Source organism: Mirounga leonina, unplaced genomic scaffold (assembly GCF_011800145.1).
Source record: "Mirounga leonina isolate KUSES-001 unplaced genomic scaffold, KU_Mleo_1.0 Mir_176, whole genome shotgun sequence".
Classification (NCBI taxonomy): domain Eukaryota; kingdom Metazoa; phylum Chordata; class Mammalia; order Carnivora; family Phocidae; genus Mirounga; species Mirounga leonina.
Genome location: NW_023270454.1, coordinates 21,111,872 through 21,183,960, shown reverse-complemented (window position 1 = coordinate 21,183,960; position 72,089 = coordinate 21,111,872). Strand labels below are relative to the sequence as shown.

At 36.9% G+C, this 72,089-nt stretch overlaps 1 long non-coding RNA gene across 1 annotated transcript; it reads right to left on the bottom strand.

Moving 5' to 3' along the window:
- Window positions 1-42,086: 42,086 nt before the first annotated feature.
- LOC118022178 lies at window positions 42,087-54,698 on the bottom strand. Its single transcript, XR_004682399.1, has 4 exons — window positions 54,179-54,698; window positions 52,348-52,459; window positions 44,583-44,708; window positions 42,087-42,174 (listed from the first exon to the last, which is right to left on the bottom strand). It is a non-coding gene; the product is annotated as an uncharacterized LOC118022178 (long non-coding RNA).
- Between the last annotated feature and the right edge of the window lie 17,391 nt (window positions 54,699-72,089).

The following is a 72,089-nucleotide window of genomic DNA, read 5'->3' as shown; positions in this document are numbered from 1 at the left end:
TGTAGCTCCTTTGCTAAATATCATCTGTGGTTCCTCAGTGTTTGGGCTCACATTAGGCTTCTTAGCAAAGCAGTCAAACTTTCTCTGCCACTGTCTTATGCTTTGTCTACTCAGATTTTACTCATGTTGCCTAAATCCAACATGTAGGTTAACACCTCTGTGTTTGTTTTGTTCATGCTGTTTTTTATTCTTGGAATGTCTTTTCCCTCTGGCTTTCTTCTCTGCATCTTTCCCCTCCACCTTTCTGCTGGAGGACATATAACTTATCCTTCCCAACTGAACAAAAATCTATCTTCCCTGGAAAGCTGTACCTGATTTTTAAAAAATTAATCATTACATCCAGGGCAGCTGGGTGGCTCAGTCGGTGAAACGTCTGCCTTTGGCTCAGGTCATGATCCCAAGGTCCTGGGATCAAGTCCTGCATTGGGCTCCCCGCTCAGCAGGGAGCCCGCTTCTCTCTCTACCCCTCCCCCACAACTTGTGCGTGCGTTTGCACGTTCTCTCTCTCTCACAAAAATAAATAAAATTTTTTTTAAAGAAATTAATCATTACCTCCTTTGTGCTCCTCTGTCTGTACCCCTACTGGTGAGCATGGTCATATTGTAATATAATTTTGTTCTATATGAATCTTTCTTCCTTCTAGACTGTGAGTTTCCCAAGAGCAGGGACAATGACATTTATTTTTGTAGTTCCAGGGTCTGGTACATAATAGATATACACTATGTAGCTTTTGAATACTTAACTGAATTGCATTTGCTCAATATTACCATTTCTTGGTCCCTTTTGGCTCTGAATTTCCATGGTTCTCATTGGTACTACGGTGATATAGATAATATTATACAGTTCAGATGGAATCGCTCCACTGAACAAACTCCTTTAAACAGCAAGTTAAATTGCCTTGTGGCTTGCTATGTGAGAAAAATCCCCGTCCAGGAACTACATGATTCTAGGTCAGTTTAACAGTTACTGGCTTTCCAAAGTCTATATGGTTTTTGGTTGTTGAAAGGGACTACCGGTCTTGTCCTTCTCTGCAGGATTCAGCTATGGTTTTTGTGGAGACATCTTGACAGGAATAGTCATGGGGGCACAGACAGAGAGTGGGTGTACATGCTGCTTCCCTACTCCTAGTCTTGACAAAAACGGAGTATAAGCATGAGAAGCATATGAGGTAATTTGCCCCCTCCAGAAAATGAATTCCCTGTGAGTGGATATAGTATCACAATTATATGAAATGAGTTTAGCCAATGTTTATAAACATCTGTATGATGTTTTATTATTTCATATATTTATTATTTTAAGAAACATTCTTAACACTAGAATAGCTCTGGATGGCAGCCTAGAAGTAGAATGTCACCATTAAAGTAAATATCTGAAAAAGACGATCTTGTGGCAGTTGTGAGTAGCCAGGGAAAATAAGATCCATTCTGATAGTCAGCATATATACATCAAGTCTGAAACACACAGGAATTTACTCTTTCCTCCATCTATGTTCCTTCAAAACAATGGCAAGCTCATATCTGACATCAAGTGTTTCCTCCTGGGTTTGGCCTCAGCTCCAACTTATTATTTCTGGCATCTTTCTCATCAGTGCCTAGCAGTTGCAGCAGCTGGATTTGGCCAATAATGGCTCTGGCCAATGGGTGTGACTAGAACTGAGGCACATTCGGAAGGGTTCATCTGTTTATCATAGCAGCACCCAGCGGTGGGTCTGTTAGCATTTCCTTTCAAAACTGTCTTGCTGAGAGGTTTGAAGTTTGATCTTTTCAATATTCCACTGGCTTAAAATTCATCATAAGGGATGTTTGGCTTTTTTGTTAAAATCTAGGCTGGTCAAAACTTTCAGAAATACTGTTTGGTGAATAAATTCCTCACTGGTTTTCAGGGGGGCAGGGAGAGAAATAAGATCTACTTCATAGTAGACTTCATATTTCTCTTTTGTGTGATTCAAATTATTAAGTGTATAAACATTTTGTCATTGTGTCATTTGGAGGGAATGAGTAGTGACCTGAAGGAGAAGGTCAATTTTCTTAAAAATTTAAACCAAAGCAGCTCTGCTGGATAAGGGTTTTTAAATATACCCTTGTTTATAATCTTGACTACATAACACTAAATTGACAACAGATCCATTGTATTGCCTAAGGACCAGGACATTTAGGACACTTACTATTCTCACTGATTTGAAAAAAGATTTGTATCAATAATTCCCATTAAATACTAGAGGAATTTGGCAGAGGCATCCTACTGCATGAGTGTAAGAGTAAATTCTGGCATGTTCATTTCCATCAAAGTTCACCAGCGTGGCTTTAGTTCCACAAAGAGAATATAAGATCCAAAAATAAGTAGCCTAAATTCCAAACATCTACCAAGGAGACTCTGGGCCTCTCTGAAGATTCCAAAAGTCCTCCTCTTTGTACCGCCTTGTTTTTGATAAGAATAGTTGTGCATCCCGCTTTATAAAATGAAAAAGTTGTGCATCTCACTTTATAAAATGAAAAAGTTTCTGAAATAGTTAATTTAAATTAAAAAACAAGAGCTACCATTTATTGAGTATTTTGACATTCAAGAAATGGCACTAACATTTCCTTTTATTACTTTACTCTCACAGCAGCCCTGTAAGATGGAGATATTATCCACATTTAGCAAATAAGTAATGTGAGAGGCTCAGGAACTACAGATATGATTCAAGATCACAATGAGGCATATGAAAGCATAGAGGCAATAAAAGGAGGCACAAAAATCAGGATCTCAGTGTATTTGACTCCAAGTCCTGCGCTTTATCTTCTACAGCAAGCAGCCACCATGTATTGAAATATTTCAAATGTACTCGAGAAATTGACCTTTTTAAGAAAGCCTAAGCCAATTTTTTTGTGGATAATTACCAAAACTTTTTTTTTGTTGTTAAAACATTGCTTATCTATTTTAATTTTTTGAAATGTTGTACACTATATATTCTGAGGGATGATCAGACTCTAGTGTCCCTATTGTATTGCCAAAAGCATTTCTTAACTAGAGCCCATGGGTGGGCTTCATGGCATCAATAACATCTTCTGCAGTGGAAGGCACATTTTATGTGTATTTGCAAAAATGCATTTTTAATGGGGTCAATTGTCCAGTCTTTCATCATATTCCTTGGGGAGGGGGAAGTTTAAGTATTACTGCTCCAAATAGTGGGAAAATTTACTGCTTAAAAATAAAGGGACGTATTTCAAAAAGATTTCCACTACTTCAGAGAACTTATAGCAACATTTTCCTATTCCTTTTCCGTTGAAACAGATGGAAATTTGGGAAAGGAGGAGAGAAAACCCAGTGAAAGACATTGAAGATATTTTGAGATTTAAATAGGTACCAGGACCACCCAATTTGACCTGTAAATCCTGGAAATTGGGCTTTATCTCTGTGGTCAATAAAGTTAAACTTGTGTATAATTGTTTGTTCATGAGAAAGGTAGTTCTGTAATTTATATAGAGCCAGACCGGGGTTAGCTGCTAACATTTCAGTGTCAAAGTGCTGTGTGCAACACTCAAGAAGTCACAGGAGAAATGAGGTTACTCGGGGCATCTGAAAAGAGATCTGGAAGAGTGGATACGTAGTTCTTGAGATCGGGTGGATTCTGGTTGCATGACTGGACCCCCAGTAGGCTGCAGAGCCACAGTCCTCAAAGTGGGGCACACACATTCCTGGGTGTCTATGATGACGATCGCAGGCGCATGAGAGCACATCGGTAGCTTTATGGAAATCAATTTCCAAATCTTCAATTTTCATTAATCATTCCTCATGTGGCCACTCTGAGAATTCACCTTATAAGTGGGTTCCTTTCTCGCCTTTCTTTTCAAAGTCACCCGGTTCCCACTTCACCGAAAAAGGAAGATGGGGTATAATCCTCACCCATTCCTATTCTCATCACGGTGCATTGTCCAGAGTGGGAGAACCTCCAGAGGGAAATGAAAGAATGAAGGAACAGAAATACTACAGTTGTGTAGTGAGAAAGGGAATGCCTGATTGTTATGGGCAAACCCTTAAAATTTAAGTTTTCCAAGTATTTGCTTACAATACAACTGAAAGAGACCTAATCAAATGGTCATATTACATCAAAGAATGATTTTTTATAACTAGATTACCATGTAATTTTTGACCTTTAACTGAGAAGGAATTTAGAAAATTGAGGAACACTACTGAATTATTTTCATTTAACAAGTTTTTCCCCCCAGTGCTTTTATTAAACAAGAAAAGAAGGTAGTAAAGCTTAGGCTGTAGTCTGTCTCTTTCTAGCAATAGATAATATTCATCCTTGAACACATAAACTAATTTCAACAGCCCCATCCATTTCATGAAAAGATGCATTTCCAAAAAAATGTTTTTTATAATTAGCAATTATTTATACATAATTAATATATATATGTTGTTTTAATCAATTGTCTACTACTACTAATAGTACTGAAAACTCAATCCAGAAGAAAAATCATTTAAAACTTAGCGCTTTATAATCATAGAAAAGTTTAAAAATCTCTAATCTCAATTACTGTACATATTCTATACAGAGAAATGTGATAGGATGAAAAGTAGTCTCTCAAGCTTAAAAAATAATATTTAAATAAAATTTTCTGGTAGATGTGGAAAGGAAGTTCAGTAAGAAAATAGGATAATGTAACATTTGGGTCTGCTAAAGAAGAGATTGTCCTGTGTTTTCCACATGGATAATAGTTGTTGAGTATCAAATACTTTTGGTATTCGATTCAATTGGATACATTTAAAAGAGTAATGAAACAGTACTGTATAAATGTGTATATTCATAACACATTATTCCTTACATCCTCTAAAACCAGTGGGGGTGGATGGCAAATTTGTAACAAGTACCCCAGGGGGCAAAGCCCCTGATTTGTAACATTTCCTGATTTCCATGGTGTAAATATTTCCATCATAGTTGATTTCAAGCTATCAACAGTTTAACAACTGAATGGCAAAATTCCTGAAAACTTAACAAAGCTGTACAAGCCAGCTCCAGCACATTGCCTATCACATAACATTGAGTGCCAAAATAAAAATGTGTGAAGGCTATAACATTTTCAAATCCTTTCCTTTGGAAGTCCTTGCTGAAATTTTTATGATAAACTTATCTGAAATAGAGGTGAATCTTCAATCTTTTGTGTACCCTACACCCCTCCTTTAAGCATTGACAGCAATCTTGTTTTTTTTCTTCTCTGACGATTCCTAAAATTATCTATACCTAAAAATTACCTATGGAACTTGGAAAAAAAAAATGTAGATCCTAGGGCCCCACCTCATACTTAGTAAATGAGAATCCTTAGTGATGGGGGTCCATCCATCTTTATTTTGGCAAGTGCCACAGAGGACTCTGAGGCAGCCAGCCCAGAACCCCTGCTCCACTGGGAACTATTGGTCTATAGGGCCAAAATAAAGAAAATAGGAATTGAGCTAGAAATCTTCTCTAGCCCTTTCAATGTAAAACGATTAGAAAAACTTCAACATGGCTGGCTATGTGCTTCTTCTACTAGAGAGCTTGGGAAGAGTTATGAGACTATTTTCTTCTATACTAAGTGAATAATTAATTCCCGAGTTAAGTTTTGAAGCAACGTTTGACTATGGACAGGGGAACGAGACAGGCCATTTTCTGAGATGTCTTTAGAAAGGGATGGTGGTGACCAGAAGCCAAGGAATGTCCCTGGGAAGCATCCCAGCCCCTGAAAATCCTGTTTCTGCACCTTACTCTGGAGCCTCTGCAGCTTTTTGCCCCTCACCAGCCTTTGTGGTTTTTCCCCACCGTGCACAACCAGTCATATTGGAAAGCTCTAAGAATGAAATGAAATCATGTATTTGAAAGTGCTGTATAAAAGTTAAGGGTTGTATTTTACCTATAAGGAGAACTCAAAACCAAACTGTTATAAAGGAACACCAGAAAGTGTCCTTCCATAGATGTGTTTGTGTGAGCTCCACACTTCACTTTCTCTGGGACCCATACTGTGACCAGCTCCTTGCTAAGAGCAAAGCTGTTCTGTGGGAAGTCAGTTTTAAGATGACTAAACAGGGCGCCTGGGTGGCTCAGTTGGTTAAGCGACTGCCTTGGGCTCAGGTCATGATCCTGGAGTCCCGGGATCCAGTCCCGCGTCGGGCTCCCTGCTCGGCAGGGAGTCTGCTTCTCCCTCTGACCCTCCTCCCTCTCATGCTCTCTGTCTCTCATTCTCTCTGTCTCATATAAATAAATAAAATCTTAAAAAAAAAAAAAGATGACTAAACATGAGGTCCTTGGGGTCTCTTTTCCATGGCCGCACAGAACCCCGGTTCTGTAACTAGATGCACAGGTCCAATCCTGGGCTGTCCGGAGCTTCCCCGGGTCTCAGAACCCCATCTGGGATGTGCACCCTTCATGTATGACCTTGGTCGTATGGTCTTACAGTTGTCTGTGTCTATGGGTGATAGCTACTGTCACATTTGCTACTAGTAGAAGAGAAATGTATCAAACCTCAGAGAAGAACGTTTCTCTTCCCCATTGCCACTTTCTTCACTGATCTCCTGTTCTTGGAATAGGTTTTTCAGTAAACGGTCCCGTTAATTAATCCAAATACAGGGCCAAAGATGGTCTGAATCCTTTGTGAGATTGTGTATAATTGCCTCCACTACTGCTCAGAGTAGCAGATAGGCTGAGAGAGCTGAGGCCTGACAGTTGCGTGGGCCTTTCCACTTGAATTTCCTTTGTTGCTCTCAGGAGGCCCTGGGAATATAAAGTGCTTACTCATAATCATTATAGGAGGTTATATTCTCGTTCAGGGCCTATTAAAGCATTGTGTGAGCAATTAGTATTAGACATTTCCTGCTGAGACACTCCCAGGTGCTAGAGAATTTGACTTGCTTGCTCTGAGAAAACATATTACTCATTTTAATAAGTACCATGTCTTTTGTCTTAATAGCTAAATTTCTAATTGAGTGTTATAAACAGATATAAAAGTACAGTGAATAATATAACTAATATCCATTATGTTTAGAGATACAATAAAATATTACAGATTTAATTGAAGGTCTTATATTGCTCTTCCTAGTCCTGTTCATTCATCTCTTACCCTTTCCAGAAGGGGTCTCTATCCTAAGGTTGGTTTGTTTCTTTCTTATGGATGATTTTGTATTTTCACTGTATGCATATATTTCCATAAATAATATGACATGATGAGTGTTCTGAAACCTTATATATGTGGAAGAATATTGTATATATATCAATCTGCATTATTTCATGACACTGTTGGAAACACTTATATGCTTAGTATATAGTTCGATACAGTGCAATTTATTTTTCTTTTTTCACTATAGGTATAAGGTACTTCAATGTATTTATTTATTTTAGATTTTTTCCCAGTTTTGTACAATTGCAAGCACTTGTGAAATGAGCATTTTTGTGCATGTCTCCTTGTGCATATGAATGCAAATTCTTCTAGATTTCATACCCAGAAATGAAATTGTGTGGTCAAAGCTCATCTTTTTCCAGTCAACTTTACTGGGTCTCAAAGGATCTTCCAATGTGTTATCTTCTAAAAGCTTTAAAGTTCACTTGGCACATTTTGGTTTTTCATCAATCTAAAACTAATTTTCTGTATTATGTGAGGCAGGCATCACTATTTTGTTCAACATGGAAAATCATTTGTCTTAGAAAAATTTATTGATTTTATCTTTTTCCCACTGATTTTATGCCATTTCTGTGGTATACCAAGTTTCCATGTTTCTGGGTTCTCCATTCTGTTCCACTGGTTATTATCCACTTCTGTGCCAATTTCAGACAGTCTTAATTATTCTAGTTATATAATAAGTTTTAAGAACTGATCGGCAACTTCTTCAAAATTATCTTAGTTTTTCTTGGTGCTTTATTATTTTATACAAATTTTTTAACATCTTTTGGAGTTTTGCACATATTCCTCTTAAGTTTTTTATTGGATTTGCATTGAATTATAGATCAATTTTAGGAGAATCATTACCTATCTATGAAGGTAATTTCCTATCTATGTAGGACTACTTTTATGTCTTTCAACAGTATTTATTTTATTATATCTTGCACAGTAGATTTTTGGATTTATTTTTGTGGACCGAAGGTTATTTTGTTATTGTCACTGTTTTTCCCCATCACCAGAGTTCATTTTACTGTTCAGTAGTACTCGATGAGCCCTTTTCAATTTAAGTCCTGTGCCTTTATTTAATCTAGAGAAATTTTTTTTATTTTTTATTTTATTGTCTTGGTTTTATCTTTCTGCAGTTTCTTTAAGTAGACATTGAACTTTTATTAATTTTCCATGTCCCTTAGTTCTTCAAGTTCTTTGTCTTTTTGCTCTATGTTTTAGAACAATTACTTAAAATTATCTTTCAGATTATTAATATATTCTTCAGGGATGTCTATTCTAGAATTTGTTCCTTGTGCTGATGGTTTCGTTTTCAGTAATGATATATTTAATTCCTAGGACTCTTTCTCCTCTGATTGCTTTTTTAAAATTAGCAGACTTTTCTTCTGCTATGAATTAAATATTACCTTGTATCCCTGAGGTTGCTTTTACAAATATTTTAAAGTTTTCTCTATTCTCTGTAGTCTTTCCTTTTCTTCAGGGTCAGGTATTCTGTGTGTTACTCTTTGTTTTTTCCCCTGTTTTTTTCTCAAATGTGTGTTGTCTTGTATTGTCCATATTATTTGCAGGAAGGACTAGGCTAATTGGGAAACGTAGCGAGCATGAATTTTCTCAGCTGTTCTGGATGTATAACTGGACCAAATACTACCTCACCCGATTTCCAGAATAAAGAGGTCCACAGGGTACAGCATCTCATGTATTTATTTCCCTCCTGGGCTTAGGTGCTTTGCCTTTCCCATCTTTCTGTGATTGCTATTGAGATCTGGAGTTACCTCTGTCCAAACACAGAGACCTCTGTAGCTCCCGTAGCTTGTACCTCAGCTCTACCATGCATTAGCTGTGTGACCTTGGGTAGGTCACTTGACATCTCTGGTTTTTATTGAACTGAGCAAGTAGCAAGATCTACCTTGTAGGGTTATTGTGAAGAATAAATGAGTTAATACACATAAGCTGCTTAGAACAGGGTCTGGCACATAATAGGCACTTTATTAGCATCTGTAGTTCTTGTTATTTATGTTATTATTTCAATAAAGACACAAATTGACATTTATGTTATCTCAATAAAGACACAAATTAGGCCCCATTATTCTTAAAATGAGACTCCCCTAAGAAGCTTACATACGTGTTTTAGAGAACAGTTCTCACGTATTAGTTTGTGTATAAACAGTGCTTTAAGCTTAGTGAAAGAATCCAGAGGGACGACAGAGGCAAGCTTTTCGACTCTCATTTTAATTTTTTGCTTTGAAGCGTCTTTGACACCTGTTACTTTTCTTCCGTGTGGGGTTGTGGCCCTCCTTTCTCCATTCTTGTTCTCCTTGGAGCCTCCCCATTTGCTTAATCTTTCAGGAATTCCTCAGATTTTCTGGTTTATTTCATGCTTCCTCATTTCTTAACGACGTGGTAGATTTATCCTTGATTTGAAGTCTTTATGTCATCTCAAGAATTATGTCATGGGAAACGAGATAGAAAATTACATTTCTTTTTTTTTTTTTAAAGATTTTATTTTTATTTATTTGACAGAGAGAGACACAGCAAGAGAAGGAACACAAGCAGGGGGAGTGGGGGAGGGAGAAGCAGGCTTCCCGCCGAGCAGGGAGCCCGATGCGGGGCTCGATCCCAGGACCCGGGGATCAGGACCTGAGCCGAAGGCAGACGCTTAACGACTGAGCCACCCAGGTGCCCCGAAAATTACATTTCTCCCATAACTTTGACCCAAATGCTGTCCTTTGGATATTGCAAAAGAAAATCAGGAGTGACCTTGGTGGGAGCACATTTAACGAAGCAGTGGAAGGAATGCAGGCTTTGCGGGGCTGGCTTTGCGGGGGGCGAATAGTGGATGCAGAAGGCGTGGCAGCAAGTACAGACCATTGCCTGTACAATAGCAACATTTGCAAAGTAGGTGATGATATTAGGCGCGAGGTATGTGCGTCTCCACAACAGTTGTATTAGAAGCATCATGTAATGTATCAGAGGAGGCTCTGGAATGCAGCACGTGCCCCCCGCCTGTGGAAGTGGAGCTCTGTACAGAGCACAGGGCTCACGGGGCCGGGGCTCTAGTTCCAACAGCTGTTCAAACACAGACCTGTTAAGTCACTTTGGGTCAGTGACTTAGCCTTGTCTATAGAATATTATTTCCTGTCCCCTGCCCACCTCAGCGTTGCTCTGTGAGGATTCATCAGCAAGGCACTTGAGCGTTTTGGGCTTATATATATATGTGTGGTCGGTCAAGGTTATACATTGATAGGACTATAATTACACATTTTCCCTCCGAGAATACATTCTGTAGGCCGGTGTCTTTGAGAGATTCGTGGCCCACCTACATTAAAATTACCTGGGTTTCACTGTTGAAAAGATTCCTGAGTCATAGCCCAAACCTACCGAATCAAAATTTCTATGGATCGGCCTGATCATCAGCATTTTTTCCATTTTTTTTGTTGAGTCTTCCCCAAGCCAAGGTTGGGGGACCCCTGCTGTAGGCCAGGGAACTCGCCATGCCTGCCAACAAAAGAGCTGATTAATGTTCCTGTCAAGTTACATTTATTTTTATGTCACAGGACAACCGGAGTTTAAAATAGGAAACTGATTTTTAAATCAGCATAATTAGGATGCTCTTAAATGACAGCAACTAAACTTTTGGCGGGGGGGGATTGGCTTGCTCCGTAGCGTGCATTTATGGATGATGATGTCAAAATGTGGGACACTGTCCTACATTTCTTTCACCTTCCTTTTGGAATGTGTTGCTACCACAATGAATACAATTTCTGAGGCAAAATGTGATAGTTTGAGAAACCGTTCGAGTCTTCTTTCTCTCTCGGTTCGCCTCTGAAGGCAGGACTGGGTAAGAAGGAACTCAAGTCTCCAGGCCCTTGCCTCTATCACTGTAAGCAAATGATAGAAAGGGGGGAAACGACTCTGGCCAAACAAAACTTGTATAAGAGGCCCAGCCTTAGAAACCTCGTCGGGAACTGCCAACAGTTCTAATGAGACTCAGTGGTTTAAAAAGCCTGGAGACTGGAACTGCGTGGACACACAGAGGAAATCCTGTTCACTGTCACCAGGTCAGTCATTGGACCCAGGGCTCTTTATTGTGAGAGAGCTGCTTTGCCCTCCTCCTCCCCCTTCTCCTTCTCTGCTGCCCCTGCCCCCAGTGCCTGGAGTCCACGCGGAGCTTCTGCCCCCCAGAGCAAGGAGAAGCACCAGATGCTCCTAGGTCCTCCTCCTCCTCTTCTCTGCCCTGGCCCTCCCCCCTCACTGATGTGTGAGAACACTCCAACCACTTGACCCACCCCGTGAAGATCTTTGGGTTTTCACATTAAAAGGAAAGCAGTAAATTGAGTATATACTTCATAATTTTGGTTCTCACACAATTGATTCCACTATATGAAATGTCTAAAAAAAAACAAAATTTTTTTTTTAGATAAATGAGAAGTTTCTTTGAAATGGTTACATTTGATTTATTGTTTTTATGCTTTTGAACGCTTCATGGAATTTTCATTCCACTAACATTAATGCCTCAATTTTCTTTCACCAGTAGGATTAATAGTCTTGAGAGCAAAACCTTAGCATACTCACGCCTTTTTAGCTTCCTGTCAGAATCTTACAAATGCGCTAATGAGGTAATGGGTATTTTAAAAAAATCATGATTTAATCCTGAACCGAAAGCCCAACAATTCCATATATGATTATCATTATAATAGCAAATCATTACCGCATATATTGAGCCCTGGAACACGGCGGGTCTTGCCCCTTTGAGGCTTCAACTACAGATAGAGGAGGAAATGCTGGAGCATGTTGACAACGGTTGAGTGAGTGATTGTTACTATAGACAAAAGTCAAGTGCATGTTGTACTCATGTGGGAACTTCTTTATTTGGTCTTTTTCTGAGAACACATCATTGGAACTTCATTAAGTGTGAGCTTTGATTTTGCTTAATAGTTGGGACTAATATTATCTCATCAGAGACTTGATTTCAACGTTTTCCCAGGAACTATTCAGAAGTAGTCATGAAAAAATAGGTATTTTCATTCAAAGTAAAGCAGAGAATTGAAGAGACCTAGCAATTTAGAAAGAATTGGTTATTTCAATGCTGAATACTAGCTTGTAATAATTAGCAAAATCTAACATCTGAGAATCAATCACGTCTTTGTTTTCATCTTGCAGGGAAGGCAATGAGAACTTAATGAGTCTCTGTGTGTATAAATGAGGTAATTACTCAGGTTTATTTTTTCCCAGCCCTCACTCTTCTCTTCAACCTTTCAGTCAAGGTTTTGGGTTTCCCACTGTCCAGGTATAACTTCTATCAGATAATGGGCAACTGAGAGGGAAAAAGGCACAAACTCAATGAAGTTATCAGGGTGCTTGCTAAGTCAGAAAATAAATGAGCTTTCATCTGACTATTTTTGGTGACAAATTGCATTATATATTTAACAATAATACTCTTAGCATTTTAATTCCATAATGATTATATGAATTGTGACCTCCTTCAATGTACAAATCAAATTATATTTCTCCAGTCTCTCCATACAGAGGTTCTTTCTGCCTGGCACATGGAAATTATGTCATAAACAGTTGTGAGTTAAATGGAGTTTTGCCACGCCTTGTTTTGTAACTCATTCAAGTGCACAATTGCAAAGTTAGGTACTGCAGAAGAGAATGGTTGTAACCTGAGGAACAAGAATTTGAAAGTGAACTTCCCTCTCAATACAATGTTCATGACCTGAGGTCCTGGGGATCAAGGAAACATCACCTTTGAATGCTTTGACATACTAAGGAGAGAACAGAGAGGATTATTCTAAGAATCTATAGACCCCAGGTTGAGGTCTGGGAGCCAGCGGGCTAGAGAGAGCTGATGCACCGATAACAGATATGCTTTTCTTGAACAGCAAAATATTTTGGAAATAGGGAAGTTTCACACACACACAAAAAATCACCTGGAGTTTTGACTTCTCTTGAATTTTAGTAGATTTGGCAACTCTTGACAGTAATCCTTTGGATCCAATGTGAAACATCGCTCTTGTTGCAATTTCGGTTCTCCAGTCTGTTATGTTCCTGTCAGTCTGTATTGTTTTATTTTAGGCCTTTAGACACTTGTGTTGTAAACCCTTCCCCATGATAACAAAATTAACCAGGACAGATAGGGTATTTTTTTGCATTTAAGAACTTTTGCAGAGAGCTTGCACTGAATTGAGTTTCTATTTCCTTGGTACTCAGTCAGGAACCCCATGCTTCTCTTGAGGTTGTACTAACATACCCATTCCCAACAGTGAACTGGAAAATTACTTAGGAGCATGTGGTAAATGGCCCTGCTGACAGTGAATCCTGACATTGTATGAAAAGACCCGGGACTCCATCTTCTCATCATCGCAGCTTCGAGGATCTGGCTCATGGTGTCAACTGAGATCATGAGGAACATTAATTAAGCATGGTGGGGTGCTGGATGACACTTCTCTTTGTCATCTGACCCATAACCAAGACTGTGCCTGCCTTTATATCCCATAGTGGATAATTCTTCAAAAGTGGCAAAATTATTTTTATGCTTATTTTCATTGTGGATTTAACATTTTAACATTGTTTGTGAGTGATCCTAAAGACCCATGGAACATAGGAATTTATAATTGTGTTGAGTCTAGGCTTTGAAGATTGGTAGTCAGGACATTAATCACTTCACTAGTTAGTGAGTCTTACAGACTACGCGTACTCACATCTCCATGTGACACTGCTGTCCCATTTTAATTTATACACCTATATTTTAGGGTGGTGTATATATTATATCACACTATTGTTGTTTCACAATAGGAAAATGTCACTCTAAAAGTAAGTAAGCAGTTTAAGTAGACCCTCAGTTTACCTCAAGTGCAGATTGAAAATATTTTTTCCAGATTTGGGAATTATCTCCAGTAATAAATCATATGGTGTGTTGGCAGAAACATTTCTCTAGGCTCTGTCTGTCTTTAATTTTGGATGTTGCTAGTATAGTTATTTCACTCTTTCACAGGCCTGCTTCTCTAAGACCTATGAGGTTAGTAGTAATTTTATGCAGAGTCACAATAGCCTTATGCCACTCATCCCAGTAATGTGCATGAGCTGAGAAGTTGGCTTGTCTTACAAATGCTAAGAAAAATGCTTCATGCCAAACTTCTTAACAGTGGCCTCTTCTCAGAGAATAAATCATTCTATGTTTTCTTTAAGATTCATTGCCAAAGTTTAAATATTTATAACTACAGATGAAGCGAGAATCATGGTTTTGAAGTCTTGAAGCATAAGCTAAAATCTTAAGCTCTGTAATTAATAATAAACTACATGTTTGTACAGATACAACAGGTGTGTGGAAGATCTATGTTACCTATTTGACAGGGAGAAGTGAAAATTAAATGTTTAACATACAGGCCTATTTTTCCATTAGTCAAAGGGGGCTATTTTATCAATTTAATCTCACTATGTAGAGATATGGGTGGCAATGATTTAAGGGGGAAAATAAAGAGGCAGGCCAAGAAAAGCAGAGGAGACAAAACGTGAATGTCAGAGCAGAAATAGTTCAATGGCCTGGTAAGTAACCAAGTCCGAGAAGTCATTGACTAAGATAGCTGTGCAAGACCCAAAGTCCGAAGTCCCTGCAGAATGGTTTCCCACCATGGTGTTCACAGGAATGGACAGAGCCAGGGCAAGCAACTCAATAAAGGAACATGTATACAGTGCCAAAAGTAGGACAAACAACTTGAGACAATTCCTTTTCCCAGCCTCAACTGCTTTTTCTCACTCTCTCTGGTTACTGTCAATTCCAATATTATTTGACAACAGGAATACAGGTGAAGCTAACTGAAAACAACTGGGGGATAGTGCGGGCAGGGGTCAGGGGAAAGTCACTGTTCTCTGAGGCCTTTTCTAACAATTCCAAGAAGGAAGCACAAACTGAGTGTCATTCTTGAATTTCTCCCTTAGGTCGGGTTTATTTCCAGTGTAGGAGGTAACTTGTTTCTGTGCTTCATGGCCAATAGCCAAGAATCTTTCTTTCACTCATAAAGAAACTTCCATGAGGATGCAGAATGGGAATCAAAGAGAAAATGGACAGTGAAAATATGTGGAACCTGAGGCCACTCCTCACCCCTACTTGTCTGGTCCCAAAGTTCCACCCTACTCTCAAAGAACAACTTGCCCTGGGCCCAGATCCCTAAGGACTGCTAACCTCACATGAAAGCAGACCTTTGGGAAGAATGACTTCCTTCTCTTTCACACAACTCCAGTTATAATCCAATCATCTCTGCTCTTCTTCTCATTCTCTTTACATGTTTAGCTTTCTCTGCTAGCTTCCTCAAACACAACTTAAGCGTGGAGTCTCCATTCTTAAAGGATCAGCGTGGGTCCTTCACAAGAATAGTATGAAGCATGATTTTGGTCTCCTCCATTAACTCGATCCAGATCTGTCATCTGATACTGCCCTGAGAGACTAGTAGAAGTTACATGTGCTGATTTTAACGCTCTGTCTGGTCCAAAGCCAGAGTGAATTCCAAAGATTTAAAGCAAATGTCTCTACTATTCAGGAAAAAATCACTGCCTGCCTAGGGGCTCTTGGCGCAGTCTAGTAAGTACTCTACTAACCCCCACTATCTCTTCAGTAAACAGCTGTCAATTGGTTAACTTCCTCTGCACTGTCATCTGCTAATGTAGACCAGTGCTGCCTAACAGAAATATAATGTGAGGCACAAATGTGAGCCAAATATATAATTTTAAATTTTCTACTAGCCCCATTTTAAAGAAGTAAAAAAAAAAAAAACAAGAACCAAAAACCAAACAAGCAAACAAAAAAAACCCAGGTGAAATTAATTTTAATAAGATTTTTATTTAACCCAATACATCTAAAGTATTATCCTTACAACGTTTAGTCAATATAAAATTATTAATGAAATATCTTACATTCTTCTTTTGTACTGTTTTTGAAATCCATGGTGTGTTTTATACTTACAGCACATTTCTGTTTGGATCCTCTGTATTCCAAGAGCTTAATAATCACTGTGGCTAGTGACTTCTGTGTTGGACTGAATTGCTCGAGCCTTAAATAGAGGGCTTGGGGATGAGAATTTCCCTTCCTCAGATCTACTGGGATTCCTTTGAGCCATACAGTTCCCTAAAAGAGAATGATTTCCTAAATCCTATACAATTTTTCTTCATGACTTAAAATATGTACTAAAGATACATTTGCACATTTTTTCATTGGTTGTGATTCTGATGGATTCTAATATCTTGCTTTTTGTCATGTAGGTGACTGTCTTTAGATCTCTACCCTATTCTATACCTGCATCTCCACCCCTCTGCCCCCGTTCCCACTTCCACTCCTGCACAGCGGGGAGTTTTCCAAGAATTTAAAGGGCCACACATTTTTACCATGATGCCATGATTTGTTCCAGACAACTCATTAGGTTTTTTCCTCAACCTACAAACAGGGTGAGAAAAGATAAATTGTTTTATTCCTGTTCTTGCTATTATAGTGGTGGGTGGGTGTGTACTGGTTTTTGGCTTGAACACCAGTTATACTATTAATCAGGTGGTAGGCAATCTGTATCTATTGTCACTTAAAAAAAATGTTTGCTGAGACTATATGACATGTTTACCAATTTCCCATGAGGGTGTCCACTTCCATCCTAAGGCTGCTCTGGTTTAACTATTTGTCTTGGTTTCATGCCCCATCTTATTTGTGTTATAATCTCCTCCATTAACATATAAATTAAAAATTATGCTGTTAGACTTCTTCAGTTATTTATTTATTCTTTACTGATCTTAAATTTAGAACAAACCAACAATTCTCCACATAATTTTAATGTAAATGAATATATATTTCTGAAGTACTTACTGTTGATTAATTTGCAATATTTTGGAAGAAATGGGGTTTACCTATGAGATATTTTTCTGGACTCTAGGTCCTGAGTGTGGTGCCTTAGCTCTGAGCAGTCAGGTCTTCGTGGTCTCGTAGACATGCTGATACCTGTAGGGAAAAGTAATCTTTTAACAGGAGCAAACAGAAAGCTATTGTGTGTGCAAATGCCCTGACTTCCATCAAACAGCCTATAAAAGAAGAACAAAACAGAAGGGACAAGTGTCACTTGAACAACTATGCTTGTCTCTAAGCAGGAAGTGTTTTATTCAAGAGAAATGCACTCTCCTTATGACTCTAACTGGCCAGGGAAGATGAATGTTCCACAGAGAGAGCTGCCCATTCTCTTCTCTGGTCAGGAGAAGGCAGCTTACAGGGTGCCTGGACAAAGCTGTGTGTTTTCAAGAGTGCCCTCCAATGGGACAGAGACATCAAAAAAGAAAGCTGAGAAGGACTGTGGGTGAAACTCTCTAAAACTCAGCAGATCCATTTGGAATGAATGCAGAAGACTTGAAACATCAAATTTTCTAATTTTACAGAGGAGAGTTAAACTGGCTTTGTTTTAGGTTGAGAAGATAGATAATGTTTGATCAGTGCTTTTTTATTCCCAGAAGAGGAAGAGTAATAGAAACACAGTATGCGCAGAAAAGAGTCAGTAAGAAATTTAACTGTTAGACTTTGTATAGGAGTTCCCCCATTTGGTGGAACTCCTTCTACAGCGGATTGTGTTATTAGTCTTCTTTTCTTCTCGGTCTAGCCTAGTGCCAGGCACCTGCTCGGTCCTCAATAAATATTTATTGAATTAATAAACAAAACATCCAGATTTCTAAATTTTTGTTATATGTATTATGAGAACAATGTTTTAGTTACTATAAGGAAGAGAAGGCACTGGTTCAGCTAAACTGTTATTAGCGGAACAGTTGTTAAGTGATTGTAGGATTTTCAGAGAAGTTGGCAAACAATCTCCCATGCTCCCATTGCCCATCACCAAGAGCCCTCCACTGAAGGAAGGCCTGGTGCCACAGGGGCTCTGCACTGGCCATCAGTTCTAATTGGGCAGATTCTGGCTGGCAGCGCCTGAGCTGCGATATTTTGCATATACTCCTCTGGCGTGTATGGAACAAAACCCTTTGGAAAAGCATAGGATGTTAAGTGTCTTAAGATATATTTATTCTCAGTGAAAACCTTTCCTGAAAGGATCGTTTTAAGTTTTGTTGTTGTTGCTGTTATGTTTTCATAAGACTCTTACGATTACACTATGAAAGAAGCAAACTGAAAATAGGGACGCTTTTGTGATAGTAAATTCCATTCTGATTTAGTATGTGCTCTTTAAAGCCTCATTTGTCTCTCTTACGGTTTGTCTTGTGCTGTTAAAAGGTTTACTGCACGGGGCTGACCCTGCAGTAGCAGCATGTCGAACAGTTTGGGAAAAACAAATTGTCAGCGTTTATCCGGCGTGGGGAATACTTACAAATCCTCGATTAAATTTGCAGTGCTTGGTCACATGGAGACAAAAACATGAAAGAATACCTGAGAAAAATATTTGAGACGAGGAGAGAAAAGTTAGCGCTGTTAGCCATGGACACTTCTGATGCACTTTATACAGGTGTCACTTTCTACACTGCATTGTGTTATTATTTACCTTGCAGTTCAAATCTTACCTTCCATTTTGTGCTTGGGAAAGGGGAAAATGGACAAATTATGAACAAGAAGAGTAAGTCAACAAAGGAGAAAGATGCACAAAGCAATCTTGTAACCTGGTTATGTGTTCTTGAATTCTCTCTCAGGTTTTGATATAACTAAGTAAATAATTGTTTTAAAATCCGATTTTATACCATTGGTGAGAACATACTTTACTGCCCAGGGTATTCCTTTTACAGAATGAGATTTCAATATGTGACAGAACACTGAATTTGATTAGGTGACTAAAATCATAAAAAAAGTGAGGTTATTTTTAAAGAACTGGGTGATGGAGGTCTTGTGAAGGTTTTATTAGCAACTATCAGCTGGAATTGACAAATAACTTTGGTTAAGCACGGGAGGAAACTTGTCTGTTTTATCACAGTCAAAATGCTTTCAATAAAATTTAGTGTTAACGTACAAACAAATACCTATATGCAAAACTGCTTTGTCTTGGGATAGGAGCAATCTTACTACTACTAGTCTCATGAATTTTAATCCTCCAAAATGAGTTTATAAAAAAAGACAAAAGACAAATAAAGAAATAGGGATTCCACTAAAGGCATGGAAGCCTGTGAGGTCCTTATCCTGCAGAATAAAGAAGCAAGTATTAGAATCAGACTTTGTTTTTGTGGACCTGGTTTTCTTAGATTCAGTCTGTGCTTTCTCAAATGTTTTCTCCATTTGCTATACTTTTTCCAAATTTTGTTCTTTCCTCCTCTCTTCAAAACTTTTCTTAGACTCTCCCCTAGAAAGTAGTATTTCTATTAATAATCAGTGTTAATGATGCAACAGGTTTTTAAAGATACAACATAAAAATTGAATGTAATAAATAAATTCCAGTATTAAGATAGTGTAATTGTCTTCTAGTTTTATTTGTACTCCCTGTGTTTCACCATATGAAGAGAACATCATCTGAGAAAAATATATTTTAAGGTAATTACAGAACAAACTTCCATGTCATGGATGAAGATATATGCTAGTCAATTGATTTTCTTTATTTCAAAACCACTGTGTATTGGACTATCAGATAAAATCTGCCTTTGAGAATCACAGTGGAATGAGAATTGGAGAAGATTTTAAAAATCAATTTGTTGTGCTCTTCATTTTATAAATGAGGGAACGGAGGCCCAGAGGGATCAGTGACTTTTGCAAGATGGTGCAGCTAGTTAATGGCAAAAACAAAATGGATCCTGAGGATTCCGGTCCCCTGTTCCAGCCCTGAGTACATTATACCATGCTACCTCCCCTATATCTGCAAAAAACCACAATATTGTTATGGAACAACATGTGGATCTAAGAATAGAATGAGAGAAAAATGAGAACAAACCTCAGGATACAGCAATTAATAATGTGTAGTTTTTCAGTTAACTCGATTTTTCTCTGGGCTAGTCTCTGTCTTTTCAGAAAAATGTAAATATTGTGATGAAAATCTTAAACTTTTAAGGAAAAAATCACTCTATGGCTAATGGTAAGTAAATTTAAAAAGGAAAATAAATTTTTGTCGATAAATAAGACACAACATAATAGTAAACTCTCCAGAGAATAGACCATTCAGTTCCACCCACTGTCAGTCTTGTCCTGGTGAGTAGCAGGCCCTGTGTACCCACAAGGGCATTAGAAGTTTCAGTCTTTTTCTTCTAGTGCCACATATGCATTGAGTGGTGTTCAATATTGGTTTGGACATGAGAGACCACTTTAAGAGGATCATGTGCAATGTTGTGCATTGCTCCTCCCTCCTCTCTTTCTTGCAGACCCCTCTGAAAATCCCATATGTTATTGCTTCACAAAACTCAAATCGTGTATATTCATCCTTGAATATGATAGCAATATAGACTTTATTTTCCAGATGGAGAAAGTCTTCTCCATAAAAATCAATAACTTAAAAAATATATATTAGTTAACAGTAACTTGGAAATGATTCAGAGGAAAAATAAAGCTATTTTCACCATATGTAAATCCAAGTGAATCATAAAACTTTCAGTGGTGTTTGGATCAAAATATCCTGCTCTCTTTTCAGTTCATTGAAGTCACATAGGAATGTAAGATAATCTAATGTGAAAGTTCTTAAAATCTTTTATGTTTTCATTATGTATTGCCTTTAGTTTAAATTTCTAGATAGAACTAAAATGGTCAAGGCATGTTTTTAAATCTACCCGTTCAGAAAAACATTTTTTTTCCAAATATCAAGAGCAAAGCGTGTTAGTGTCAGAGAGCCCAAGCTCAATAACACTTTAAGCCCATATAGTTTTTCTGTTTAACTCTCAGGTTAAGCTAATTTATACTTACATTAAAGTATTCTTATATTTTAGGTCACAATTTTGGCTTCTTAAAATCTAAACAGAAAAATATTTTTAAAACCTAATAGATTTCTGAGAAATAATTTTAGCAGAAGTTAAAATATACTAAAACCATTCAGGTGTACAGGAAAAGAGTTTTCACTGTGTTAAATTAAGAGTTGCCTTTAAAAATATATTTTAATACATAAAATGCATTTTCAGAATGTTATTTAGTTTGGGTATGTGTTTATAGTAATATGCTTTAAAAGTGAAATCAATTAATTGTTTCATTATTCAAACTGAGCAAAATACTAGAATAGTAAAAAAAAAGGTTATGAAATAAAATATGTAGGTGGTGGCTGATTTATGTCTTTTTCAGTCTTAGCTATTTCAGATGACTTGCAGTTTATTAATTTAGTTTAATAGCAACAATTAAACTATTTCTCTGAGTATCCAATTTCTTTTTGACCATGCCACTTCCATGTGTTCTCTCAGATATGAGTTAACAAGATAAATGAGCGCAGAAACTATGAGTAGGCTGCAAAAGGAAAAATGCTCCTGGAGAACATCTGTTTTGGGTAAAGCAATTTAATTACAAAGATCATGGTGGTATTGTCAGGATTTATTTCAAGAGAAGAGCAAGAAGCAAAAGAAGGCAGTGAGAACCCTTGACACCCTCCTTCCTCACAGAATTTTATCATCAGCAATGAAGGGGCCAAGAAAAATCTACCTTCTTTTGTTTTCCTTTGTATCAATTTCCTCTTCTGAAATAAGGAAGTCTAAACAAAGTAGTCTGGCTTTTGAAATAATATATATATATATATATATTATGGATATAATACATATACATATACACACATTTACATAACATACACACACATATACATAATAGATACACATTCCAATTTTAGGTGTATTTAGATGTATTCTCTGAGCAGTAAAATCCACCTTAGAGAGATTATAGAGACTGCCGTTTTTCCTTAGGTTTCCAAGCCTATTTTAATTCACAGAATGATTCAACATCCTTGTTAGGAATGTGTAGGCTCGGGATCAATGATTCACCTATGTACCTTCAAGACCAACAAAAAAAGCTTCCTAATAAAGCTTATGTTGGTTTAGGAAGTAACATGAAGTAGACTGTGATTTATGGAGAAATGGTAGTTACATTAAAAACAAAAAAGATGATAGGAGAAATCAGCTGTTGTACCATTTGTTTAGATATTAATTTTAGCATCATTAAAACTTTGATGGAACTGTGGCACCTGGGGGGCTGAGTCCATTAAGCACCAGACTCTCGGTTTTGGCTCAGGTCATGATCTCAGGGTTGTGAGATCAAGTCCCACATCCGGCTTTGCACTCAGTGTGGAGTCAGCTTGAGATTCTCTCTCCCTTCCCCTCTGCTCCTCCCCACCGCACGTGCTCTCTCTCTAAAATGAATAAATAAATAAATAAATAAACTTTTATGGAATAATATTTGTGTTATTCATTAATATATTTCTTTAGTGGCAGTATTTGAGGTAGTAAATATTCATAATTGAAGGCACTTGTCACACCTACTAGGACAAGCAAGCAGGAGAAAAGTGTGAGGTCAAAGCCTTCAGAAGGTTCACAACAGTGCCCATGTTAGTTCTTCTCTTTCTCTTTGGCTACCTTAGTTGCCTCTCAGATCCACACATGAACCAAGAGAAACTCTTTCTAATCATAAATGAAGAGAAGGAAGCAAGAGACATCTTATGATACCATTTTGAATGAAATGAAAAAATGTGGGCTATATGACAAGTCAAGCACATACAAAATGTGGCTTAATAGACTGAAGTCAGACTTAGAGGGTATCTCTCAACATGTATTTCAAGGTCCACCAGTGGGCTGTGCAAGTTCCTCTGAAGGGTTTAACATGGATCCAGACTTGCAAGTTCTTTTTTTGTTGTTCTTATAGGTAAGTGGTCTGAAATACCTTGGATTTCTATTTTTCTTTGTATAATTAAGGGTTAATCACTGAAATTAAAAAACCATTTCTGATAGTTGGTAACATAACATGTATAAGCTAAAATTAGCATGATAGCAGGGGTGTCTGTGTTGCTCAGTCTGTTGAGGGTCTGACTCTTGATTTCCATTCAGGTTATGATCTCAGGGTCCTGGGATTAAGCCCTGTATCAGGTTACTCAGGGGAGAGTCTGCTTCTCTCTCTCTCCCTCTCCCTCTGCCCCTCTTCCTGCTCACATTCTCATTTTCTCTCTCTAAAATAAATAAATAAATCTTTAAAAAATAAAATAAAATTAGCATGATAGTACAGTTTGCTGAAGACTTTAATTTCGTAGTCTTAATAGAATTCCAGTGATTTAATATGATAAAGCTTTTCCTATACAGTAGAGCTAATGAGTGGTAAAAATCAAGACTTGCAAACATTTCTCACACTAGCAGAGTGCTCTTTATAATTCATTCAGCTGAGTAATAGGTTGGATCACAGAACCAGGTTTCAATACCTTCATAGTCTGGAACAGGATGCCAAGTCCAAGAAGAGGAAATTTAATTAGTAGTAAAAATTACACAGTTTTAGACTTCATTTTGAAATAACACCTGAATTTGGGAGTCTTTGCTTTGTCTATATTCGTGAGAATACTTTCAAACTTTAGGAGGCACACTGATGATGAACTTGAGTTTGTGCAGGGAAGGGTGAATGGTCTGGAAACATGTACAGTTAAAATAACTGGAACAACCCAGAGGAGGAAGGATTTAGAGTAAATGAAATAGGTGTCAGATGAACGAGGGATCCTTTATCCTGTAGAGTTCTGTCTTAATTTGTGGAAATGCAGAGAAGAGATATGTTAGATAATGACATAAAAGAGGACACTTTCTTCTGCATTTCCTCTGAAATGCTCTGAAAGAGGATAAGGAATAACAAAGAAACATCTAGTTAGCATGTGAAATCCTTGGAGCATGTAATAGATGATGTGATATACTTCCCAGTTCCCCCCTTTGGAATGGAGGATTACTTTTCCTAGCTGCTTGGCATGCTGCTGATGGACAGCTCTCAGCTGTCTGCAGGAGTGGTACATCTGAGATCAGGCACATGCAGGACTGGGGGCCACAAATAAGCTGCACAAGCAGGAGGCCCAGACTCCTGGGAGTCCCATGTCCTCTTTCACTGATGTCCCAGTATCTCTCCGTTCATTCACTCCTATAGCCACATTGGGGGACCCACTTTATAGCAAAGGAAGTAAGGCATTGAGCACTTGAGATCAAGTGATTGTATCCCATACTACACCCTCCAGAAGCTCTTCTTTTAAAGTTTTTCTCCAGGAAAAGAGTTCCATCAGAATCATGGAGGAGCTGTTCTCAGAACTTCAATCTCTCCTCACACTCCAAAACCACCTCCTGGTCCAAGTAACCACCATTTTGCCCCAAAACAACATCTATCTTGTCTCTTTGCTTCTACTCTTGAGTCTCATATCATCCACCATGTAACACCTAGAGTAAACTTTTGACAACAGAAATAAATCATGTAATTTCTTTGCTGAAAACACTTCAAAGGTTTCTCATTGTCCTCAGAATAAAATTATACTTCATGGCCTCAGGCTATACAGCCTTATTTCCTCCTACCACTTCCCTCTTGCTCACTTTGGCCAGCCACATTGGCTTCACTCTTTCTTGACCATGTAAAACTCCTTTTCATACCAAAATCTTGCTTTACTCTGTTGTCCCCTCTGCTTGGAATGTCCTTTCTCCTGATCTTCACATGATTGGTAGCTTCACTAACTTCAGGTCCAGGTTCAGGTCCCTGGACAAATGTCACTTTGCTCAGAAAGGTCTTTCCAGACCACTCTATCTAAAATACCCTCACACCATCCATCACAATCTATTGGCTTAGTTTGCTTTGATTTCTGCAATGTACACAAAACACTGTACATGTAACAATTTCTCATGAGATAGTTATGTAAGTATTAACTTGGAATTTGGGTATTAATTGCTCTTTACATATGAGTATCAGATTCCCCACTCAGTGTAAGCCCCATGAGGATGAATCTTTTTCCTTGCTTGTTTTTAACTCTAGCACTGCTTGGCACGTGTTAAGTGCTCAATAATTATTTGTTGAATTAATGAATGATGAAGACATTTATTAAATGTTGCCCAACTGATGGTCTCTGAATCTGCTGCCTTCTTTTGCAATAGATCTGGCTAATTTTTCTATCTAAGAATAAACCAAATGGAAACATTCTTAAAGATATTATGAATGAAAGATCATTATATTCATCCTTTTTAAAAGAAAAGGTACTTTTTACATGGCTAGTTTATACAGTCTATTGCTCTGAAGAAAACGTCTGCTCTTGAGCTTGCTTTGGTAAGAGTGTTTGATATGCCTGGCCCAGATTTTAATTTCTTTGCTTATTGTTACAGTAAAGTTCATGAGCCTTCAAGCCTAATATTTTTAAGATAATTTTTAAGTAGCTATAAACACCAGGGCACCTGGGTGGCTCAGTCATTAAGCGTCTGCCTTTGGCTCAGGTCATGATCCCAGGGTCCTGGGATTGAGCCCCGCATCAGGCTCCCTGCTCCACGGGGGGCCTGCTTCTCCCTCTCCCACTCCCCCTGCTTGTGTTCCCTCTTTCGCTGTGTCTCTCTCTGTCAAATAAATAAATTAAATCTTAAAAAAAAAAAAAGTAGCTATAGACACCGAACAGCCATTTGTAAGCAGGAGAACTTACTGATTTACATTGTATTTAAACAAAAAGATTTGATGAAATATCCAGCTCACCAATCTAAGAGTTCTTTTGCTTTTGTTTTGTAAGAAGTCAAGACTACTTTATGTTCAATTTAGACATTAAATGGCATTTCTCAGAAACATTCAGAATTAGAGAAAATCGCAAAAATATAATTGGATATTATCCTGCTGATAGCCTTCGTCAGAGATTTTGGGGCATGGTGGCCCTATCTTTAGGAGACTAAAGTGACCTGGGCCAAATAGCAGCAGAGCTTCTCTGCATCCTTCCTCCTTTAAAGGCACGATCCTCTCTCAGACATAGGAAGACCTGGTTAAAATTTAACTCAAGATAGACTATAAAGGACAGTGCAGTCATCCACTGTGGTAGATAGAATAATGGCCCATAAAAAAATGTCCATATCCTAATACCCTGAACTTGTGACTATGTTAACTTACATGACAAAGGTACTTTACAGATGTGAGTAAGTTAAGAACCTTGAGATTGGGAGGTTATCCTTGATTATCCAGGTAAGCCCAGTATAATCATAAGGGTCCTTATAAAAAGAGTGCAGGGGAAGTCAGAGTCAGAAGAGAAGGCAATATAATAACACAAGCAGAGGTTGGAGTGATGTGGCCATGAACCAAGGTTTGTCAGCAGCTTCTAGAAGCTGGAAAAGGCAATGAACGGATTTTCCTCTGAAGGCTCCAGAAGTAACCAGCCACGTGGACACCTTGATTTTAGCCCCATAAGACTCATTTTGGACTTTGGACCTCCAGAGTTGTACAAGAATAAATTTACATTGTTTTAAGCCATTAAGTTTGTGGTAATTTGTTACAGAAGCAATAGGAAACTAATACACTTACCATAGTTAGATGAGACATGTGCTTCATGGTGTCCTAAAAAATGTTCTGTCCATGTGAGTTTCCAGGGTTACTGTTGTGGTTAAAGTGTCAGGTTTGTGAATAGGGATGATGCTAATTTATCTGCTCAATGACAGTTATTGAGTACATAGCATGCTGCAGAAATCATTTTAGGTATGGGGGTTACTGCAGCAAAAAGACATCATAATGTCAAGGAACCCTATTTGTTAAATATTTGCCTGCAACCCATCCTTTAAATTTTGGCATAAAGAAACTCTTGACTATGGTTTTGAGGTAAGGTGATACAGATGAATAGAGATCCACTTCAGCATATAAGTTTAAGTCTAAGAATACTCTGTATCTTAATTCTTTCCTTTATCTGTTCAAACCTAGTCTGAATCTATTACAATGATTCTTCAGCAAAATGCATTACCCTGTGGAAGGCATACAAAAATCTCAAGAAATATGTGTGTAATTTGTGTAAGGCCACTTTAAAATTGCCATTGCTTTAATTTTTGTTACATTATTTGATACATTTGGAATTTACAAATGAAAATTAAATGAGAACATGAAATCTAAGTTTCAGAAACACTGATTTAGAGTCAACTGATTTAGAGTCACTGAGACCTGTCAACTTTTTCTGGGAAATTCCTCATACCCTATTTTTCCTTTTTGCTATTACTGTGACAGCTTCATATTGCATTGAATTTAGTTCCTCAAATATGCTGTTAATTCTTCCATGCTGAGGACCACATCTTAGTCACTTGTGTACCCCACAACTACTATAGGGCTTACCATTTACTATATGCTCAATGCACACTTAATGAATTTGAATTCTTATTCTGAGATTTTAAAGATTATTTGCCAAGTATTTTATAATTCCCCGAGCAGTTTTCACAATGCTGATGCCAGCAAAGACATTTAGTACTTCTGATCAACCAATTAATTATTTGGTTAAATTATAGTTACAACCTTGTATCCTGTGTCAAATTTATCTTTAGATTATTTAACTAATCCTCATAGATTTTTTGATTAATTTTTTCTGTGATTCTAATTTGGAAGTCATTTAAAAAATTACAGTATATTTTCATAAAATTAATTTGTTATCTTACTGGCTGGCTAGTTAGGGCTTTTTTGTATTTTGTGCTTCATAAGTCATTGAATTTATGTGAAAATGTTTATTTCCTTGTTCTTTGACTTCTTTTTTCTTCTACCCAAGTGGCAATTCTTTTTTTTTAAGTTTTTGATTTATAAATGACTCTTTTCCATGATGTATTTATATCTTATTTTATGTGTAAACTATTATGTTAATTTGAAACCTAGATTTTGCTAGTTGACATAATCACTTACAATCTTATTAATACCTCTGGTAGAAAATATTACACTGATGATAAAATTTTAATCTAGGGGCGCCTGGGTGGCTCAGTTGGTTAAGCGACTGCCTTCGGCTCAGGTCATGATCCTGGAGTCCCTGGATCGAGTCCCTCATCGGGCTCCCTGCTCAGTGGGGAGTCTGCTTCTCCCTCTGACTCTCCTCCCTCTCATGCTCTCTGTCTCTCATTCTCTCTCTCTCAAATAAATAAATAAAATCTTAAAAAAAATTTTTTTTTAATCTAATTTATCCTAGAACAGTAATTTTCTTTCATTTGTTAACTGATCCACTACCCACACCTCAAAGCCCCAGTCCAGACAGGACAGGAGCCAGGAAGAGCTCTTTATCTCTTTCTTATGGATCTAAAAAATAAAAATCAGAAGCTTCACTAGGAAAGATTACTACTCCCATTAAATTTTTAACTCAAATGATTATAATTTAGAACAATCAAATTGTGTGAATTCTTTACAGATGAAGTCCTATAGTTTTATCTGAAGATAAGTTACTTTGAGGGACCCCCTCTTTTATTAGCCGAAGGAACATTTTCCAAATACCTATCATAGCTAATTACACCTGGAAATGCATTTACTTTTTAGCGTGCCAACTACCTTGATCATACAGAAAATTGTGTTGTTGCTCTCAAGAGATGTATGTTCTCCTATGGTGAAAGTTCATGACACATAGAAGCACAATAATTTTCTCTCTTTCACTCATGAAATAATTGCTGAATGGGAAAAGACATGTCCACCAAAGGGAAAAAAAAAGGCAAGGAAAGAAAATTTCCAATAATTTTGTTTACAGTGTCAGCAAGATGGCAGAATAGGAAGTCCCAGTCCATATTTCCCCTAGAGAAACACCAATAAAGCAATAATAAGATCAGAACTACAGAACCTAGTCAAGAATTGCAATGCCTCAGATGAGAATGAAATTGAGGAAAAACACTTTGAAATGGCTAAGTAGAGCAGTTTCACCTTACTCATGTTAGCCCCTCCCCCAAGCCAGTACAGCTCAGTGTTGAGAAAGAGATCTACCCCATCTGCAATTCTTCCTTGGAGGAAGCAGTGACCTTGCAAGACAGAAGGAAATGGGATGATATATTCAAAGTACTAAAAGAAAATAACTGCCAATCAAAAATACTATGCCTGGCAAAGCTGTCCTTCAAAAATTAAGGAGAGATAAAAACATTCCCAGACAGACAAAAGCTGAGGAAATACATCACCACTAGGTCTGATTTACAATAGCGGCATGGGAGTTCCTCAAACCACAATGAAGGGATGCTAATTAGTAACATGAAAATAGGAAGTATAAAGGTAAATACAAGCACCTGGTTGGCTCAGTCAATTAAATGTCTGCCTTCAGCTCAGGTCATGATCCTGGGATCCTGGGATTGAGTCCCACATTGGGCTCCCTGCTCAACCGGGAGCCTGCTTCTCCCTCTCCCATTGCTCCCCCACCCCACTCATGCTCTCTCTTTCTGTCAAATAAATAAATAAAACTTTAAAAAAAAGGTAAGTATATAAACAGAGAATACTGTAATAATGGTGTGTACATTACTTTTAATTTTAGAATAGAAATTATAATGACAAAAAGTTAAGAATGACTATAAAAACATGCAAATTATAACATAAAGTGTATGGGGGGAAGTAAAATGTTGACTTTTGGAATATCATTCAAATTAAATTTCAGTTTAAACTAGATTGTAATAACTGGAAGATGTTTTATGTAATCCTATGGTAACAATTTATACTTCATGGTATAATTTATATACATGATACACCAAAAAAAGAGAGAAAGAAATCAAAGAACATCATTACAAAACACAAGGAAACAAGAAGAAGAAAAGAGAAGAAAAAAGAGAAGAAAACAACAACAACCACACATAAAATAATTAAAATAATTGCAATTGTAGTCTTATCAATAATTACTTTAAAATAAATGTACAAAACTCCCCAATCAAAAGACATAGAGTGGATAAATGGATAATGAAACAAGACCAAATTGTATGCTGCCTACAAAAGATTCACTTTTAGATTTAAGACACACATAGGCTGAAACTGAAGGGCTAGAAAATGATAATCCATGCAAATGGTAACCAGAAGAGAGCGGGTGTGGCTATATTTATATCAGACAAAATAGACTTTAAGTCAAACACTGTCATTTGGGAAAAGAAGGATGTTATATAATAATGAAAGATATAAATGATTTATAAATATATATTCCAATTCATTAGGAAGATATAACAATTATATATGCACCCAATGCCAGACCACATAAAGATATAAAGCAAATATTAACCAAACAGAAGGGAGAAATAGACAGCAATACAATAATAATAGGTTACTTTAATAGCACAGTTTTAACAATGGATAGAACATCCAGACCAAAAAAAAAAAAAAATCAATAAGGAAACAGTGGACTTGAACAACACTATAGAACAAGCAGACCTAACACACATATGCAGAATATTTCACTCAACAGCAGTGGAATGCATATTTTTTCCAAACATACATGGGACGTTTTCCAGGATAGACCCCATGTCAGGTCACAAAACCAGTCTTACCAAATGTAAGAAGATTAATATTATACCAAGTTTCTTTTCTATACCATAATGATATAAAACTAGAGATTAGTAACAGTAGAGAAGTCAGAAGTTCCACAAATATGTGGACATTAAATAACACCATCCTAAATAACCAATGGGCCCAAGAAGAAATCAACAGGAAAATCAGAAAACATCTTGAGACAGGGCGCCTGGGTGGCTCAGTCAGTTAAGCATCTGCCTTCGGCTCAGGTCATGATCCCAGGGTCCTGGGATAGAGTCCCACATCGGGCTCCCTGCTCTGTGGGGAGCCTGCTTCTCCCTCTCCCACTCCCCCTGCTTGTGTTCCCTCTCTTGCTGTATCTCTCTCTGTTAAATAAATAAATAAAATCTTAAAAAAAAAAAACAAAACATCTTGAGACAAATGAAAATGAAAACACAATAGATCAAAACTTGTGGGATGTGGCAACAAATGCCTACATTAAAAAAGAAGAAAGATCTTAAATAAGCAACTGAAACTTATACCTCAAGGAACTAGAAAAAGAACAAACTAAGCCCAGAGTTAGCATAAGGAAGGAAATAATGAAGAGTAGAAATAAAACAAAGATGAAGAAAACAGTAGAAAAGAAAATCAATAAAATTAAGGCTTGGCTTCTTTGAAAAGATAAAAAAGTTGACAAACCTTCAGTGAGACTAAGAAAAAAAGAAGACTCAAATAAATAAAATCAGAAATAAAACAGGAGACATTACAATTGATGCGACAGAAATAAAAAGGGTCATAAAAGACTGTTACGAACAATTATAGGTCAACAAACCAGATAACTTAGAAGAAATGGATAAATTCCTAGATACATACAACTTACCAAGACTCAATCATCAAGAAAAAGAAAACTTGAACAGACCAGTAATGAGTAAGGAGATTGAGTTAATAATTAAAACCTCCTCACGAAGAAAAAGCTCAGGCCTAGATTTCACTAGTGAATTCTACCAACCATTTAAGAAAGAATTAATGCCAATCCTTCTCAAACTCTTCCAAGTAATTGAGGAAGAGGGAATACTTCCAAAGTCATCTTATGAGGCCAGCATTACTCTGATACCAATCCAGACTACAGGAAAACAAAAACAAAAACAAAATTATAGGCCAGTATCCCTGATGAATATAGATGCAAAAGTACTCAACAAAATACTAACAAACTGGGATCAACAGTAAAAACACTTTAACTGGGATAGATCCCTAAGATGCAAGGATGGTGGGGCTCAGTCATTAAGCGTCTGCTTTCAGCTCAGGTCATGGTCCCAGGGTCCTGGGATTGAGCCCTGCATCAGGCTCCCTGCTCTGCAGGAAGCTTGCTTCTCCCTCTCCCACTCTCCCTGCTTGTGTTCCCTCTTTCGCTGTGTCTCTCTCTCTGTCAAATAAATAAATAAATATTTAAAAAAAAAAAGATGCAAGGATGGTTCAACAAATACAAATTAATATAGGTGACTCACCACAAAACAGAATGATGGGGGAAAAATCATATGATCATCTCAACAGATGCAAAAAAAAAAGCATCTGTCAAAATGTAACATCTTTTCGTGATAAAACCTCTCAACAAATTGAGTATAGAAGGAATGTACCTCAACATAATAAAGGTCATATATTACAAGTCCACAACTGATATCATACTCAATGGCAAAAAACTGAAAGCTTTTCCTCTCAGATCAAGAACAAGGTAAGGATGCCCACTCTTGTTACTTCTAATCAGTATAGTACTGGAAGTCCTCACTAAAATAATTAGGCAAAAAACATAAAAGGCATTCAAGTCAGAAAGGAAGCAGTAAAATTATCTCTGTTTGTAGATAATACAATCCCATATGTAGAAAATCCTAAGACACCAAGAAAAAACCCCAACAACTGTTAGAATTAATAAGCAAATTCAGTAAAGTTGTAGGATACAAATAATTGATACACAAAAGTCAGCTGTATTTCCATACATTAAGAACAAACGATCCAAAAAAATTAAGAAAATAATTCTATTGATAATAGCAGCAAACAGAATAAAATCCTTAGGAATAAACTTAACCAAGGAAGAGAAAGACTTGGGCGTCTGGGTAGCTCAGTTGGTTAAGTGAGTGCCTCCGGCTCAGGTCATGTTCCCGGGGTCGTGGAATTGAGTCCCACATCAGGTTTCCCTTGCTCTGCAGGGAGCTTGCTTCTCCCTCTCCCTCTACCTGCCATTCTCCCTGCTTGTGCTCTCTCTTTGTCAAATAAATAAATAAAATCTTAAAAAAAAAAAAAAGGAAGAGAAAGACTTGGACACTGAAAACTATAAAACATTGATGAAAGATATTAAGGGAGATACAAATAAATGGAAAGACATCCCCATTCATGGATTGGAAGACTTAATATCGTTAACATGCTCATAATACAGATTCAATGCTATTCCTATCAAACTCTACATGGCATTTTTTTTTTTTTACAGAAATAGAAAAAAAATCCTAAAATTCATATGGAACCACACACACAAAAAAACAAACAAACAACCAGAATAGTCAAAACAGTCTTGAGAAAGAAGAAAGCTGGAAACATCCCACTTCCAGATTTCAGAATATATTACAAAACTACAGTAGTTAACAGTATGGTACTTGCATAAAGACATTAAATATAGATCAGTGGAACAGAATAGAGAGCTCAAAAATCAATCCACACATGTACAGTCAACTGATCTTTGACAAGGGTGCCAAGAATACACAATGGGAAAGGACAGTCTCTTCAACAATGGTGTTGGCAAAACTGAATATCCCTATGCAAAAGACTGACATTGGATCATTATCTCATACCATACATAAAAATCAACTCCAAATTGATTAAAGACTTAAATGTAAGATCTGAAATCTGTAAAACTGCTAGAAGAAAACATAGAGGAAAAACTTCTTGACTTTGGTCTCAGAAATGATTTCTTGGATATGACACCGAAAGTACAGAAAACAAAAGCAAAAATAGACAAGTGGGACTATATCAAACTCATAGAAGCAGAGAAATGGTGGTTGCCAGGGGCTCCAGGTAAAAGAAGTGAGGAGTTGTTGTTCAATGAGTATAGAACTTAAGTTATGCTAGATGAATAAATTCTAGAGATCTGTGGCTTAGAGTTAACAATATAGTATTGTGCACTTGAAAATGTGTTAAGAAGGTAGAAATAAAACAAAAAACAAAACTAAGGGACATAAGGAAACTTGGGAGGTATTGTATAGATCTTTACCTTGATCATGGTGATGGTATACAGGTGTTTGCTTATGTCTAAACTCACCAAATTGTACACATTAAATATGTGCAGCTCTTTGTATATCAATTATACCTCAGTAATGATGCTAAAAAAAAGAAATTCTGCCTAAAATAACGAAATACCTAACTGTAGAAATGTCTCTAAAAGTATTAGTGATGTTTCTTTAAATTTAACGCTGACCACAATGCTTTGTAATTTTCCTTTCAAAAACTGGGTTTTCCCAGCATGACACCCAGTGCTGGCATTAGTAAGAGACACTTAAAAACACTCATGCCAAGGAGTTAACAGGAAATATCTTGGCAAATACAGAGTCAAAAGGAAAGCACAAAATTGTCAGAACACATATCGTGTTTCTCAGAATTATCTGTATCATGTTGGAAGTTTTTATACGGAAGTGAGTGTTGACACAAATGATTAAGGCCAGGATTCCTACAATTGACAGGAAAATGACCTATAAATAATGACCTGTGATGGACTTGTCATACAGTCATTAAGTGAAATATTCTAGTACCAGTTTCCTCCCTTTGGTCTCCCACTTTCCGGCTTCTGTGAAGTACTTTTCCTCTGCAAAGATCACTCATTTTATCTGAGACCATCAAGTTTTCTTTGGGCTTTATCAAATGATAATTTCATTCTCTCCCTTAGTAGATAACAATATCAAATAGAGTTTCACAAGCCTTTTTGGAACGCGTTTTGCTTGCACAGAAATTTTCTCAGGAGAGCTTCTTATTTCTCTTTCTAAATAAAGAGCAAAATAAAACGCTTGAAATGTTGAAAGTTTAGGATTTCTCAAGTTTCGGATAAAAGTAAATTTTTATAAATCATTAAGCAATCAGTTTGTCAATTATTTTATGTCAAACAGAATCTATATTTTTCTATTAAATTAATAAAGTTCAACATAAATGGTAAATGATATTCAGAAATTTGCAAATGAGTTAAATATTAAAATTCCATCATTTACCATATATATATGAAAGATGTAAATTTCTGGAAAATTATTTTATTGATTAAACACTAAATCAGAGTTTCTCCAGCTGAGGGATACAACTCTCAAGGCTTACAGAAAAGTAATATTGGGGACAGTGAATGAGAGTGTAGTTCTCTTTCAGTTTTTAGGGACTCCAGCAGGGTTCTCATCTCCTTTTCATTCCTCCTCCTCAACCCCAAAACATTGTGTGGACCAGTGGTCTACCTTTTTTCCCCTCCTTCTTTCCTTCTTTTCTTCTTTTCTTTCCCTCATGTTGATGGTTAAGGGGTTATAGTGGGAAAGTAATATGTGATAAGCACTGTTTTCTAAATCCATAAGCAAGATGCATGTTTTTAGGCACATAGAGGAAAAGAAAATGGAGAATTTAAAGCCATGTTACAATGATCATATTGTATTAAGTCAATGTATGATATGATAAAAGCTAACATGGAATTAAGGCTGAAAAATGCTTACAAAAATCACTCCATCACCAAACAGAGAATCAATACCCTGTACATCTTATATTCAATGATTTACTATGTTGCTTATTCTAAATGCTATTATTGGGATAACTCATTTGTTAGAACACAAATGACCACTTTTAAGACCCTCTGTAAATCATCTCACACTAAGTGATATCTAAGAAAGAAATAACACGTTGGTTTTGTACCAATGTTCAGAGGTTCAGAGATAAAAGGCACCTTAGAATCATTTCATTTAGACCTCTCATTTTACAGACAGGGAAAGCAAATTTGAAAGACTTTAGGGTAAATGTCACCTTCCTATGTTTACATGGCCAAAAGCAAAACTGGTTTCTACATAAGTGAGATTTTGATACAACATGATGTATGTCTGTAAGGCAATTCTAATTATGGAACCAGGGTTAATATTTCCCTAGAACTGGCAATTTCTATTTTCTCTCTGCCATCCTCCTACACTCTCTTTGGACTGCCTGTGTATCAATCAACATTGCTGTGTGATTTACTCTACAGGCTGGAGAGTATGAAAAGAAGAGTAAGCCCCAGCCCTGCACTTAAAACAAAACAAAACAAAACAAAAACACCCTCATAATGACAATGGAGAGACAGAACATGAATGTGTGAAAATAGTACAGTAGAAATACAATACTAAAAGTCAAGTCCAGTTCCTTCTATCCAAGTCCTAACTGGTGTCTCTCTCGTCAATATATTTATCCCTTGAACCACTCTCATCAAAACTACATGAAAACCTTTCTAGAGCACCTCTTTGACTCTACTCTTTCTCTACCTGAAATCATCCTTGAGTGTCTTTTCAGAAAGAATCTAGACCTATTTGGTCAGGTAAGCAGCACTTGACACACTATGAACCATCCCTCCACTCAGCCTCCAAATTACTTTTCCAGCCTCAGGTCTCATTATCCACCTAAAATGGAGCTAATCTCAGACAAACTGCATGGCCCACTATTGCCTCAACACTCCTATTGTTTAAAAAATTGCCTCTTCGCTTCTTGTTATGCCATGCTACATTTTTGATGCCCTATCTTCACCCCATTCATCAGAATTCCGCCATCACTTACAGCCCAGGTTGAGTGCTTCCTTTTCCATAAAGCTTTCCTTATTCAGCAGTGAACCTCTGGTGCCTAGAATATCTTTAGAAACATGGTTATATTGTTCTTGGGGGCACTTAACACATTCGTCCTTGAACTATACTTCTTTTATTTCTCCTAATATAGTGTATGTTCACTAAGAACTAAAACTATCAACCTCTGATTTACCCATATTGTCTAGAGAAATGACTAGCACTTTTTTTTTTCATAGAAAATCTCAGGAACTAATATAAAAAATACTAGTTAAGGAATTTAACATTCATCTGGCTCAACTTCTCACTCAAAAAAGGAAAAGCAGAAGGTGAGCTGGTTTTATTTCTGAACGATTATACTCAAAGAAAATCTTTGCAGCATTAGGGCAGGCAAAGATTTCTTAGGACAAAAAAAGCATGAACTACATAAAACAATTTTTTAAATTGGACTTAATTAAAGTAAAACATCTGCTCAGCAAAAGATATTACTGAAAATGAAAAGCCAAGCCACAGGCTGAAAGAAATATTCATAACACATGTGTCTGATAAAGGACTTGAATCCAGAAGACAGAAAGAATTCTCATAATTCAACAATAAGATGACCAAAAAAGGGGAATGTTATGTGAACAAAACACTTCACAGAAAGTCATACAAATGGCTAATAAGCTCAGAAACAGATGTTGAACTTCATTAGTCATCAGGGAAATGCAAATTAAGACTACCATAAGATAATACTACATACACTTAGGCTAGCTGAAATTATTAAAAACAAACAAACAAGAAAAGACACACTGAAACGAAATCCTAATGATACCATCTGTGTCAAATATGGGTACCAACTGAAACTCTGATTCTGGGGGTATAAAATGGCAAACCACTTTGGAAAACACTTTGGAAATTTCACACAGTTATATTTAACACTTTTTGTATGGACTCATTGATTCCACTCCTAGGTGTTTACCCCCCTCCAAAATGAAAATATATACCCACAAAAAGACTTGTACGTGAATGCTGACAGCAAATTTACTCAAAATAGCCCCAATCTAAAAATAACCCAAATGTCCACCAATAGGTACATAGATACACAAATCATGAAATATTCATATGCTGGACTACAACTCTACAATAAAAAGAAACATCTACTGATACATGAAGGAAGATGGATGAATCCCTAAATCATCAACCTGCGTGAAAGAAGCTAGGCAGAAAAGAGTACATATTGTAGGATTCCATTCTATAGTGACCAAATGATTGGCCATACTGTGGGTGGAAAGGGGATTCACTGCAAATGGGCTTGAAGAGATTTGTTGTTGTGATGGGAATGCCCTTTATCATGAGTGCTGAACTCTTACGACTTCACAGTGTAAAAGTAAAAAGACCACATTGGCTTCTACAAAGGTGGATGCCCTCTCCTTGGATGTCTGCTTACTCATGCATTAATAAATTAATTATAAAATATGTCCCATACTTCAAGCTAATTTCAAATATACTGAGTTAGTGAAACTTTACTATGTCAACTTAGGGTAGCATTTGTAGAATTGCAACAGAGCTGAACATGAAAGAGAAATGTACAGTTTGAAAGGTCATCTTCCAAAACTCCTGGGACCAGATGTCTTTTGGTATTCAAATTGTTTGGATTTTAGAACAGCAATGTGGTGTATGTACCATATTTTACACACCAACTCCAGCCATCCCTTAATTAAAATATTAATATTTCTATAGTGAAATACATGAAAATTCATACAAAGTAAGTTAAAAGTTATATATAGTCCAATGTCAGTTCAGGGCATGTTTAGAAGCCAAATAAATTCTAGAACCACACTCATCCAAAACTTTATGGTTATTTATTTATTTTTTTAAGATTTATTTATTTTAGAAGGAGAGAGAGAGCATGAGTGGGAGGGGCAGAGGGAGAGGGAGAGAGAATCTCACTCAGACTCCACGCTGAGTGCAGAGCCTGATGCAGGGCTTGATCTCAAGTCCATGAGATCATGTCCTGAGCTGAAACCAAGAGTCAGTTGCTTATCCTACTGTGTCACCCAGGCACCCCCAAAACTTTCAGGTTTTAAAGAGTTTTAGATTTTGAAATTGCAGGTAAAGTACGTCTGTAAGTCAATTGACCAGTAGTTTTTAACATGACTTAACAAAGAATATGCCTGCTGTGTTTCAAAGTCATATAAGTGTTGTGCTAAACTGCTTTCTTTTATCAAATATAGAAATCCTGGCCAACGTTAAGTTCATGGCACTGTTCTTTCAGTGGAAAACATAATCCCAGCCAAAGATAAAGTTTCTGGTTTTGGTGGGCTATGATGATGAAGTAACATTTTTTACTTGAATGAGACATCCTTTTACTATTTATTTTCATTTTAAAATTTGTAGCTATATTACAAAACTACACAAAATGAAAAATGTTTCTACAGAAAACACAATATTCTTCATTAAAGTAAACAACAACAACAAAAAGCTCAACATGGTAGTGAAGACAGAAAATATAGATTTTTCGTTAGATTCATTGCTTAGTTCTCATTCAACTGGGTCTGATTTCTCCTATGTCCTGACCAGTGCTTATCGTGCATGCAAGTGTGTTTACACATTTGCCTCCATTCCAAAAGAAACACTGGTAACTCTGGTATGGAAGGGAGTACAAAGAGCATGGGGATGGGAATTAGTAAACCTGATCTTAAATCTGAGGTGCTCTCTTAAAACTTCTGGGACTGCAGATAGTTTAGCTTTTCCAAGACTGTTGAATCATCTGTAATTTGAGAATTGTAAAGAAAATTTTTCTGAATTATTTTTAGGATAGTACGGGCATGAGATACTGTCAATCATCCAACACAGATTATTTTAATAATAAGTTTATTACAGGTAATTTATTATTTTACCTAACTTTAATGTGGTAATTTTAATAATAAGTTTATTACAGTATTTTTTCTTTTTCTTTTTCTTTTTTCTTTATTTATTTTTATTCTTATGTTAATCCCCATACATTACATCATTAGTTTTAGATGAAGTGTTCCATGATTCATTGTTTGTGCATAACACCCAGTGCTCCATGCAGAATATTACAGTATTTTTTGAATGAGTGGGGAAAAAGGATGAGGAGGAAGGACTGGGAGAAATTGTGTCAGGAAGATAAACAGCATAATGCAGTAGGAAATAGATTTTTTTTTTTTTGGCAATAGATTATACAATTTTTTAGTTCTAATAATTTTAATAATAAGTTTATTACAGTATTATTAAAAATTTAACAGAGAAATCTATGATTAAAAAGGGAAATGTAATTATGTCAGAGATCAGCTTAGAACCTCACCTTGTGAAAATGTTATTCTGCTTCTCCCTACAAGGCTGTTACATAGTTTCACCACTGGATTTTGGCAAGAGCTATATTTGATAATGTTTGATGAAACTGCACACTGTCTGCTGCTCTGAAACATCCTCTGTGAAGCCTATGGTCAGGAATTACAATCTAACTAGCATAAAAAAAGGTTCAGAATTCTAGAACAGGAGAAAAATCTTTCACTCAATAGGAAAGGTGTAAATTATAACCAGGGATCATTAAAAAATTAAGGCTCCGATTGGAATTTGTCGTGGTACATAGATTTACCTCATTTTAAGAAAGTTTGGCTATATAATCTGATGATGCAAATGAGGGAAGGTGTTTTATTGTAAAATGTCAGCTACAAATAATCAACTGGAGTCAAGCAAGCCATTTATTCTTGAAATAATTTTTTCAGATTGATTACTTCAGCATTAAATGCAGTTAAGCAATTGACTTATTCCTCTTTTATTTATTTGTTTATTTTTCACTACTCAGTTCTTATGGGAAATCCTATCTAGGTCATCATAACACAATTGAAAAGAGCTGATAATGAAAAGAATGCTAATTGGTTTCCTCTCTCTCTTATCACTGGTCAGTACACAAACTAATGCTTCCACATTCTTCCTCTTGCTTGTATCCAACCTCTCATTATTATCGAGACTTAAAAATTTTTTTCAAGTAATCATGAACTAACAAAGCAATGCATTGCATTGATAAACTATATTGATTAGTAGACAGTGCAATGAACTTGGACTAGAAATAGTGCGTTTAAAGTCATTGGATCAAATATTTATTGAATAGGCACTAAGCCAAGTGCTAAGGATAAAAAGACAAGACTCAGTTTTGTCCTTTGGGAACCCAGAGTTCAGCAGGGGAGATTTGTAAATAAACACTTGCAGCACAAAATGATACATGCAAAAACAGATTGTAGTCAAAGTAATAAACATTTAGATGAATAATAAACAGGCCGGGCTTATAGAGATGGGGCCATTACACCACTCAATCCGTGTGTTCTGCTTGAAGACTCCTGTGGCCAAAACAACATTGCCTCAAGTTAGGTGAGCCAAGAACTATCTAACAATCCCTCAATTCAACCTCCTCCAGAGACTGTCAGGACTAAACTCTTGAATTCCCAAGTCACTTCATTCCTATTTAATTCAGCCAATATTCAAAGTCTCAGAGACCTCTTTAAAAAATTGTATAATCTATTGCCAAAAAAAAAAAAAAATCTATTTCCTACTGCATTATGCTGTTTATCTTCCTGACACAATTTCTCCCAGTCCCTCCTCCTCATCCTTTTTCCCTACTCATTCAAAAGTTCCCCCTAAAAGACATACTCCATAACAAAAATCCCCCTATACCATCAACTTCTATTTAGAACATTCCTTCCACCTCTGCCTCAGCTGGACACTGGCCCTGTCTTGAGGACCCAGTTTCACCTGTAGGCCTTAAGACATCGCTTTTATTTTTCTGTCACCTCCATATATTAAGCATTCAAGCAATAATGTTAGCAGATTTCAGACATTTGCTTTCCCACTGTCCAGTGAGGACTCCCACTGCTGTAAGGCTTGACACTTAGTCTTAGCACACACTCCCATACCTTAGAGGGGGCACCTACCAGCCACTCAGTAACTCCCCATCATTCAGCGAATACCTTGACGCCTAAGTCACAGATAGTCTACTCCTATAACCCAAGATTTCTGCTATTATCCTGTAAAATTTTCAGGTCCATGGCCAACCCATTTAGGACTCTAACTACTTGTTTCCAAAGTTCTCTTCTTCATTCTGACACTCATTCTTAAAGCCATAATCAGGACCTGGCCATAGCTTGAAGCTAATAAAATTCAAATCATCATCCATCCATAATAAGTTTATTTTTCAGCTAACATCTATGATGACCATTCATCGATCTTTTCAGGTCTTTAGTCTTTTGACCCTTCCACATTCTACCCTACCCTTATTCTACCCCCACCTTAACTCTAACCATAACCATGACCGTGACAATGACCATAACCATAATCCTTCTTATCTTTACTGCTTTCCTGTTCAATTTTTTTCCATGGTCCATTATTTCAGTTACTCTTTTTTTCCTTGTAAGCTCCAATTCTTTCTGTTTTTTCATTGCATTCATTTAGCAAAACTAAATTCTAATGGAATCAATTTTCTGTGTCTTTGGCAGTGAATGATATTGGAGGAAATAACAAACAGAGCAAAGTAACACTATAAACTTATCATCACTGACTTCATCTAGGTCATTAACAAATCTCTCACTGGCCTCAATTTTTCACACATTCTATACTTTTTTCAGTCTCTATTTATGCCACATTAGACCCATCATTTCTCAAGCCCAGATGAATTCACTTCCTAGAAGAGAAAAATAGAAGCTATCAGATGGGCACCACCTTAATTTCCAACCACTCAACCTATGAACCTAATTGCATTTGCACCCATCCACTTCTCCTCCCCTCCTGTTCAAACAGAAGAAGCACATTGTCCTTGACCCTGTTAAGGTCAGTTCTTCCACCAGTGCCCTACATTTAATTTCCTCTTACCTTCCCAGGAAGCATGCACTGTTTCTTATCTTGTTGCTCTCTTATGTAATCAAACACCTTCTTTCTCAAACAGATCCTCCCCATAAACATTTAGAGTTCTTTTCATCTTAAAAACAAAAAAAACAAAAAACATAAACAAAAATAAAACTTTCCTTGACCCAGTTTTACTTCTATCATCTTCTTTCTCTTCCTCTCTTGACCTTGACAGTCAGATTTCTTGACACAGTTGAGAACCTTCACTGTATCCCCTTCTTACCGTCCCATTCTCTTCTCAACATACTCTGATGAGCCTCATGAATTACTACTCCACTGAAACAGCTCTCACTATCATCAACAATGACTTTCATGCCACTAAATCCAAAAATCAATTTTGTGTTTCTTGGCCTACTTTTCTCTGAGTAGGTTGACCACTTTGGTTAGAAGTTAGTATAAAGTAGCTGCTAAAACTGTGGGCTCTGGAGTCAGATGACCTGGGATAGATTCCCAGATCTGCCAATTACTAGCTGGGACTGAAAGCAATTAGTTAAAAAAGAAATCTCTCTGTGCCTCAGTCTCCTTCTCTGCAAAATAGAGATAAAAATAGTACTTACTTCATGGGAATGTAAGAATAAAGTAAATGAAAATATGAAGTTCTTAGAACAAAGCCTGGCACCTAGTAAGTTCTCAATAAATGTTACTATTAATTCTATTGGGCATTCCTTCCTTCTTGAATAACTCTATTTTTTGGCAACTACACTTCACACTCTCTTGATTTTGGTAGAATGGCTATTTATGTCTGCCCCAGAGACCATATAAAAAATAGATAAACATTTCAGGGGTTTAACAGTGTCAATTCAAATATAGAATTTCTCTTGTAATCCTAAAAAAAAAGTCATATTTCTGTCTACATGTATTAGTTTTCACTTGCAAATGGTAGGGCAGAAATGGCTGAAAATTAAACTCAACATTTAGTATCTGGGTTAGTTACAGGATCAAAATGTAAGGTGTATTCACAGACTATTTAAGTGTCCTAAGTAAAAATTAGGACATTGATTAGGAAGAGCAGGGGTGTTGGGGTAGATATTAACAAAGATGAAAATCTTGAATCTACTTTAAGCTTTCTTTCAATGGGGTGCTTGTTCTTCTCAAGACCTATCCCTACCATCCCTATTGTGTCCAGACCTATAATAGAGAGATCTGAGTAGAGTCCAATAGGAACAAGTAAAAAATTCAACCTAGGAAGAAATGGGTTACACTCCAAAAGATTGTAATATTTGTCTAAGTTATATTGGCATACCCCTAGGGAATACACATGAGAATACATTTGAAGAATATTAGACTAAGGAGGACAAATATGACATTGGGTCGGGTCAAATTAATCAACATAGGTATACTTATTCTTGAATTAATATGGTAGGTTGAATAAATAATAGTGTTCTCTATGTGCCTCATTTTTCTGTATGTCTCAAAGCTCAGTTCTGTTTCCCAATGGCTCCCCAGATAATATTAATACATGGTCTTAAATTACTATTTATTTTCCAATGACTCCCAAATGTATATCTCCTATCTATTATTTCTCTGGGCCGTAAGACCTTTAGATTTCAAATAACCTCATCAAAATCTCCATTTAGATATTTGAGAAAGAGAAAGTTCAAATTCTATATGTCCAAAAATAAACTCATTTATCTCCTAAAGAGAGTTATACTGCAGTGGTCCTTCTCTGTAAATGACCAGGCTATCCACTCATTTGCATAAGTGAGAAACCTGGGATTGACTCTTAACACTTCCTTCATCTCGACTACCAGTAACTGATGACCAAGTCTTGTCTTTTTACCCACTAAATAACTTTCTAAATTATCCACTGTTCTTATTTTCACATTTCCTCATTCCTCAAAGATTCAGCACCTGCCACTCTCTTCAACATTTAGATATCTGTATAGATCATCTATCAATATCATAGACTCTAAATTCCTTGACAGTCACTGTCCCAATGATTTTTCTTGCCTCCTATCTCAGATACTAAATTTCAAGGTCATACTCTTATTAAAAAAAGGGGGGGGCACGCAATTCATGCAAATTTTCTATTTTAAGCAACATATTCTCCAACCAGCACCTCCCATCTTGCCAGCTAATATCCACTAGAATGGCAGTTCTCACAATCTTTTCACCATTCTGGCACCTCAGCACATCAAGCCTCATGTCTTTGCTCTCTCCTTGTGTCCTCTCTCCTTATCCAGTTTAAATTCATGGTCAGTCACGATCATTCCTCACATTTGTTCTGAACCCCTTTGCCTTTCTCTCACTTCTGTGGTACTGTTGCAAAATGACAACCCTGGTCCAACTCTTTGCCTAATCTCTGCTTGCAGTGACAGACCTTGTCTCTTGTTTCACAGAGACTAGTTAATAGTTCGTCAAACCTATTTTCCTTTCCACCTGGGTACAAAGCTGGACAATATTTCCCAGCCTCTGTTGACTTAAGATGTAGTTATGGCATTGAATTTTAGTCCATGAAATGTAAGTAGAAATGATACATACCACTTCCAGGCTGGGCATAAATAAAATTTCTTGAGATCCTCCATTTTCTCTTTCCCAATTTTCCAACTAGATGTCAACATCCAGGATAATCTTGGAAAAACATGTGTTGAGCCTCAGCCAGGATCACTGAAACAGACAAAATTGTACCACCTTTGATTCCACCTTTACTGCCATGTCTCACTACCCATTAGACTTTAAGTTATTGAAATATAAATTTCTATTGTGTTAGGCCACTAAGATTTCAGGGTTAATTTGTTGCAGCAGCTAGCATTACCTTAACAAATGGAACCACGATAGAACTATGTCCGTAGAAAATACACAGCTGTGCTAATTGGTCTCACTTTTAAATCCGTGATCACTAATCTTAATTGTCACCTAACATTAACACTAAATTTCTGGGCTTGATTCAGTCTCCTACTCTCTTGGATGATAATTCATACTTTTCCTCTCATCTCAAAGCTTACACCTGATCTATCTGCAAATCCCATCATCAATACCTTCAAATATATTTTGAATATATACAGAATGTAACCACTCTGTCACACTCAGGTCCAAATACTTCTACTGAAATACTCTCCTATTTGGTCTCTCCTTTCAGTCTTTTCCATCACAGCTGCCAGGGTGGTCCCACTAAAATGCAAGATAAATTATTCCAGATCTCAGAACCCCTCAAAGGCTTTCTGTCAGCTAGAGTGTAGTCAAAAAACCAGAAACAACACTGGACATTTGAAACTGAGGGGACCCTTACACAGGTAGGTGTTGGACAACCTAACGGTAACACAACAATTAATAACTGTGGGCAACAAGCACCATCATTGGGCCAGGGGACAAAAAGGGAAGAGATAGGTTATAAGCTAGGATCTTAAAAGGGCTCTGCGGAGCTGGTTCTCATACGTTGAAAGAAGGAACCATTGACAGAGTGCTGCAAGTTTCTCTGAGAGCACACCCCAGGGCTCTGCTAGAAATGTCATAAAAGACTGGAGGCTTGAACCAACTGCTGCTTCTGGGCAATGTTGGCAAAAACAGGAAAAACAGGAAGGAAGTCCCTCCCTCCATCTTCTATGTATCCTGAAGGTAGACTCTAAAAGGAAGTCAGCTGGCCAATGTAACTGGGAAATGTAATTTGCAAAATTCCAGCCCCGGTCTCAGCACCATAAAGCTACTCACTTCGGCTACTCAGCACTCATAAAAACTCCTCTACACATATTTTAACTTCCATGCAACAACAAAAACAATCTCATGCTTCCACCCAGCAGGGTCCAACTCTCTTTTATCCAAATGAGGTCACTCGCACACTTTTCCCCACAAAAAGGAGACTCCAAGTCTTAACACAGACTGTGTCCCACCTCTAGGGGATGTTAAATCATTTTGTTCAGTCACAGTCTCACAAAAAAATCCTTACACAAAGTAATAGGGATAAAATAAAAGATGAAACAAACTAGTGATTCCTCAGGGCTCAGATGGACTCACTCCTCTGTCTGTGGTCAGCTGCTGGGATGGCTGGTCTTTGGACTCTGTTGTGTGTCTGGGGCCTTGGCCGTAATGGTTTGTCCCTGTTCCATGTGGTTTTTCAACTTCCATATGGCAAGGACAGGCTCTTTTATGTGGTAGTTCTTCCAAAAGAAAGAACAGAAGGATACAAATCTCTTGAGACCCAAGTTTAGAATCACACAGTCATTTCTGCCATATTCTATTGACCAAAGGAAGTCACAAGGGCAGCCCATTTCAAGACATGGAAAAATAGATCCTACCTCGGAGGGGCTGTGGAAATTTCTATTTAGCAATATGCTACATAAGCGAGGAAGAAAACATACATAGCTCTTCTTTTCCCACTACATCTCAATTCCCCTGAATTGGCCCACTATGAGATGGAGCTTTTTACCCACTGCCAAGCCATCTACTTTGAGCAGTGTTCGAAAATAATTTCTGAGTTCCTATCATCAGCATCAACTTACATCTAGTTGATGTACACAGTCACCTATTGAATGTGTGCAATCAGGTTTTGAGAAGGCTTGGAAAGGTTTTATAGTTTATATTGTGGCAATGTTGTAGGATCATTTCTCAAAGGTATCTAACCTCCTTTTTTATTTATTTATTTATTTATTTATTTATTATTTAAATAAATCAAGAGTCAGATGCTTAACTGACTGAGCCACCCCAGAGACCCTCTAGTCTCCCTTTTAATCAAAGAACTCCAGGTCAATGAATTGGCTTAGGTTTGGGAAGTGAGTGATTGACTGTGAATACTCAAGCCAGATTTCTACCTAAAATTTACTTGTTATATTGACTAATTAACACTTTAGAAATCTAGCCATATATTTTACTCCTAGGATATTTAACTCCTAGGATCAAGTAGCCATAGTAAAAGATTCCTGTAAGGTAAGATATTCTGATTACCAACCCTTCCTTGGGGTCCATTACAGTAATTGTAAAAAAAACCCTTGATTTTTGTAGTTAGTGGTGCTACTTCTGCTACTCTATGATCGTATGATATCTATTGAGATCAGGGATTCCTTTTCAATAACAGCACCTTCCACTGCCATCGTTAGCCGTTAGGGGCTAGTTACCATAGAGCTTTACAAGGATACTGGCTCATGCCTAAGTGAAGGGAATATCCTCTGGGCCATCCAAAGGGACTTAGTGAGGTGGTGCATATTCAAGTTTCACAAGTTAAGTCCATTCTTATATTCCTATATCCCTCAGGCTTTTCTTTATACTAGTAAAGTATAGTAAATTCTCACCCAGCCTTATTGAAAGAGGGCCACCATTGGATCCAATAAACCAAGAAAACTGTTAGGACAACTTTCCTCTGGTCAATCTACTATATTAAATCTGAGATAAGAACACCTATGTTGATTACTTTGTCCTGAATCAGTGTCACATTTTATCTACCTTGTTTTAACACCCTTATAACATATTCTCACATATAACCCCTAGGTTCTTGCCAGTATAATTTAGGAAAATATTTTAATTCTTTTGGGGTATAACCTGTTTCTTCCTTGGTTGAGTTTTTCACTTGTCTCTATTAGAAGGTGCTCAGATTTCTCTAGCTGTAGGACTAGACAGAATAGGAATGGTAGATCTTGAGGAGAAGAAGCCTCTCACTGAAAGGAAGGCTCAGAGTAGATTCAAGAGTTTAGCTTTATCTGTGTCCACCTAGATGTCTCTACTCCTTCCCAATCAGTGTCCTAATTTTCACTTAGGACACTTGGAAAGTCTGCAAATAGACCTTCCATTGTAATTCTATATCTAACCCAAATATTTAAATGTTGAACTTAATTTTTAGCCATATCTGCCCTGCTGTGTACAAATTTAAAAAATATGCATTCATACAAAAATAAGAGATTCTTTAGGATCACAAGGAGAAGCTCTGAGACTGTTAAACCCCTGAGCATGTCATTTTCCTTCTGTATGGTCCCCAGTGCAGTCAGAAATAGTCATTCTACCCCACAGTCATCATAGTTATCATTACCACTGTATCAGTGAACTGCAGCAGCCACTTGGTCCCCTAAGATATTTATTTCAATAAGCACTTTATCCCAAGTAACTGCAGGTGGTAATTTAATTAAATAGTGCATGCCATGGCAATATCAGTATCCCATTTTCTACTGACAAGGAACTTAGCATTAATTAAATTCAAGGTCAAGGACATATCTCAAACAATTCTATAATCCCATCTTTGAGGCTTTCCTGGGATTATTCTTGTTACCTGACACTGTAATCATCAAGAAAACAGAAACTACATTAAGCATTTTTAACAGAGGACATTTAAACAGAGAGTAGGTAACATAGGTATTACCAAGAACATTGCAGTAACCCAGATATTAATAACTCAGGAGGGAACTTCCATCCCTACGTCCTAGGAATTGGGGATAGGTGAGGAAATGATCAGGACTTAGAAGGTTAAAGGAGGAACCCTAATGCATTGGTCCTCAGACCTCAGAATCTGAGGGGTCCCAAATCGCTGCTGCTGAAACAGGGCTGGTCCTGGAAGTGCTCACAGAATGTGAAGGTTGAAACCAGGAGCTGCTGTTGACCAATATAAAGAGAGACAGGAAAAACAGAAGAGTGTGTCTCTTCTCTTTTCCCGTTGCCTTACAATCTCTTTTACGGCCTTCTATTGGCAAAAGTTAACAGGAAGCCATCTGACTAATTGGGAAATGTAATTTACAGAGCCCCAGCTCCAGCATCATAGAGAAGAGTATTGAAGGTTGCCTTTAGAATCAAGAGAAAATAGGTAAATAGCTGACATGGGCTTCCCATCTCACCCAGAGTAAATACCAAAGATGTGCAATGATCTCTAGGTTCTGCATAATCTAACCCCTTGTTAACCTGCCATTTTTATCTCCTGCTCATCTCCCCTACTCCTTCTGTTCTTACCATACAGACTTGCTGCTCATTCTTGATCACACTAGGAATGTTCTCATTCCACAGTCTTCACCTTTGGGGCTCACTCTGCATGAAATTGTCTCCCTGAAACCTTCAAGGCTAGCTCCCTCATTTCCATCCTCTCAAAAGCTACTTTCTCGGGGAGGCTTTCCTTGGATGTTCCACCTAAAATTTCAGCTCATCATGGCATTTCAAATTTCCCTCCCCTGGTTTATTTTCCCCTTATGTTCTTATGATACTGTAAAATACTACATATTTTCCATACTTACCTTATTGCGTATCTTGTCCAATAGATTGTTAGTTTCAGGGCACAGAAACTTGCACTTATTTTGTTTCTGGCTAAATCCCCAGTTAAAGAACAGTGCCTTGCACATATTTGACATTTAATAAATCTTTTCCGAATTAGTGAATACCCTGTAACATAGCCGTGGCCAATTCTCATCTGAAAACATCCAATAGTCTAACTGCTATCTCTTCATCCATTCTTACTGTAGGTCCATTTTCAACCCCAGTGTTATAGTGATTTTTAAAAATTAATTATATATTACAGTATATTACAGGTAGCTAGAGGATAAAAGTCCTATATTATTTATAATTATATCCCTATTTCTTTGATCCAATCATGGTCCTATATCTAAAGTTGACTTATTTAGATAAATTTGACTCATTCAGAGTTCCTTAAGTCACTTAGATAATGAAGATTTCTACACATGTCAACTTTATCAACAGTTTTTCACTTGACTTGTGGTTCTAATTTTCTTACCTATGAATCTTTGCAAAATCTCTCCTTACCTAATTTGGTTTTTCACACCATAGAAACCAAATGGGCCATTCTTAATCTGGTCTTTGTTATATAGACCCAGGATGGGAATGTATATATTTTATGTAAGACAAAAGTTACGGTCTTGAAATCTTGCCTGTGGACAAACATATATGTTAAATTCTAGGTTTTTATTTCAAAGGAGTTTATAATAAATTAAATATGCATTCCTCTAGAAAATTCCTTGGGAATGAGACATGATAAAGTCTCACTTAAAGTAAGCACTCATGTAAAAATCCAAAGTCCTCTAAGTCACAAAATACAAATGTGTATTTTATATTTAGCATAGTTATTTAAAGGTCTAAAGAGAATAATTATTTAACAAAATGTCTATCAATTTTCTCATTTCTAAAATATAGTAACATGTCCCCTTTTTTCATTGTCCAAACTCTACTTCTGGGATCTCTGTAAAAGCTGCATTCTTTTAGGAATGAACAGATTGATAGAGTCTGATGGGAGGGTCAGCCACAAAGGTACAACAAGAGTCTAGGCAACAATTCAGCACATCTGCCTGGTTGTTTCTCTTGATTCTGAACTACCAATCCTTTGAGCTTTGCTTATACCAGGCTGGTGACTGGATATGTGTACCTTCTCTCAGTAGACTGTAATCTCCTGGAAGTTAGGTTTTATTCACTTTGTGTCTGCAGAGGCTTTTTACAGGGTAGATTTTAAATTAGTTGATATAAGTAATTTAAAAATGGGACAGAGAGAGAAATAAATGAAGTAACTCTACTGACGTATCAATGGAACTTATTAAGCACAACAAAATCTTTAGATTCAGTGCAAAGAATGAATGCCCAGATTTATCGATCATGCAAAATTTGGTGTTCTATGCAATGAACTAGGCTCATAGATCTCGTGAGTGAGTTAGTGAATGTGTGAGTTGGTATGTATGTGTGTGTGTGTGGAGGGGTTTTGATAATTCTCAAAACAATGCTGGATTTTTTTTTTTTACAAAATACAAACTGCTTTAAATAATTCTCAATATAGGGCGCCTGGGTGGCTCAGTTGGTTAAGCGGCTGCCTTCAGCTCAGGTCATGATCCTGGAGTCCCGGGATCGAGTCCCGCATCGGGCTCCCTGCTCGGCGGGGAGCCTGCTTCTCCCTCTGACCCTCCCCCGTCTCATATACTCTCTCTCATTCTCGCTCTCTCAAATGAATAAATAAATCTTAAAAAAAAAAAAGAAAAAAAAATAATTCTGAATATAAATGCATACAGGTTCATTTCCTACCTTCAGCTTCTCCCCTGCAAATCTTGGGTCCTACACTTTGCAGGGCTGTCTTTTCCTATGGCTCATGCTCCCTTACTTCCTTTAGAGCATATATTATGCAACGTATTGAAAGACAAATTGTCTATTTTGGGAAGGGTGATTTCTTTATGAGACCATCTTAATCTCCAAGGAAAATGCAGAGTCACACAAAAATATGAACAAACAGCTGGAGTACAGGTTGACGTTAGTGAAACCAAACTTTTTTTTTTTTTTATATTGGAAAATGTGAGTGAAGTTACTTTTTATAAAACTTCCCTGCTGTTTTCACAGCACAGCATGTAGTCGTATGAGACTACATAAGCTATATTTTCACAGAGACTTTTCTTAAAATGAGCCAGTACTGATTGTCTAATCTTTACAAAATACTTATACCTCTGATGATAAAAACAAGTTCTTCACATCTAATGGTAGGGTTGTAAAAAAAAATAACATAAGGGCATTTATTTGAAATACTGTGTTTCTAAACATATAAGAAATATTTACTTTTTATCTTAGAATTATTTTTACTAGTTTATCTTTAATGTAATTAGTTTTTCTATCATGATTTAACCTTGGCTTCGTGGGACCTATCTGGTTGGATAGCAGCCAATATTTATGTTCTTTTAATATTTACTGAGTGCTTACATATATATTGTCTTACAAAGTAGATATTCCTCTTATCTGCACTTCACAAATGTTTGATGATTGATTTTGCAGGTGTTATCCAATGATGTTAAGGTAAAATCCAAAGATACAAATAACTGAGAATATTTAAGAGTTATATTTTTAATAAACTATCAGATATTTGTACAATAAAATAAATGTATTCAAATTTATCATTGTAAACCAATTAAAGTAGGAGGAGAAGTAATAATAAATCTAATTTAACTGTTTACATGTGATGTCAGTATTTCATCATCAAAGAGAAGCTATTAAGAATTATATTTTACTAGAGTGCTTGGGTGGCTCAGTCAGTTGTGTCTGACTCTTGGTTTGGCTCAGGCCATGATCTCAGGGTCATGACCTCAGGGTCGTGAGATCAAGCCCTGCATCAGACTCTGCACTCAGTGTGGAGTCTGCTTAAGATTCTCTTCCTCTCCCTTTGGCCCCCACACCCCACTCGCTCACAAGTACTCTCTCACTCTCTCTCTCTAAAAAAAAGAAGGAATTATATTTTAATACTAGGGACAATAGTCTAAACAAAAGACACATAGCTCTGTCTCATGTTAGAGTAATCTGAAGCTAGGAAGCTCAATGTGGTTGAGGAAAGCACATTACACATATTGTATATATATTGTGTACATACTATATATCAGGGAACTATGCTCTTTCTTTCTGTTCTGCCGTACTCAGCCCATGTTTTCCATTTTCAAGGCCACAGGGTGGTTTCTGGAACTCCAGCCATCATATCACCATTTCTGTTAGGATACAGGGCAAAGAGAAAGAAAGGCCAACAGGTTTTTCCAGAAGTCCCACCCAATGTCTTCCACCTGTATCTGACAGGTCATCCTAGTTGCCAGAGGCATGGGAAAGCTAGGCTCTTGGCCAGCTCATCACTACAGGGGTAGAACTAGAGACTAGTTACTAAAGGAGAAAGGGAGAATGGATTGGGCTTACAATTTGCTATTTTTGCTACTTATCCATAAAGGAACATAGGATTTTCCTCTTTTTAATGACAGTATCTATTTAATCCTCCAAACTATCACCCCACATGTAAACAATACCCCAGTAAGGCATTAAGAAGGATCACTGATTAACTTAATCCTCTGATTAAAAGAAAACAAATTGAGTTTAGTGAGGGTGACCGTTGAAAATGGAAAATCATCTACCCTCATTCAAAAGACTGTATGATGGCACTAAAACAATGAACTAGAACTCAAAAATGTGAAATTATTAGTAATCACCGAGTGCTGGCAATTTACTAAGAAGTCTGGTAAAGAGTAGAAAGTTTGGTTAAATGCAATTTTCTCTATTAAGGAGTTTGCCGTACTGTTTGTTATCCAATAAAAGCTTGTATTATTTTCAGGAGAAAATAAATGGCTATAATTTCTATATCATTTATTACAAACCTATACTATTCCTCTTTAGGGATCACTTGCTGAGAGTATCTTGGGACCATTAAGGAACTGTTTAAATTATGACTATTGTTTCCTGGAATTCTGAGAGCTAAAAGGAATCAAATCATCTTTCCAGAGTCTTACTCACTCCTATCGTGGGCATGACTTAAAATATAAAATCCATTAGCCTACTGACATCAAGCATTCAGAAGAACAGTAAATTATTAAAAAAACATTAACTCACATCTCAAAATTTATGCAATAACATGTGAAAACATGCTAGACCACACAAGTAATACAGCACAAGTATATTAAACAAAAACAAGATATATATAATTTGTCGAGAACCGGTTAGGAAAAATGATACAAACATTGTCTTTCATTTCTTGGAGAAGAATAATTGGCAAAATGTTTTGGAAAGATACATACACACATAAATGCATTTTTTAGCCATATGTGAGTATGTATTAATATACATGGAGAGTATTAAAACAGCCATACTCTTTAACATAGTAATTCGATTACTGGAAATCTCTCTTAAAGAAATAATCCTAAATACTGAAAAAGAAGAAAAAGCTGGGGCGCCTGGGTGGCTCAGTTGGTTAAGCGACTGCCTTCGGCTCAGGTCATGATCCTGGAGTCCCGGGATCGAGTCCCGCATCGGGCTCCCTGCTCGGCGGGGGGTCTGCTTCTCCCTCTCCCTCTGCCTGCCACTCTGCCTACTTATGCTCTCTAGCTCTCTGTCAAAAATAAATAAATAAATAAATAAATAAATAAATAAATAAATAAAATAAAATAAAATCTTTAAAAAAAAAAAAAAGAAGACGAAAAAGCTTATTACTTAATCTTCATGGCAGCCATGTGTAGAAGTAAAAAACTAGAAATAGTAGTTGTTCAACATGGGACAATAACTAGGTAACTAACGATACATTTACTTATCAAAATACTACATTGTCAATTTACTAACTGAAAGGCTAAGTAAAGAGAACTCTCCGGTCTCACAGAGGTACTAACTGCTGGAAGCACCTATCACCCCTGGGGGTGGGAGCACAAAGGGAGGAAATTGATTAAACTTAGTACCTTCGGGCCTTCTTGAAGCTCAGATCTCTGAAAAGGCAGCCCAGCCAGTCGACGCTGACGTTTTGAGGTGGAACATGATGAAGCTGGGTCTCCATTCGTTGAAACTGCAAGCTGGATTCACCTGCTGCTATGGAAGGCGCTGCTACTCGCCGTTCTAGAGTGATGCTCAGAGTTCGAACAGCAGGTAGGCTCTCAGGAAGCATCTCCTTTCTCCTCTAGCCTTCCGCCCTCCCTGTAGCGCCCCCTGTTGGCAAAGCTCTACAGGGAAACAGCGGGCAAAGCACACCCCTTCAGCCCCTACCTGCCCCCCTACCTGCGGGAATTCCTGTCAGTTGTGCTCCTTCCATCTCTGTGCTCACTCTCTCCTAGGGCTCCTATGGCTTCCAGCTTCTAGCTTCGGGAAAATCAAGAGGGAGTTGGGGTGGGGTGAGGGTGAGCGGGTGCTCCCTGGATCTTCAGGGCTGAGCAGGAGCCTCATTCCACCCTGGCTAAGGCACTCGACGACAGGTACCCGGGGCTGGTTAAGGAGGGGCGAGTTTGTGCCTCACCATCGCAACGCTGTGTATAGAAGGGTGGTTTGGAGGTGAGAGACAGTAGCTTAATAACTGGCATACTCCTCATCGCCCATCTCTCCATCTAGGAAATAAACGCTTAGAGGACAGGGTAGCTTCTGTTCTTAAAACAGTGCCTGGCACACGGCCGGTGTTCCATAAATGTTGTTGAATTAATGAAGAGAAACTCTCTGCCATCGAAGGAAGAGGGGAAAATATGAAAAAAAAATTATGCCATCTTTATTTCTGCCTTTTAGACTTTCCTAGTCCAGAAATTAACAACTAAAAGGGGGCGCCTGTCCTCTCAGTGATCCTTGTTCCGTCTCTTTTGAACTGTTTTGTGACTTTGGGAAGTTACTTAACTTTAGGAACTCCAGTTTCATAATCCTGAAAATAGAAACAACACTTACTGTAAGGCCTGGTAAGATGGGATGTGTGGAACACCTTCTAGCATGCAGGGCACGTGTCTGTTCAGTGTATCGTGCTGGTGCAATCACAGGGCGCATTCCTACACCCTGCAACCGTTGTGCATCTGGCATCATTTCCAAGTCGGTATGGTTTCTAAGTAACAACAGAAACTAACATTTATTTGTATCACACATTATTGTAAGTGTTTTGCCTGTAACAACTCATTTAATGCTTCTAACAATGTATGAGATGGATGCTTTTATTTTTCCAATTTTGACGAAGAGAAAATGAAGGCACAGAAAGCTAGATAATTATTCTTAGGTTACATAGCTAGAAAGTGGCAGAGCTAAGATTTGAACCCAGGTACTCTGGCTCCAGAGTCCCTCTTCTTAGCCACCGTTACTTTGTTTCTTTAATAAAACCACTAATAATCTTATTCATTTTTTTTTAGCTTTTATTTATTTTTCCCCCCAAGTTTTTATTTAAATTCCAGTTAGGTAACATATAGTGGAGTATTAGTTTCAGGTGTAGAATTGCATAATTCATCACTTCCATACAACACCCAGTGCTCATCATAAGTGGTCTCCTTAATAGGTGATGGGTAATAATCTTCTTCTTAATGCTCATTCTGGTTATTTGCAGGACTATCTTGTGTGATTGTTTATAGGCACTTCACCTAGTTCAGCCAAAATTTTTAAGGAGAATTGTCGGCCTTAAAAAAACCCGCATCTGAGTAAATTAGATACACCAAGAATGAGGAGAGGTGGTGTCTCACAAGGGTATCTGGGTAAAGCTTAAATTCAGTCAACCTAATTATAAACTGTTATCCCCCTATTATGGAAAAACCCTGTAATTGGATACCAGAAAATCGTCTGTAAAAGCTTGTCCCTCAGGCAAGGTTTAACACTGGTCTTAGAAGCTCAATTAAATATGATCAAAACAATATTTCAAAAAAGTTGTACTTTAAAAAAATTGAAGGTAAACACTTCACAACATTAATGCAGTTGATTTTGGATGGTAATGCAATGGGTAATGTTTTTCATTGTTTTTCTTTTAAAAAAACATTTTTCTGAATTTTTCTAAATGAGAATAAATTATTTTAAAAGGAATGTTTATTTCTTAAGTATGAGAGGAAACTGGTATTAAAACCAGAAAATCTAGATTAATAAAAAGAAAGGGAATTATACATAATCACACCATTATGTGTTAAAACTTCTTTATATGTTCCAGACTTTTTCCAGTGTAAGGACACTCATATACTGCATATGCGTGCAGAAATTTTTACCAAAAATACCAGATCATATCATTCATACTGCTTCATACTCTGTTTTTCTTTTCATTTATCAGAATGCTGTGAATATCTTCCTCTATGAATAAGGGCCCATATATATCATACCTTACAATATTTTTTTTAAATTTTTTTAAAAGATTTTATTTATTTGACAGAGAGAGACACAGCGAGAGAGGGAACACAAGCAGGGGGAGTGGGAGAGGGAGAATCAGGCTTCCCGTGGAGCAGGGAGCCCGATTGCGGGGCTCGATCCCAGGACTCTGGGATCATGACCTGAGCCGAAGGCAGACGCTTAACGACTGAGCCACCCAGGCATCCCCCTTACAATATCTTTATGTATATTAACATAATTTTTAAGCAATCTTGTGTTGTTGGATATTTAAGTAGGCATTTTATAAGTATCATAGCCCAAAATTTATACATTTGTTTGAACCACTTGTCTGGTGAGTTCCCCAGGATAAATTCCAAGAATTAAAATACTGGGTTAGTGGGCATATACTCTGTCTTCTAGTGCCTCTTGAATATGGCACTAGAGGAAAGATGACCCCAAGCAACCCTTCTACCTAGCTGTATAGTAGAATGCCTGTTTTCTTAGAGACACATCCTGCTCTTTATCATCTTTCTCAATAAGAGAAGCTAAACAAAATCAACAGACATTATTATTTTTTTCATCACCGCTGAGCTTCATGTGCTTTTGTCATTTGTTTTTGTCTTCTCTGAATTGCCTGTTTTTGTCCTTTGTCCATCTTATTTGTTGTATTTTTTTTGACTGATTTGTAAGCATTCTTTATATTATTTTTAATATGTTGCAAAAATTTTTACCACATTTTTGGTGAAGTAATTATACAGAAGTTCCCATTTTCACATATTTCATATATTGCATCTTAAAACAAGGATAAAATGTATATCCAAAGGAGTCCTGGGCGTACTAAAAACCCTAAGCAGAAACAAGAGCATGAAAATCCCTGAAACACAAGAGACTCTCCTCACTTGGCACTGAAGTTACAGGAAAAGACTGTGCTGGGCTCCTGACAGACTCTCAGGAAGAAAAGCCAAGAATTCAGTCTGGTTGAGAACTGTTCCTTAGGCCACAGGGAAAAAGTTTCTCTTCATCAGTTTCTTCATGAGACAAAACTAGAGATTGATATCAAACTCCACAGTGTATCCTTCCCAGTTCCTCTCTGCCTGGTCAGGGTCACTCATCCCTTAGATCTCAGCTCAAGCACCACTTCCGCAAGGAAGTTTTCCCTGACCTTGCCCCCAGGTCAAACCTCTTTTTTGTGTGTGTTCATGAGACCGTGTGTACTCGTTTGCAGCATTTCTCACTGTTGTGATTTTACATTTATAAAACCTGGTCATTTGATTCATCTTTCCTTCTCACTCACTGGAATGGATACTCCCTGAGGGCAGAAACTGTCTGGTTTTGCAAGTTTTCATGTCTCTACCCTTCAGCCTGTCACATTGGAAATGCACCACTAAGATTTGTTAGGGAAATGGATTGCATATAAATATGCATTATAAATTATAATTAACATCCGTGGAGAGTGAATTCGGCCATTCTTCATTAATCCTTGGGACGTTTTTATGAAGTGCTGACTTTAAGAGCCACGTCAGATATTATTAAATAGAAAAATCTAACCTTGGGAGATAGAGGTAAACAAGGCCTGTTTAAATAGAATGACTTTCCATTAAACCCCTCAAAGTTTTTCACAAAGGCTATTGATTGATTAGACCCACAGAGACCTAGAGATTAAAGGAAGAAAATCCTCCATACTGTGCAGTCCAAAATGATAGCCAACCAGCAACGTGTGATTATTGAACAGTTGAAAGATGGCTAATCAAAATTGAGATATGCTGCATGTATAAATTGTGCATGGGATTTCAAAGACTTAGTATGAAAAAAAGAGTAAAAAAAACCTCAATAATTTTTAGATGTTGAAATGATATTTTGGATATATTGGCTTAAGTAAAATATATTACTAAAATTAATTCCACCTGTTTCTTTTTACTTTTTTATTGGGTCTGTTAGAAAATTTACAATTAAATAAATGACTCACAATATATTTCCATTGGATGGTACTGCTCTTTACTGTAAGTCACAGATACAAAAGACTTTACCTAACTAAGAGTAACTTTACACCTCATTCCTGCCTACTTAAAAGAATTAAAAACTTGGAATTCTGCAAAAGAGAGAAGTTTGAATAATAAAAGCATGTTATGAAAATCTAAGTACTAGAACTTACTCAATGGAAGTCTTCCAGTTGCCACCCAACATTTGTTTTCTGTTATTTTATCCACAGTTTAATGAATTTCCCTTTTTACTCTCTAAGGTCCCAGAAATAAACTACAAGTATTGAGCCAGGTAGCCAACAGCAAACACACATATATGAGAATTCAAACTCTTAGTCCCTCACATCTTATTAGGCTGACAACCTGGTACCAAAGAAAGTAATAAAAAATACTATGAAAAAATACCATGAAGAGAAGATAGGACAAAAAATCTAAGTTGTGGAGGGGGCAAGATGGCATGCTTTGTGCAGGAACAAGAGTGTTACCCCCTCTGTAGTGTTAGTTCAGTGCAGTTACTGATATAAGAAAAAGCTAAATGATTGATCAAATGCATACTCCATTAAAGAAAATAAAATTATAAAAATAAAACATGGGATTTTGGTGATTTTGTTGACTAAGAACAGCTATTCACCTAAGAAAAAGGGGAAAACAGTGACAGTGGAGAGAGGTAGTAGGAGTTAAGAAAGAATAGAGCTTGTGTTCTGGTGAGTCAAAGTTTTATTACAAAGGAGCTGACTTTAAAAATCAGTCACCTTTTATTGTATAAGAGAAGGAATTTAAGGACAAATATAGATTAGATAAACAGAAGTTTGTGAAACAATATCTGAATATTGATATCAGTTATTGCAGCCTACTTATTCGTAGGAAAATATTATGCCCTGCCTTCTGTGTCAAGTACCATCCTCCCTGTGCTTTTATGACAAGATTTTAATGGGGCCTTTGGGTTATTATATGCTTTGGCCTGAGTGAGTGAATGACTGTTAGGTCCGTTCACTGACTTCAAATCACATGTTATCAGTGAAACCTTCACTGCTGAGTTTCCTTTCATTGTATCTCCAGGCTGACCATTTCCTGTCAATGTCCTTAGAGCGGAGAATATACTGAAAACTGGGGTCAGCCACTATGCCGCTAACTCTACACTTCTGGCTTTGAAAGATAAAGCAGTTTTTATTTTGTTTTGTTTCAAAATATTATTTTTTTCATTTAAAAAAAACCCAACATTAGATTTTTCTGTAATTTGTTCCTTGTTAAAAATCAGCAAGATACATTTTAAACAATGTATAGTGTCGTCCAGAGATCCACTCACTGCAAAAATGAATTAGTTTCTTGTTGTGTATAGTAGGCTTCATTCAAGAATTTTCATGCTCTGTCCAGCATAGTCTTTGAGACTGCACAGAATAAGAGCAACTCAGGTCTGAATATGACCCTTGTAATAATGGGGACTTATGAAAACAGAGGGAACAGTGTATAATGATGTACTCGTGGAAAATAATGAATTTTTAAAAAAGCCTACAGTGTATTAATTAGAACTCTAAAGCAATATCTTTTGGATATCCATCTGCAAATTTGTATTCACAAAGTTGTGTTCTTTTAGGATACATTTCATAGGGCATTTTATTTCTTCATCATGTTATCTTTGAAAATATAGTTGAGTCATTATTTTGACCATGTTGGGGGAAAATGAGTGTATCAATATGTAAAAGAAAGAAAACAAAACCCCAAATATAAATATCAAAATAAGAGGACTGTGCCTGGTGACCGAGGACAGTTAGCACAGCTGCTTGAAAGTGTGACAATCATCCTCCCCCTTTGGATTTCTCACATTATTATTAGACTGGCTAATGACCAAGGTGTGAAGGATTAGGATTCTGGGCTCTCAGTAATTAGCAGTATACAACCTGTTTTTATTGGAATGACAGAAGGAGATGGAGCTACTTACATGTGGGAGGAAATGGGATGGCAGAGTACGTAGTTAACTGCTTATTTTTGAAAGGGCTTGTTATTGTGTTGTTGTCATTCCTACTACTAAAGTGAGTTCCTTCCCTGTCAGCTTCAGAACACACTTCCTGTTCCGTGAGGAGAGAGCTAACTTCATGAACCATAAAATAAACTGATAGTTGCATAAAGGGGAAAAAAATCACTTGAATCAAGAGGTAAAATGATTCAACAATGTTATGCCATCCTGTAGTGAAGGATGTTCTTCATCAACAGCTCTCAATGTATTTGGCATTAGGCACAAGGATGTCTGGATTCCCACACAGTAAATTAATATAATTATGACAGGGACGAGGAAGGGCTCTTCTCTGGGGACAGGGCCTGGACAGGGGTCTTTGAGCAAGTCCAACCCAACGATACAGTACTATAAGAAGAAGAAGAAAGATAGTAAATGACAGTAAGTGAAGGCCTGAGGAAAAGATGTCCTACGTTTTGTTTTAGTTTCAGTAGGCTCCTGAGGAAAAGTGACAGATAGGAGAAAAAATATATCCGTTGTATGGATGTTTTCCAATTTATTTTTTGCTATTATTTTTTTGTTTTTGTTTGTTTGTTTGTTTGTGCGCTGATTTCGGGTTGGTTGATATTTTAAATGAAGCCAGTCACTCGCTTTCCTTATGGATTGAATGCCAGTTGAATCACTTTGGGTTTCTAAATGGAAATTTTTGATTCTCTTGCAATTATCCACAGTAGTATGAGTTTTCTATCTTTTGCAAGTTCCAGGGTCTCTGCCTCTCTGTTACACGCACTCCAGGGACAGATGGCAGAGGAAGACGCCACCTGTCTGACAAAAGACAGTACCTGTTTGGTGTCCTGAATGTCATGCTGAGAAGCAGTAACTGTCACCGAGGAAATATCAATTGTTATATAATTGTACAGTCAAGCACTTGGTCATATTCAGTTTTGCTGCTAATTATGTACTCCCTCATATTTTTAAACTTGAGGTATATGTTTCTGCAACCTGTGAACTCCCAGAGAATGGAGATGGCATGCTTCTTTTATGGCCTCCAAATGACAAGGAACATAAGAGAATTGAATAAATATTTGATAAATCATATTCAACAGCAGGCTATCATTTTCATGACGGCAGAGCTGTAACCTTTTCTCCACCATTGTATCTCTAATGCTTAACACAGTTCCTGACATATAAAGTGCTTCATAAATATTTATTTAAAGGACAAATAAATGAATTTTCTAAAATCATGAATTGGGTTGTCAGCTGAGAGTGAGGTTGCCGTGAAGGGCAAGAAGGGTGGAGTGGAGAAAGCTTCCTGCTCTGGGATGTTATGTCCTGCTAAAGGTCACACGAAGACCATCTTTTTACCGTTGGTTTTCTCTACCTTACTGGCCGGTGGTCAGACATAAGGGCAGATTCAGAGAACTCTGGATGGGATCTAGTTATGCTTTAAAATCTTCAGAGCCAGGATATATGCCACCAGCCTCTACCCTATTCCCACCTCCCAATTCCCTCATCAGAGGAGGAACTTGGGCTGAACACCTCACTTTGTTTTAGTTAGCTGGACCAGCTTATATTTTCTGGTCAAGTGATACTATCCTTTGTGAAAGTCACAGCATATGGTTTTGATTATTTTACACTTTAAACTCAGAGGACAAAAAAAAACCCCCAAAACAAGCAAACCCCTCTTGTCTACAACATTCTTTGCAAGGCCAGCTGCAGCTCCTGGCTACCTGACCACTTAGGTTCACACACAAGGCTCACAGGTTTCACCCACAGTTCATCAGTTCTGTTTCAGCACATGATTCATTCTATCCTCTTCACACACACTAGATTGGAAATTAGTGCCTTGCTCTAGTCATTTCTTGATATCCTGCTTGGCACACGACATGTGTTCATCAGTATCTGTTAAATGAACGAATGAATGAATGGCCTGGCGTTTTCTCTTACTACCAACATATTTTCTTTCTCTTGTTGAGAGGAGTTGCTGTTTTCCAGAATACATCCATTCCTCCTCTGATTCACGTTCATGTTCTCTATTTTAAGACCTCATGCTGGGAAATCCCAATTTCCTATGTCACAAGGTTGATATGACTACTCAAAAGCGTCTTAACCTTGGTTTGTTACAGCAAGTTCCCAGCATTCTGATTCATGATCGCCTCATTAAAATCAGAACAAAATATACAGACACTCCTTAGGATATATTTTTTTTAGTTCTCCTTCTGCCCACCAAATTGAAACTATAGTTAGAACTTAAAAAAAAAAAAAAGGCAGCTGAATGGGTATTTCAAATTACAATTTGACTTACCTAGGGATAAATAGGAAGGAAAAAGCAGTGTAACCACAATCATGTAATATAGTTAGGAATATACTTAGGTATCCATTTAAAAAATGCAAATGAAAGGGTAAATACATTTTTAAATGCCCTTAGGATATAATGTCCAGCATGATGACTATAGCTAACACTGCTGCATGATATAGAGGAAAGTGGTTAAGAGAGTAGATCCTAAGAGTTCTCATCACAAGGAGAAATTTCTTTTTTCTTTTCTTTTTATTGTATCTGTTTAAGATGATGGATGTTAACTGAACCTATTGTGGTAATAACTTCACAATATATGTAAACCAAACCATCATGTTGTATACCTTGAACTTATACAGTGATGTGTGTTAATTACTTCTCAATAAAACTGGGAAAAAATGTCTTTAACCTTTGAGTTTATGACTTAGGTCTCTTATCATCATATTTATTTTCCATTACCAGAAAGATGACATTTTAAAGTAATGTGCCCTTTAAAAGTTTTCACTATCTTTCTTCAAAGTAGGCGATCAGATAAAGTAGCACAGGATTTTTTGCCTCATGTTTAGAAGCAATTAGAACAAATGAACTGATCTGGGGAGCTCTCAAAAGGGTACTATTATGAAATTTTCTGATTCTAATACCATCCCCTTTGAGATTCCCAAGACTATCCTATGAAATGATTGGAGTATTTTTCTTTTAGATACTTTCTACTTTTTGTTTTAATCTGCAAATCTGATTTCCTGAGATAGTTTCTGAATACGCTCTTTTTTGTTTCCAGGTTATAACAAGAGGAAATGAAATAATTTATCTTGGAATAACTTTAAGAACTTTCACAATTATAACATAGGTAAAACTTGACCTTGGTTCCATCCCTCTGTCTATCCTATCTGTTTGGCCCCAGCCCTCAAGGCCTCTCATGAGCCAAAAGACCTCACTCTGAGCTGGTTATTAAATAGCCTGGAAGAGGTGTTGGCTGGTAACTTCAGTTGTATCACTTCCAGTAATATATTTTATTACAGGATTTTATAAACAGAATATCCTTGAATCCAGAAGAGACAGTTGCTAGTGATGATATTTCTCAGGGTGATATTTTAAACTGTCCTATTATAGCCACCTGCTTCAGTCAGACCCTGTGAACAGATACTTTAGGAAGTACTGGGCTGGTGGCAAGGTTGAATAGATGTAAAAACAAACAATATTTTTCACAACAGGCACAATGTATGAAGGTCAGGTAACAGATACTCTCTTTTACTTTTCCAAAAAGTAAAAAAAACAAACCCCCCCTGCAAATTGCCTACATTTATGCCTCAAGGTCTTCAGTGGGCTGTTGTGTAGATAAATGGAAGGGTTAGGTTATAAAAGAAGGAAGGAGGAGAAATGGATTTGTTGGTGTACGTCCATTCACATACAGAACAAGTCAACTACCAGACTCTAGAAACTTTACCAATTTTCTGATGGAGAGATGTCATATGGCAAGAGTTCCCAAACATTGTACAAGTCATTACTAAGATTTACTGATTCAGTAGCTTTTAGCTACAGAATCACCTCTTGGACTAAATGCCCTAAGACCTTAGACTTCAACTCTTCAACTTTTCTAGTTGAAAACTAAAATTACCTGTAAAATATACACGTTTTAAATAATTTATATCATATTATTTGAAGCGGTAAGTTTCTTAGAATATTTTGTACATACAAAATTCATTTGTCTGTATCTGTGTGTACATGTTTGTAAATTTTTTAAATTTGTAGATACTCATGTTTATTTGCATTTTATTCATAAAAATTAAAAAGGACTTCCACTTCATATTTATACATATTAAAAATACAGGAAAATGTTCGTGTGAACAATAAGTACAATATACATGCAAGTTAACGTTAAAATGCCTGATATTTACAAACCCAGGTTATAATGTGGATATTGACACCTGATTTGTTTTTCTTGTCACTCCACAAAAGCTCATAAAAACCCAAAAGAGAGAAAAAAAAAAGAAGATAGCAGGAGGGGAAGAATGAAAGGGGGGAAATCAGAGGGGGACACGAACCATGAGAGACGATGGACTCTGAGAAACAAACTGAGGGTTCTAGAGGGGAGGGGGGTGGGGGGATGGGTTAGCCTGGTGGTGGGTATTGAGGAGGGCACGTTCTGCATGGAGCACTGGGTGTTGTGCACAAACAATGAATCATGGAACACTTCATCTAAAACTGATGATATAATGTATGGGGATTAACATAAGAATAAAAAATTTAAAAAAATAATAAAAAAAAAACCCAAAAGAGAGAAACAAAGACTCAAAACTGTTTTTATTCTCTCAATTTTAAATTCTTGTGTTTGATTTATTTAAGCAGCTCTTGACACTATCATATTTTATTTTTCTTCTTTGTGCAATATTTGTTATTCCAAAGAATGTATGTGACACAGATTTAATGTATAAAGCATACTAATAAAATGAATGATTGCATGTTCTTTTCCTATCCCATCTCCTGCCTCACCCTCTAGGCATAACCACTATTCTGAATTTTGCCATCTTCCCCACGCTTTTTAGCTTTATTGCATATGTACGTAGCTGTAAACCCCATGTTGTTTATTCTTTATCTCTTTAAGAATGTTATCACACAGTCTTCTGGGATTTGCTTTCTTCACTCAACAATATATCTTTAAGAGTCATCTTTGTTGTATATAACTGATTTCCAGCGTTTTGTTGTATGCATAAACCATAATTTACTTACCCATTCTCCTGCTGATGAACATTTGGCATCTCCCAGCTTTTTGATATTGTAAACTAAGTGTGCTACGCACATTCTTTTACTTCTAGTGCACATGAACAAGACTTTCCCTAAGGTAATGACCTAGGAGGGTTGCTGAATTGTAGCGTATGAATGTCCTCAATTTTACTAGGAAATGTTAATTATTTTTTCCTAAATCTTTTGCTGACACATCCTCTCCAATACTTGGTATTATCAAATTTCTTTTTCCCAGTTTAGGAGAATAAAACAGAATCTCCTGATGTTCTTAATTTGCATTTCCATGATCATTTATGAGGTTGGACACTTTTTCATGCATCTAATTACTATTCTTGTTTCCTCTTCTGAGAAATGCATATAAATATTTTCTTCCTAAATTTTCTATCATATCTGTCTTTTATTGATTTGTAGGACTTAATATTATGCATACTATTTATTGGTTTATGTGTTGCAAATACATTCTTCTAGAGTGTGACTTGGTTTTTCATTTCAGGGTCTCTTGTGATGAATACAAATTCTTAATTGTTAATGTAGTGTCAGTTATCAGTATTTACTTTTGTAGTAGATCTTTTTCTGACTTCTTTGAGAAATCCCTCACTACTCTGAGAAGATTGGATTTTCCCACGACAATATTTTCCTATTTTTTGCCATAAAAGTTTTGTTTGTCTTTCACAGTTAAATCCTTAATCTATCTGATAATTACTTTCATATGTATTGTGAGATTGGGATCCAATTTCATTTTTTCCACATGGATACCCAACTGTCCTAGTGCTATTTATTGAATATCTTTCCTTTCCACAGTTATTAAATATATTTCCTGTATCACATAGTAAATGTGCAAATAAGTGTGGGTTGATCCTGGATCCTAGTGTTTCACTGGTCAATTTATCTATTATTGTGCCACACCACACTTTCAAATTAGTACGGTTTAAAAGTAAATCTGAGTAAGTATGAGGCAGGTTCTCCCACCTAATTTTTCTGCTGAAGGAGTGTCTGTTTTCTTGGCCGTTTGCTCATCTGCATTTATTAAACTCATCCTGTCAAACTCTACAAAAAACTCTAAGGGATTTTGATGAGAGTTAAATTAATTCTATTGATAAATTTGAGAATTAAAACTTTGTGATATTGAGTCCTGCTAGCAATAAATGCTGTTTATCTCCCTGTTTGTTTAGGTCTACTATTTTTTTATTGAAGTATATTTGACACATAATATTACATTGGTTTCAGGTGTACAACATAGTAATTGGACAAGTCTCTACACTAGGTTATGCTCACCACAGTGTAGCTGCCATCTGTCACCATCCAACACAATTACAAATACCATTGACTATGCACCCTATGCTGTATCTTTCATCCCTGTGACTTATTCATTGCATAACTGGAAGCCTGTATCTCCCACTCTTCTTTACTCATTTTGCCCATCCCCATAACCCCTCCCCTCTGGCAATCATCAGTTTGTTTTCTGTATTTATCAGTTTGTTTCTGCGTCTGTTTGTTTGTTCATTAGTCCTGTTTTTTAGATTCCACATATAAGTGAAATCATATGGTATTTGTCTGACTTATTTCACTTAGCATTATACCCTCTAGGTCCATCCATGTTGTTGCAAATGGAAAGATCTCCTTCTTTTCATGGCGGAATAATATTGTGTATATATACCACATCTTCTTTATCCATTCATCTATTGATGGACACTGAGTTTGTTTCCATATCTTGGCTACTGTAAAGAATGCTGAAATAAACATGGGGGGGCAGTTAGACTGATTTTATACCTTTCAAAAAAGTTTTATAATTCTCTCAATAAAATATTTTTCAGCTTTTGTTAGAATTATTTTAAACATACAATACATTTTCTTCCTATAGTAAATGGTAATAGTCTTAAAATCGGATATCTTAGCATTTGGTGCTGATATACAGAAATACAATGGGTATTATATTATTGATAATATCATTAGCCAGCTTGCTAAATTTGTGTTTCTAATAGTCTGTCAATTTGTGGGGGAAGTTTTGTTTTGTTTTGTTTTTTTTACAAATAGTTATATCATTTGAGAATAATGACAATTTTTTTCTTTGTATAACATTTATTTTTTCTTGTATGCTGGCTAAGACTTCCAGTACCATATTTAATGGTATAGTAAGATTATGTGTCCTTAACTTGTTCATGATTATAAAAGGAATTTTTCTGATGTTTAATCATTAGCAATGATGTTTCCTTCAGCCTTTTGGTGGCCTGAGCCACCCAGGTGCCCCTACTTCTGACATTTAAAAAAGCGTCTCCTAACTTATACATTCTGTTGTTCTATTTTCATACACTGGATGAAATTAATTTTCATTTTCCTTTGAATATAACACTTACAGCTATAAACATCTGTACTTCGAAGTACTGCTTTCACAGCAATTCACAGGGTTCGATATGTAATATTTGTATAATTGTTGCATTCCAGGTACCTTGAAGTTCCCATTATGGTGTCTTTTTAACCCACAAGGCATTTAGAAATGTGTTTTTAGGTTACAAATATTTGTTGTTATTGTTTTTTTGTTATCATGTGCACAGAGTCCAGAGAACATGGTCTCATAAAATGACTTCAGAGACTATGGACTCTGAAAAACAAACTGAGTGTTCTAGAGGGGAGGGTGGGTGGGAGGATGGGTTACCCTGGTGATGGGTATTAAAGAGGGCATGTTCTGCATGGAGCACTGGGTGTTATATGCAAACAATGAATCATGGAACACTACATCAAAAAATAACGATGTAATGTATGGTGATTAACATAACATAAGAATAAAAAAAATTACTTTAGACCAGAATTGAGCCTAATGTGTGATTAATCCTTATAAATGCTTTATATACACAGTAGATAATGTATATTTTCTAATTATTGCCTGTAGAAATCAAACTTGTTAACTGTGTTGTACAGATCTTCTCTGTCTTTACTAATTTTTGACAGTTTCAGTGGTCAATATTTGAGTGAAATGTGTTGAAATTTCTCCCCCTGATGGTGGATTTGACAATTTTTTCCTTTTCTTCAATATATTCTTACTTCCTATATTTTAAGATTTATTTTTTTTCCACAGGGATCTGAGTTTAGATTTGTTAGATCTTGATAAATTCAAACTTTATTTTATGATTTTTTTAATCTTTAACAATGGTTTGATTTTAAAGTCAGTTTTGTCTGATAGAAACTAGCTACCCTATCTTTCTTTTAATAATATTATTTTGGTGTATTTTTATTGTATCCAGCCTTCAAGATGGCCCCTAATGGTCTCCAACTTCTAGTAATCACATTCTTTATTAGTGCCCTCTCACAATGAATAGAGTTGACCTGCATAGTCACTAAGATGTTACATAAATGGCTGTATGTAGCTTCAGGCCCAGGTAACAAAAGACACCATGGTTTTGTGGATCACCTATTCTGAGGTAAGCCAGGTGCCATGTTGTGAGGGTAGCAGGCCTATTTGAGGTCTTTCAGCCCCAGACAGGCCTTGAGATAACTGTAGATCTAGTCTACATCTTGACTGCAACTTCTTGGCAGACGCTGAGTCAGAGTCAGGCAGCTCAGCCACTTCTGGATTCCTGATCCTCAGAAAATGTGAAATAATGCATGTTTGTTTTAAACCTTTAAAGTGTTTGTTTGTTTTTTTAAGATTTATTTATTTTTGTGAGAGAGAGGGAGAGAGCAGGGGGAGAGGCAGAGGGAGTGGGAGAGAATCTGAAGCAGACTTTCCACTGAGTGTGGAGCCTGACGCTGGGCTCCATTCACAACCCAGAGATCATGACCTGAACTGAAATCAAGAGTTGGAAGTTTATTTATTTTTTTAATTTTTTAATTTTTTTTAAGAGTTGGAAGTTTAACCGACAGAGGCACCCAGGAGCCCCTAAACCATTAAGTTCTAAATACATATTGATCGAGAGATAGGTAGAAGATAAAATCTGATTGCATCCTTTTATTTTGGCCTTCCCATGTTCTTATATTACAGGCAAATAACATATAGCTATATTTTAAAATCCAGCCCAATAATTTGTCTTTTAATTGGTGACTTTATTGATTTACTGTTATTGATATATTTTTCACTTATTCCTACCATTTTTTTTTTTTTAGTTTTCCCACTTTTTTAATGCTCTTTTTCTTTCTTTTTCCCTTTGTAATTAATTGGTTGAGTTCTTTCTTATTTCATTTTTCCCTTTTGGGAAAAATGCATTTTTATATTACTTTTTACCTAGTCATTATTACAGAAAAGTTTGCTATTCATATTTAACTTATAATGTCCAAAGATATCTACAGTCCTGCCTAAATATTATCCAGCAGTAAGAACACAATAATACTGACTACTCCCCCTCTGATTTACATCCTATTTTTGTCCAGTATTTTAGAGTCATCCTGTTAAATAAAACCACAAATAATTGAATGCTATTTTTATTACTTTCTGCAGACACTATTGTTTAGGTTAAGACACATGTCTGCCATTTTATCACTCTATGCTTTTCTTGCATCTCAGATTGTCCCTCTGTAATAATTTTTTTTGCTGAACTACATCTTTTAGCAGTTCCTTCTAAAAAAAAATTGTTAGTGGTAAATACTCTGTTTTGGTTTATCTGAAAAAGACTTTATTTCACTCTTAGTTTTGAAAACTAATTTTGATTAGTTTAGCCCCTACTGTAGAGAATTATGCTATTTAATTTTCAGTCTTTATTAGGTGATAGGTCTTTATTCTCTTAATGCTTTTGTTTTTTAGAGAGACAGAAAGAGAGAGCACAAGCTCAAGTGTGGTGGGGGTCCGAGGGAGAGGGAGAGAGAGAATCTCAAGCAGGTTCTGTGCCCAGCATGAAGCCCAATCCAAGGCTCCATCTCATGACACTGAGACCATTCATTATGCTTCCTAGATCTGTAAATTCCAGTTTTTCATTTATTTTGCAACTTCTCAGCCATTATCTACTCACATATTTCCTCCCTGCCATTGTCTATATTCTCTCCTTTTCTGGGCTTCTAACTACACACATTTTGGAGCTTCTCAGCTTTTATCTTCTATATATATATATTTAAGATTTCATTTATTTATTTGACAAAGAGAGACACAGGAAGAGAGGGAATATAAGCAGGGGGAGTGGGAGAGGGAGAAACAGGCTTCCCGCCGAGCAGGGAGCCCGATGCGGGGCTCAATCCCAGGACCCTGGGATCATGACCTGAGCCAAAAGCAGACGCTTAACGACTGAGCCACTCAGGCATCCCTATCTTCTATATATTTTAACTTCTTTTTAATATTTTCTATTTCTTTTTTCCCCCTCTGCACTACATTCTGGGTAATTTCATCAGATTTAAATTCAGTTCACTAATTATTTCCTTATCTGTGTCTAAAAAGCTGTTTACCTAGGTTATGGAAATTTTTTTTATTTCAAAAGTTGTATTGTTCATTTAAAGAAATTTCATTTTGTTTTTGTAAAGTCTTCTAACCATAACTGATGGTTGTGTATTACTCACTCATATTTGTGGTTCCATATTTTATTTTCTTAAGTATTTATGATATAGCTTGTAGTAGGGAGAATAATGCCCCACAAAAGCACTCATGTTTTAATCACCAGGATGTGTGAATGTGTTAGGATATATGGCAAAGGAGAAATAAAATTGGAGATGGAATTAAGATCACCAATCAGCAGATAGGGAGATTATCTGAGAATATGTATGTGGGCCCAATATGATTAAAAGGATCACTAGAAGTGGGAAAGGGATTCAGAAGAACTGGATGCAGAGGAAGAGGTGTGACAAAAAAACAGAAATATCAGAATAAAACATGGCTGGTTTTCAGGGTAGCCAAAGAAGGTCATGATCCAAGGACTGTAAGTGGTCTCTAGAATCTAGAAAAAGCAAGGAAATAGGTTCATTTCTAGAAATTTGAGAAAGGAACACAGCCCCCCCACACACCAATTTTAAGACATCTGACCCCCAGGACTATAATATAATAAGTTTGCGTTCTTTCAAACTACTAAGTTAGTGATAATTTGTTACAACAGCAGTAGAAAACTTATACATAGCTTAATGTTCTATATCTAACTACTTCAGTATCTGAAGTCCTTAAGAGTCAAAGACAAGGCCTCCTGGGTGGTTCAGTCAGTTGGGCATCTGCCTTCGACTCAAGTCATGATCCAGGGTCCTGGGATTGAGTCCTGCATCAGGAACCTTGCTCACCAGGGAGTCTGCTTCTCCCTCTGACCCTCTTCCCTCTCATGCTCTCTCTCTCACTCTCTCTCAAATAAATAGATAAAATCTTTAAAAAAAAAAAAAAGAGCCAAAGACAATTGTTTCCCACCTCTGCTGGCCATTACTTTTGTGGTTTATTTCTTCTTCTTTTTTTAAATTTTATTTATTTATTTTGAGAGAGAGAGAGAGGGCGGGGGGTGCAGAGGGAGAGGGAAAGAGAATCTCAAGCAGGTTCCATGCTGAGTGCAGAGCTCGATCCCACAACTGTGAGATCATGACCTGAGCCAAAATCAAGAGTCAGACGCTTAACCAATGGAGCCACCCATGCATCCTGATTTATTTCTTCTTATTCTTGGTGATCCTTTTATTTTGAACTTATATTTTCTTGATCTTAATTTGCAGAGACTCTA